The 72,089-nt window shown below is 43.4% G+C and overlaps 3 protein-coding genes across 5 annotated transcripts in view; 2 read left to right on the top strand and 1 right to left on the bottom strand.

Annotated features, from left to right (window-relative positions):
- Positions 1-26,154: 26,154 nt before the first annotated feature.
- On the top strand, positions 26,155-37,379 carry LOC124001247 (NACHT, LRR and PYD domains-containing protein 12-like). Of its 2 annotated transcripts, XM_046307899.1 has the most exons (17): positions 26,158-26,338; positions 26,530-26,574; positions 27,800-28,048; positions 28,381-28,431; positions 28,572-30,363; positions 30,567-30,740; positions 30,891-31,064; positions 31,152-31,325; positions 31,629-31,805; positions 31,950-32,123; positions 32,242-32,415; positions 34,384-34,557; positions 34,644-34,814; positions 34,943-35,116; positions 35,298-35,471; positions 35,582-35,752; positions 36,013-37,379. In XM_046307899.1, exons 2-17 carry the CDS (start codon positions 26,544-26,546, stop codon positions 36,026-36,028), a joined length of 4,050 nt encoding a protein of 1,349 aa, XP_046163855.1. In that variant the 5' UTR covers positions 26,158-26,338; positions 26,530-26,543; the 3' UTR covers positions 36,029-37,379. The 2 variants fall into 2 exon arrangements, 1 of the variants encoding a protein (XP_046163855.1); XR_006832760.1 differs by lacking the exon at positions 36,013-37,379 and having other exon boundaries at positions 26,155-26,338; positions 34,943-35,097; positions 35,582-35,724.
- si:dkey-30c15.13 (uncharacterized protein LOC558731 homolog) lies at positions 36,192-38,533 on the bottom strand. Of its 2 annotated transcripts, XM_046308105.1 has the most exons (7): positions 38,337-38,533; positions 38,000-38,161; positions 37,701-37,811; positions 37,381-37,437; positions 36,992-37,102; positions 36,762-36,908; positions 36,192-36,553 (listed from the first exon to the last, which is right to left on the bottom strand). In XM_046308105.1, the coding sequence occupies exons 2-7, from the start codon at positions 38,159-38,161 to the stop codon at positions 36,497-36,499; spliced, it is 645 nt and encodes a 214-aa protein (XP_046164061.1). In that variant the 5' UTR covers positions 38,337-38,533; the 3' UTR covers positions 36,192-36,496. The 2 variants fall into 2 exon arrangements, with proteins under 2 accessions (XP_046164061.1, XP_046164051.1); XM_046308095.1 differs by having other exon boundaries at positions 36,192-36,908.
- Positions 38,534-71,576: 33,043 nt separating this feature from the next.
- Positions 71,577-72,089, top strand: part of LOC123989996 (proteoglycan 4-like) — a 1,872-nt gene continuing 1,359 nt past the window's right edge. Inside the window, exons 1-2 of the mRNA XM_046290749.1 lie at positions 71,577-71,770; positions 71,869-72,089. The exon at positions 71,869-72,089 is cut by the window's right edge and continues 1,359 nt beyond it. Of these exons, the coding sequence (XP_046146705.1) occupies positions 71,577-71,770; positions 71,869-72,089 (415 nt within the window). The remainder of the gene's footprint in view (positions 71,771-71,868) is intronic.

The following is a 72,089-nucleotide window of genomic DNA, read 5'->3' as shown; positions in this document are numbered from 1 at the left end:
ATTGCAAATGAAGGAGAGGAAGCCACATTCAAATGGGAAAAGAATGAAGAGGAGAACACTCACTACAGTGGATCCCTCACCCCTGTAGTCTCCATGCTGACAGACAGATCCACTGAGAAGCCTGTCTGTGTGAGTCAGCAGAGACTGACTCAGCCAGGCTTATCAGAGGGACCTTTCATATTGACTCCCCAATTCCTCTGTCCCAGACACACAAACACTCTACCTTATGTCATACTGCCTTATTCACTTCCTACTGAAGGAATGTCCTGCAAGGAGAGGTGGGGCTGTTCCATTCAGAGGACAATGGTTTTCTGTCGCTACCGGCAATAGTAGAACACAGGAAAGGTAAACAGAAGGATCCCGGCTGCTGTTGTGTTTTAGGGGTTTCACATGTCTGCTGATGTGTTTACATGGCTAACGTGTCTGCTTTAGCTTTATTGTGCCCTCTTGAGCTGCCATGTGATGTTGTAAACTATGTGTGGCCCTGCTTTGTCTTTTGAGTGGTTGAAGCCGAGAGTGTGCAATAGGAAATGTTTACAACTAAGAACCCATTGGCTGTTCCTGTGTGTAAAATGGAGACTTAGAAGCAAGACTTGCGAGAACTAAGAACTTTCATGTCCTTTGTGGGGGAACAATGGAGACACACACACTTATATTAATGTGTGCTCAGCCTCACACACATATATGGAGTGAAGCATTGGGGAGGGACCCCTTTATTTTTAGGGGACCCCATCTCTTTAAAACTGGAGACTGAATATCCCCTCACATCAGAGAATTAAACTCCAGCCTTTAGCGATCCTTCTCTTCCCTCTGCCTTCTCTCTCTTACCCCTTGTCATTTTTCTTCCACCCTCTCCCTCTATTTTCTCTTCCCCTTCTCCCATTCTCTCATTTTATCCCAACCTCCCCCGCTATACTCCCTCTCTTCTCTAATAAATCCCTATTTTCCCCACTGGTGTTCCCATAGCAGCACTCTCAGCCAAGAGACAGCTGGAAGCTGTTAGCTCGGTATGCCGTGAGAACCTGGTTCCCCTCCCTCACTTTATTTAGGAATCCTTTAGGAATGGTGTGTGCATGTTTGAAAGTGTGTATATATTTGACCTTGCTTGTGGACCACAGGCAGTACCTGGAGATCCCCCGCTACAACATAAATGGACCAGAACCTCCAACAGCATCACAAACTCGTGATTTGTGTATGTGTGTGTGCATTCATGCGACCCTGCTCTGGTCTCTACAACCCAGGACTGATTCATCTTGGGGCCCATGACCTCTTATGTTTCGATAAACTGATGGATATACGGTGCCTTGCAAAAGTATTCATTCCCAGTGGAGTTTTTCCTATTTTGTTGCATTACAACCTGTATTTTTTATGTATTTTTATTTGGATTTCATGTAATGGACAAACACCAAATAGTCCAAATTGGTGAAGTGAAATGAAAAAAATCACTGGTTTCAAAATGTAAAAAAAAAAACAACTGAAAAGTGGTGTGTACATATGTATTCACCCCCTTTGCTATGAAGCCCCTAAATAAGATCTGACGCAACCAATTACCTTCAGAAGTCACATAATTAGTTAAATAAAGTCCACCTATGTGCAATCTAAGTGTCACACGGTCTGTTGCATGATCTCAGTGTATATACACCTGTTATGAAAGGCCCCGGAGTCTGCAACACCACCAAACAAGCGTCACCAGGAAGACCAAGGAGCTCTCCAAACAGGTCAGGGGCAGTTGTGAAAAAGTACAGATCAGGGTTGGGTTATAAAAAAATATCATAAACTTTGAACATCCCACGGAACACCATTAAATCCATTATAATTAATGAAAAGAATATGGCACCACAACAAAACTGCCAAGAGAGGGCTGCCCACCAAAACTCACAGACCAGGCAAGGAGGGCATTATTCAGAGAGGTAACAAAGAGACCAAAGATATCCATGAAGGAGCTGCAAAGCTCCACAGCAGAGATTGGACTATCTGTCCATAGGACCACTTTAAGCCATACACTCCACAGAGCTGGGCTTTAAGGAAGAGCTGGCCAGAAAAAAAGCAATTGCTTAACCTTGAAGCTATGGGGGCGTTATTTCATTATTGGATTTTAAAAAACGTGCCCGTTTTAAGCGCAATATTTTGTCACGAAAAGATGCTCGACTATGCATATAATTGCCAGTGTTGGAAAGAAAACACTCTGACGTTTTCAAAACAGCAAAGATATTATCTGTGAGTGCCCCAGAACTGATCTTACAGGCGAAACCAAGATGAAACTTCAAACAGGAAATGATCATGATTTTTGACGCTCTGTTCTACTAACGTCTCCTTATATGGCTGTGAATATGCTGTGAACGAGCTTATGCGCTCTGCCGTTCGTCCAAGATGTCTGCAGCATTGTGACGTATTTGTAGGCATATCATTGGAAGATTGGCCATAAGAGACTACATTTGCCAGGGGGCCGTCCGGTGTCCTTTGTCTAAGTCGGTGCGTAATTCCCAGTGGCAATCCTTGTACCATGCGATACAGAAGTAGACTCATACTTCCAGGAACGATACATCATTGAAGAGATATGTGAAAAACACCTTGAGGATTGGTTCTAAACAACGTTTGCCATGTTTCAGTCGATATTATGGAGTTAATTTGGAAAAAAGTTCGGCGTTTGTATAACTGAATTTTCGTTTTTCTTTGGTAGCCAAACGTGACGCACCAAACGGACCGATTTCTCCTGCACAAAAAATCTTTCAGGAAAAACTGAACATTTGCTATCTAACTGAGAGTCTCCTCATTGAAAACATCCGAAGTTCTTCAAAGGTAAATGATATATTGAATGTTTTTGCTGGTTTTTGTGAAAATGTTACCTGCTAAAGCTAACGCTAAATGCTAACGCTAAATGCTAGTTTGCTATGGTAGAGAAGCATATTTTTGAAAATCTGAGATGACAGTGTTGTTAACAAAAGGCTAAGTTTGAGAGCTAGCATATTAATTTCATTTCATTTGCGATTTTCATGAATAGTTAACGTTGCGTTATGGTATTGAGCTTGAGGCTATGATTACGCTACCGGATCCGGCATGGCTCGACGCAAGAAGTTAAAGAAAAAAATAAGCAAAAATGTTTGGTGTTTGCCAAAAGGCATGTGGGAGAGTCCCCAAACATATGAAAGGAGGTACTCTGGTCAGATGAGACTAGAATTGAGCTTTTTGGCATTCAAGGATAATGCTATGTCTGGCACAAACCCAACACCTCGCATTGCCCCGAGATCACCATCCCCACCATGAAGCACGGTGGTGGCAGCATCATGCAGTGAGGATGTTTTTCATCAGCAGGGACTGGGAAACTGGTCAGAATTGAAGGAATGATGGATGGCGCTAAATACAGGTAAATTCTTGAGGGAAACCTGTTTCAGTCTTCCAGAGATTTGAGACTGGGACGGAGGTTCATCTTCCTGCAGGACAATGACTCTAAGCATACTGCTAAAGCAACACTCAAGTGGTTTAAGGGGAAACATAAATGTATTGGAATGGCCTAGTCAAAGCCCAGAACTCAATGCAGTTGAGAGTATGTGGTATGACTTAAAGATTGCTGTACACCAGCAGAACCCATCCAACTTGAAGGAGCTGGAGCAGTTTTGCAGGCCTCCTAATTGTCTTTAGAATTTCTAAGCAAACAGCTGGAGGCAGGGCTTTCTCCTATAGAGCTCCATTTTTATGGAACGGTCTGCCTACCCATGTGAGAGAGGCAAACTCGGTCTCAACCTTTAAGTCTTTACTGAAGACTCATCTCTTCAGTGGGTCATATGATTGAGTGTAGTCTGGCCCAGGAGTGGGAAGGTGAACGGAAAGGTTCTGGAGCAACGAACCGCCCTTGCTGTCTCTGCCTGGCCGGTTCCCCTCTTTCCACTGGGATTCTCTGCCTCTAACCCTATTACAGGGGCTGAGTCACTGGCTTACTGGGGCTCTCTCATACCGTCCCTGGGAGGGGTGCGTCACCTGAGTGTGTTGAGTCACTGATGTGATCATCCTGTCTGGGTTGGCGTCCCCCCTTGGGTTGTGCCGTGGCGGAGATCTTTGTGGGCTATACTCAGCCTTGTTTCAGGATGGTAAGTTGGTGGTTGAAAATATCCCTCTAGTGGTGTGGGGGCTGTGCTTTGGCAAAGTGGGTGGGGTTATATCCTCCCTGTTTGGCCCTGTCTGGGGGTGTCCTCAGATGGGGCCACAGTGTCTCCTGACCCCTCCTGTCTCAGCCTCCAGTATTTATGCTGCAGTAGTTTATGTGTCGGGGGGCTAGGGTCAGTTTGTTATATCTGGAGTACTTCTCCTGTTCTATTTGGTGTTCTGTGTGAATTTAAGTGTGATCTCTCTAATTCTCTCTTTCTTTCTCTCTCGGAGGACCTGAGCCCTAGGACCATGCCTCAGGACTACCTGACATGATGACTCCTTGCTGTCCACCTGGCCGTGCTGCTGCTCCAGTTTCAACTGTTCTGCCTTATTATTATTCAACCATGCTGGTCATTCATGAACATTTGAACATCTTGGCCATGTTCTGTTATAATCTCCACCCGGCACAGCCAGAAGAGGACTGGCCACCCCTCATAGCCTGGTTCCTCTCTAGGTTTCTCCCTAGGATTTGGCCTTTCTAGGGAGTTTTTCCTAGCCACCGTGCTTCTACACCTGCATTGCTTGCTGTTTGGGGTTTTAGGCTGGCTTTCTGTACAGCACTTTGAGATATCAGCTGATGTATGAAGAGCTATATAAATAAATTTGATTTGATTTGAAATTCTATAAACCCCCCAAAATTATATTTTAATTGCAGGTTGTAAGGCAACAAAATAGAAAAATGCCAAGGGCGGTGAATGCTTTTGCAAGCCACTGTAGGAGTGAGATGTGTGTGTGTGTGTGTGTTATGTTTTTTTTTTCTCTTCTCCATTTCAAGGTTAGTTAGTACGTTAGCTGAGGCATGCACTGATCTGATTCACCTCACCACTCCGACTGTCATAGCAAAATTCTTACTTAAATAGACTTAAATAGCCAAACTAAAAGTCTAAACAAGAAACAGGTGAAACAAATCAGACCAAACCAACAGAAAAGGGAAAAAGGGATCGGTGGCAGCTAGTAGGCCAGTGCCGACTACCGCTGAGCACCACCCGAATAGGAAGGGGAGCCACCTCCGGTAGGAGTCGTCGAGAGCCAGACCCTGTCCCCTGGTACGAACATGGGGGCCTCACTGCGGTGGCGGTCAGCGCTCCTCTTCAGCCGTCCACCTGCATGCTTGAGGGATTCCTGGACGGCCCTCCAGGTCTCCTTAGACCGCTGCACCCACTCCTCCACCGCAGGAGCTTCGGTCTGACTCTGATGCCACGGCGCCAGGACCGGCTGGTAGCCCAACACGCATTGGAATGGTGACATGTCCGTGGAGGAGTGGTACGTACCTTGACCACTCCCCTGGCCGGTCCTGGCAATACGACCGCAGAAACCTACCCACCTCCTGGTTCAATCTCTCCAGCCGCCCATTACTCTCGGGTGATAACCAGAGGTCAAGCTGACCGAGACCCCCAGACGCTCCATAAACGCCCTCCACACTCGGGACGTGAACTGGGGGCCCCGATCAGAGACGATGTCCTCCCGTAGCGCCGGAAGACGCAGGTAAATAGAGCCCCGCAGTCTGTAGGGCCGTAGGGAGACTGGGCAATGCGAGGAGACGGCAGGACTTAGAAAACCGATCCACAACAACCAGAACCGTGGTGTTCCCCTGCGACGGAGGTCTACCGACAGGTGAGACCACGGCCGTTGTGGAACGGGGAGAGCATTCAACTCTGCAATGCGATGTACCTGTAAGACTAGCTGCATAACAAATGAAAGTTTTATTTTAAATAAATATATAATTCTAAGGGGGTAAAACATGCTAATTACCGTGACAAAAATAAACAAGTTATAATGGTCCTCCTTACATACCCTTCGGGGCTTCTACTTGATTCGAATGGAAGAAGATATAGTTTATCTCAATGATATAACCAGTATGTAAGAGATTATTGATTATAATATGCAAGCATATGATGAATAAATAACAGACGCTGATACATGACTAGATTGAAGCGATCATATAATTAGTGTAACAGTACACTGCCACCTAGTGGAGAGAAATAAAGAATGTGTCAAGACAGAAAATAGGAAGGGAAGTTCTGAGTCCAGTGTTGTGATCATCTGGTTGCTTGCTGAAATCACCGACAAATGGTAAAAGGCATGGACATACAGGGAAAAGGGAAGGTATTTACATTCTATCCATCTACTGGTTTCACTCAGCAATAACTACAAAAGACAATCAACATGATGAGAAATAATCATCACCCATCTGCGAAAAGGCCTTAACCACTCTCTTCATAAAATAGGAAAACACAACAGGTTAATGTTCCAACTGTCCAGCAGCAGAAACCACAGATTATGTCTTCCTTCAATGTCATGCATACTAACATCAAAGGCATTCACATCCATGGGAATAAGCTTAAACTTTCCCAGTTTACTCAAAACCCATCCAGAACAAACTGAAATACACTATGCACTATTTTCTTTCCTCCGCTCATGTAGAGTAGAGTACAGAATACGTCCATAGTTTCCAACGCACTCCAGCCCGTTAGATGGCGGTAATGCACTTAATATTGATATGCACACCACCATTAAAATCCGAAGAAGAAATTAGTTGGCCACTTGACATGGGAATATAATTGTGAAAACAAGTCATTTCAAGAGAACAACTGATTATTTGTGTAAAACAATAACATTTACATTTGTGTATATGAAATTTGGCCAAAAGAATAATGAAATTAATTACATAAAAATGGTTCCGCTTATTTCTATCGTATGTAAAGAATCCAAGCAGTACATCTCTCCACAATAGTGTAAAATCTTCATAAATGTTTTCAATTATAAATCCACTGATGTCTTGCCACAGTTTTCTTACATGAATACAATGCCAAAAAAGATGCAACACTGTTTCTGGGTGGTCATTACAAAAGGAGCAATCTGAGTTGATGTTTTCCTTAAACTACTTCATATAGTGGTTGGCAGGATAATATTTATGAATAATTTTAAAGGAAACTTCCTTAATTTTGATAACAAGTAGGTATGTGTGTGGCAACATCCAAACTTTTTCCCATCAGATATTATCAATAAATCCATTCCAATAAGGCATGACATAAGGTCATGCAAGATACAACATCCTGCTGAAGCAAGGTTCGTCTGTTGTTGAATGGACCAAAAGAGAAACAAATCTTTCCTACTGATGGGTCAACAGGGTCAATAGAAGGTAGGCTCTGAGGGTCAGGTCTTGACACGTTCCTGAATAACAGAGCAGTACCTGAGGGAATGGCGTAGAAAACAATTGCAAAATCGTAAGAGCAGTTGAAACTGTGCTTCTAGACCAGAACCCTGGCCCCTTGGGTAGAACTAACAGATGAATCGACAGGGAGGAACTACTTGTACCTGTGTAAAATACATGACACGTGTAAAAAATCAAATAAAATGCAAACCCTAAACCTACTGCTGCAGATAATTCAATTATAAACTAACCGTACGACTGAAATAATACCGTTAAATTTGTATGTTTGTTTGTAGACAACTATTGACAAATGACGGGTAAAGCAGCCAAATTGATTGATTGCCGCAATACAATTAGCGTCACATGAACCCCCCGCGGCCGGCAAACATTGCACATGAAGCACATGAATGACACATGCAAAGTTTGAACACAGGAGCATTTGCAAAGAAAATAAAGTAGAAAACAGACATGCATGTGAGTAATGTATATTACTGTAATAAACAAATAAGAAATAACAGTTTTAGTAGGACATAGTCTTGGACATTCGTGTTTGCGCGCGTCATGAAGAAATTACGCACCTGCTAAAATCGGTTTCCTATTGAACATACTTCTTTCCGAAATAAATATTATAGTTTCATTACATTTTAGGGCATCTGAGGAGTACATAGAAACGTATTTTGACTTGTTGAAACAAAGTTTAGGGGTAGATTTTCGGATTGCTTCCTCTGCAAGTTGAATGAGTGGATTACTCAAATCGATGGCGCCAACTAAACTGATTTTAAGGGATATAAAGAAGGATTTTATCCAACAAAACAACACTACATGTTATAGCTGGGACCCTTTGGATGACAAATCAGAGGAAGATTTTCAAAAAGTAAGTGAATATTTCATCATTATATGTGAATGTATGAAACCTGTGCCGGTGGAAAAGTATTTTAATGTGGGGCGCCGTCCTCAAACAATGGCATGGCATGTTTTCGCTGTAACTACTGTAGCTACTGTAAATCAGAATTTAAGCTTTCAGCCGATATAAGACCTGTAGGGCTATTTTCTGGCAATTGTGTCATTATTATGTCCCAGATGTTAAGACTACAAACCATCATAATTGTGTTATTTGCTGGATTTCTTCGTTATTTCAATTCAACATTGATAAGATAATTTTGTTCTCAAGGTACATAACCCAGGCCCAGCTAAAATAGTCAAACAGGTTTATTCACGGGAACGTTCTAAAGTCAAGAATACAAAACAATTCATTTTATACTGACTTCTCACGCCCACACATTCACACAACCATACGCACACACATACACACAACCATACACACACAATGTCCTGCTACGCACACACTGTCTCACTACCCAGCCGACAGAGATTAGTGACCTTGTCCTTGAGACGTACTCCCCGTTCTCTCCCAAATCTCCAGTCAGAAATACACTTGGTCTGTTACCTAAGTGGTCTGCTGGAATAACATATTGAGAATGGAGTCGTATTTAAATAACTGAATCAAATAAGGGACAGTTACCTACGTCTAACCAATTCTAATAATAGCGGATAAGTAATTGCGATTTGGAGTTGACCATGATCATAATTGATATCTAAACATGGGTATCTCCGAGTTGGGCATCTCCGGCGCGGCCCACGCTTGGATTGCGTCCTACCTGACAGGTCGCTCCTACCAGGTGGCGTGGCGAGAATCTGTCTCCTCACCACGCGCTCTCACCACTGGTGTCCCCCAGGGCTCTGTTCTTGGCCCTCTCCTATTCTCGCTATACACCAAGTCACTTGGCTCTGTCATAACCTCACATGGTCTCTCTTATCATTGCTATGCAGACGACACACAATTAATCTTCTCCTTTCCCCCTTCTGATGACCAGGTGGTGAATCGCATCTCTGCATGTCTGGCAGACATATCAGTGTGGATGACGGATCACCACCTCAAGCTGAACCTCGGCAAGACGGAGCTGCTCTTCCTCCCGGGGAAGGACTGCCCGTTCCATGATCTCGCCATCACGGTCGACAACTCCATTGTGTCCTCCTCCCAGAGCGCCAAGAACCTTGGCGTGATCCTGGACAACACCCTGTCGTTCTCAACTAACATCAAGGCGGTGGCCCGTTCCTGTAGGTTCATGCTCTACAACATCCGCAGAGTACGACCCTGCCTCACACAGGAAGCGGCGCAGGTCCTAATCCAGGCACTTGTCATCTCCCGTCTGGATTACTGCAACTCGCTGTTGGCTGGGCTCCCTGCCTGTGCCATTAAACCCCTTCAACTCATCCAGAACGCCGCAGCCCGTCTGGTGTTCAACCTTCCCAAGTTCTCTCACGTCACCCCGCTCCTCTGTTCTCTCCACTGGCTTCCAGTTGAAGCTCGCATCCGCTACAAGACCATGGTGCTTGCCTACGGAGCTGTGAGGGGAACGGCACCTCAGTACCTCCAGGCTCTGATCAGGCCCTACACCCAAACAAGGGCACTGCGTTCATCCACCTCTGGCCTGCTCGCCTCCCTACCACTGAGGAAGTACAGCTCCCGCTCAGCCCAGTCAAAACTGTTCGCTGCCCTGGCCCCCCAATGGTGGAACAAACTCCCTCACGACGCCAGGACTGCGGAGTCAATCACCACCTTCCGGAGACACCTGAAACCCCACCTCTTTAAGGAATACCTAGGATAGGTTAAGTAATCCCTCTCACCCCACCCCCCCTAAGTTTTAGATGCACTATTGTTAAGTGACTGTCCCACTGGATGTCATAAGGTGAATGCACCAATTTGTAAGTCGCTCTGGATAAGAGCGTCTGCTAAATGACTTAAATGTAAATGTAATGTAATGTATTACTTATTGCAAGATACAACAGCAAAGAAGTGAAGTTGTGGGCAGGAAAAGGCTCTGGTATTCCGAAATGTATTTTTTCCTTATGGATTGACTGATGTACAGTGGGGCAAAAAAGTACTTAGTCAGCCACCAATTGTGCAAGTTCTCCCACTTAAAAAAATGAGAGAGGCCTGTCATTTTCATCATATGTACAGTTCAACTATGACAGACAAACTGAGAAGAAAAAAAATCCAGAAAATCACATTGTAGGATTTTTAATGAATTTATTTGCAAATTATGGTGGAAAATAAATATTTGGTCAATAACAAAAGTTTATCTCAATATTATGTTATATAACCTTTGTTGGCAATGACAGAGGTCAAACGTTTTCTGTAAGTCTTCACAAGGTTTTCACACACTGTTGCTTGTATTTTGGCACATTCCTCCATGCAGATCTCCTCTAGAGCAGTGATGTTTTGAGGCTGTTGCTGGGTAACACAGACTTTCAACTCGCTCCAAAGATTTTCTATGGGGTTGAGATCTGGAGACTGGCTAGGCCACTCCAGGACCTTGAAATGCTTCTTAGGAAGCCACTCCTTCGTTGCCCGGGCGTTGTGTTTGAGATCATTGTCATGTTGAAAGACCCAGCCACATTTCATCTTCAATGCCCTTGCTGATGGAAGGAGGTTTTCACTCAAAATCTCACGATACATGACCCCATTCATTCTTTCCTTTACACGGATCAGTCGTCCTGGTCCCTTTGCAGAAAAACAGCCCCAACGTATGATGTTTCCACCCCCATGCTTCACAGTAGGTATGGTGTTCTTTGGATGCAACTCAGCATTCTTTGTCCTCCAAACACGACGAGTTGAGTTTTTACCAAAAAGTTATATTTTGGTTTCATCTGACCATATGACATTCTCCCAATCTTCTTCTGGATCAACCAAATGCTCTCTAGCAAACTTCAGACGGGCCTGGACATGTACTGGCTTAAGCAGGGGGACACGTCTGGCACTGCAGGATTTGAGTCCCTGGTGGCGTAGTGTGTTACTGATGGTAGGATTTGTTACTTTGGTCCCAGCTCTCTTCAGGTCATTCACTAGGTCCCCCCGTGTGGTTCTGGGATTTTTGCTCACCGTTCTTGTGATCATTTTGACCCCACGGGGTGAGATCCTGCTGGAGCCCCAAATCGAGGGAGATTATCAGTGGTCTTGTATGTCTTCCATTTCCTAATAATTGCTCCCACAGTTGATTTCTTCAAACCAAGCTGCTTACCTATTGCAGATTCAGTCTTCCCAGCCTGGTGCAGGTCTACAATTTTGTTTCTGGTGTCCTTTGACAGCTATTTGGTCTTGGCCATAGTGGAGTTTGGAGTGTGACTGTTTGAGGTTGTGGACAGGTGTCTTTTACACTAATAACAAGTTCAAACAGGTGTCATTAATACAGTTAACGAGTGGAGGACAGGGGAGCCTCTTAAAGAAGAAGTTACAGGTCTGTGAGAGCCAGAAATCTTGCTTGTTTGTAGGTGACCAAATACTTATTTTCCACATCAGTTTGCAAATAAATTTATAAAAAATCCTACAATGTGATTTTCTGGATATTTTTCTCATTTTGTCTGTCATAGTTGAAGTGTACCTATGATGAGAATTACAGGCCTATAATCTTTTTAAGTGGGAGAACTTGCACAATTGGTGGCTGACTAAATACTTTTTTGCCCCACTGTATTTTATACATTTGGCACATTACGTGTTACTTTTAAAGTCTTGGACATTTCATAAGTGTGAAGCTGAAAGAGAAGAGAAAGTTGTCACGTTTGTTTTTAACCTTACGATAGAACGTTGTTAAGAATGTTGTTTTTTTCTCTGCTGGTAAGAATACAAGAGTTTCCATGGTTTAGTCCGCTGGTGAAAGTGTGTTGTGCTCGCTGGGTTATATCGGGCTGTAAGGGATGTAGTGGGACATTTGCAGTAGAGGTCTGAATGGTTGAATCGGAAATGTTCTTTGATAATTACTGTTGCTGGGTTTTATAGTTTAGGTAACACCAGTGAATTTGAGCATGAAGTTAATGTATTCTAACATTATAATCTGTTTCCATTACGCGGAACCATGTCCGGTCACTCAAATGGAATCCAGTTTTAGTTTATTTTTATTTTTACAGGGACAGTGCACATGAATCAACGTTTCAGTAAAAGGGCTGGTTTTAGTCAGCTGACTAATTTTCAACTGCTGTCAAATCAATTCGCTTTATTGGCATGAGGTAACAATGTACATATTGCCACACTGCAGTCCCTGGGCAGGTTATTAAAAACAATAACAATACAGACAATCAATGAGTAGTGAGCACACGCAGAGCAACATAGAATAAGCAAGAACAAGCAACATGTAGCACGCAGACAGAGCCATAGTATAAAAAGCAACAAAACTGTTATGTGTGCTCCCTATCTGGACACTTGGTCACCAGGCTGCTCGTTATGGCGCACACCTGTAACCATCGGTACGCGCAATTGCACGTCGTCAGACTCACCTGGACTCCATCACTTCCCTGATTAACTTCCCTATATATGTCACCCCCCTAGGTTCCTTCCCCAGGTGTCATTGTTTCTTGTCTGTGTGCTGTTAGTGTTTCTTGTTTTGTATTAGGTTCCATTTATTTTATTTAAAAGACTCACTCCCTGAACTTGCTTCCCGATTCTCAGCTCACTCATTACAAAAACATAATACATAAATGCAACAAAGTGGGTTTTCTGTTTAACAAAAGTACTGAGTGGAGGGGGAGCCAGGCCATTTAGGATCTTGAATACAAGACATGCATCGGTGTATTGCACAAAACTTTCCAAATCAGGAACTCGTGCTTTTTGAGGATGTAACAGTGATGATGGCTATTGGGCTTCCTATCAAGCACTTTGAGAGCCTGGTTGTATACAGACTGAATGGGTTTTAATGTTGTACAGCAAGCTTTGCCCCAACTACTCAAGCAGTATGTATGTTAAGGGAGTCGTAGGAGACCAGTCGCAAACAACTTGTTAATAGATGCCTGGGATCAAATATCACTGATTCCTTACGCTGAGAAATTGACTACATTTGCGACAGGAAAAAAAGTATTACATTTAGTAACGATACCAGGATATTGTTATATGGTTATGGTAAAGAGAGGCCAGTCATATAATATATTTTGCTGTGTCTAAGGGTAGCACATGCTAAATGAAGCGCACATAAACGTTGGGGTAGATTAAAACAAATGATTAATGATTTGAGGGAGTACAGTGGACTTGTCATTATTATGTTTTGTTTGAAGTTACAACTTTTGGGTGCTGATTAAGATGTAGTATAGTGGATATTGATGAATTGTACACGTTCTCTAGGAGGATAAATGTTTCTATGGTCTATGGTCTTGAGGAGAGAAGTGAGTGAGATTGAGACCGTAAACTACCAAATGAAATAAGGCCTGGCCATTTTAGTTTGTTTTTACCTTAAGGTTTGCTACTACCCACACACAACACACTTGTTATGACTATTTGTTGGTGTTTTAAAATACTATGTTTGATTTATTTGTTAAGTGTTTTATTTCATTTGGGTTTAGTGAGTTTTCCATTTGTCTTTGTGCCAAGGTATCTTAAAGGGGCACACACACACACACACACACACACACACACACACACACACACACACACACACATGGAACTTCTGAAGAAGTTTTAATAGAACACCTGAATTATTTTTATAAGACATGTACTGGAAACTTGCTGGAAACCTGGGATACAAAATGTATGAAATGTTTGACTGTTTTTCATTAATTAGTCTAATATAGCAAGAAACACTTCTTTGAAGGGTTTGTATGACCTCTGACCTCTGTCCTAGTTTTCCAATGCGGTTTGATCACCCTCACTGGAAAGCCATGTGGATAATGAAGTTAAGGTCATTTGTAATACTGATTTGAAGGTCATTTGTAATATTGATAATTATGTTGAAGTTTATAGTTCTTAGCCATATTTGTGATTTGGACCAACGGGGAGAAGGAGAGGGTGTTGCCTTTAATTAAGGGTAGGCTGTCTTAAGTCTCTTTTACTGTGACCGTATGGGTACAATTATTTTTATTTATGGAGTTATTAAGGGTAATGATTCTAATTTGAATTTTTTTTTTGAAATTATTTTGTTTTCTTTTTAAACAGTAGTAGTGTTTTTTGTCTCCCATTACTCACATTGGGAGTCATATGTCAAAATGAGGGAGGTAAAAGTCCTCTGAGTAATATGTAGGAGTGCATTGAGTGATATGTAGGAGTGCATTGAGTAATATGTAGGAGTGCATTGAGTAATATGTAGGAGTGCATTGAGTAATATGTAGGAGTGCATTGAGTAATATGTGAAGGAGTGCATTGAGTAATATGTAGGAGTGCATTGAGTAATATGTAGGAGTGCATTGAGTAATATGTAGGAGTGCATTGAGTAATATGTAGGAGTGCATTGAGTGATATGTAGGAGTGCATTGAGTGATATGTAGGAGTGCATTGAGTGATATGTAGGAGTGCATTGAGTGATATGTAGGAGTGCATTGAGTGATATGTAGGAGTGCATTGAGTGATATGTAGGAGTGCATTGAGTGATATGTAGGAGTGCATTGAGTGATATGTAGGAGTGCATTGAGTGATATGTAGGAGTGCATTGAGTGATATGTAGGAGTGCATTGAGTGATATGTAGGAGTGCATTGAGTGATATGTAGGAGTGCATTGAGTGATATGTAGGAGTGCATTGAGTGATATGTAGGAGTGCATTGAGTGATATGTAGGAGTGCATTGAGTGATATGTAGGAGTGCATTGAGTGATATGTAGGAGTGCATTGAGTGATATGTAGGAGTGCATTGAGTGATATGTAGGAGTGCATTGAGTGATATGTGAAGGAGTGTATTGTTGTGTTGTTTGTTCTGTTCTATTTTGATACAAATCTCACCAGATTAGGTCTGCTGGATTGTTGGGATGTGGTCTAATTTCCTAATCCTGTGGCTCCATGATGGAATTGACAGTGTGATGGGGAGTATAAACCAATTTGAAAAAATTGTTTCAATAGAATGTGTTGTTATTCTCTTTGACATATGTTTAGACATTGGTATTAAGAATAATTGTCAAAAGTAATAATTTATCATATAGTCAATGCTTGTCTGGATTTCCTGAATCAGAAATTAACTGAACTAAACTGTTGTTCTGATCTTTCCTCTCTCGAGGTCACTGTCGGTGTCTCAATGCATAAAAGGGATAATTTGACCATGAGAACGGTGTGAACCTCAAAACCCCCTCTAACTGGATGAAGAAAAGCGACAAAGGCATTCGATACGGCCCTGTCCGCACGACTTTCACCAGAGACCCGAGTCCGAGTCAGCAACCGGTGTACAGCATCCAATCTAAGCTGTTTTTTCTCTCATGTCTTTGTTCTCAGGAGTGTGACAGGAGTCCACGTGGAGTGAGCATAGGGATACATATGTTCCTAACTTCTCTTATGTTGCTGGTATACTGGTATACTGGACAAGACATAATGGGTGGTAACGGTGGTGGTGGCTCAGGTGAGACATTGAAATTGGGACATTATCATGGGACATCCACATTGAACTGTAAAGCAGAATGCAATGAAGAAGACACCAGATGAATCAATGTTGGTCAACTGTGCCCAAAATTGATTTAGACTTTTCTAAAAAATAGTTTATTTTGGGGTATCAGGTTGATTGTAGAGGTCTACACAGTGCTAAACTTATAGTAATTTAGATTAAGAATGCATTCGGATACTGATCTGTAATTATAATCATGATAATAAAGTTAATTCTTGAATTATCTGATAATTATACTGTAAAACTGATGGATTGATTGGTGAATGGGGAGAGTAAAACTGATGGATTGATTGGTGAATGGGGAGAGTAAAACTGATGGATTGATTGGTGAATGGGGAGAGTAAAACTGATGGATTGATTGGTGAATGGGGAGAGTAAAACTGATTGATTGATTGGTGAATGGGGAGAGTAAAACTGATCCTAATCTATTTGACTTATTTCCATTACCAAATTACATTTTTGATGATAGTGATAACACTCAGGAACTATAACAGGTATGTTAATGGCACATAGAGACGATAGGAGTTGCCTTATAAATAGTGGAATCGTGATGCTTGTCTTGGGTCATGTTCATTAGGCACCAATTAAATACATTTTACTTAAACCAGGAGTCACTAACTGGATTTGTCCAACAAGATATGCTCATTTCAGTTTCTTGGATGGAAATAGTTATTTCCACCATGCTGATCCATTGGAGTGTGATAGATAACTAAAGATGATTTTATTAAACTCCATTGTTGCATGCACTACATTATGCATTAAATATTTGATTTTCACTGTCTATGAAGATAAAGCCTTGAATCATATAAAATGTGAAATGGGAGACAGTGTTAAGTTTCTTGGGAGGAGGCTGAGCCAGTGCTATAGCAGCCGGTCACATACATGAATCCATGCAATGAATTATTGATTTTATGCTTCTTGTTTTATGAAGAATGTATGCATTTTCTACGTTTTCTTTGTTTTTAAATCTTGTACATTTATTTTAAGTTGAGAGGACTCTCAAAATGGGGAAATGTCCGAACAGAAATTACACAATTATGTTATAATACTGTTATTGATTAAAATTGTTGTTTTCTGCAACATAATAGTTTTTTTAGAACAATCTCATCTGTGTGTGTAGACTGAAAGTGGGCCTCTGGGAGATTTAACACTAACAGTGGATTTACGATGGATTGGTGACAACATTCCATTCCATGATTAGTGTCTGTGTGCCTGTCTGTCGGTAACAGTGAGAACCAATCTCCAGTTTCTTTAAAGAAAGGATTTTCTTTAAAATGCTGTGGCTTAGTCCTGATGGTTAGGCTCTCAACGAATCACCTACGGGGGCTGGTTGAAAAGCTCAATTATTGCAGTAATTCACTAATAAAGTTGACTTGTTTTGAAGAAATGTAAGTGTCTCCTTTTGATTAGAATAATTCCACGGCACTTCCTTAATTGACCCCCCTTCCCCCCCATAAACGTACCAGACATATACCAGGATCTGTGCCAGGCCCGGCACGTCTGTTGACTCATCCAGCTGTAGAATTCACTGGCTTGTATGCGAAGCATTAATTGTTTCAAAAAATCTCAACATACTTTTACACATATAACACACTGTGGCTGAGGAAAGGCACTACTCCCAATATAAGTGAACCTCAAATCAATGTAGTTCTCATCATATTTGTGCCTCTTCGATGGTCCAACGTCCCTGTATGTTGTTCGGGCAGTAGCTCTTCGGCTGCATCAGATTCACAACTGTCAGTGTCCATGCTAGCTGGGCTAACAACAAATGTAGAACTACTGATGCTAGCATTGGATGTGCTCGTGGGAGTAGAACAACTTCTGTTTTCGACAGGTGCAGATGTAGTACTGCTGGTAGTAGCAGTACTACAGGTAGAGCTGGTATGTGTCTCTATGGATGCGGGCCTTACTTTTTTTGAACCATTTATCTATATTCGGGCAAACGGAATGCGCAGCAGCTACGTTTGGCTACATAAGGACCAGTAGTAAAATTCCCGCTAGAGGAACGGTCAATGTGATTGGATGTTAATTATTTGACTAGGCTACCTGTAGTTGAGTTTGCTTTGTTATTTCACTGAACACTAGATGGTTTAATTTTATTTTTGGCAGAGAAACGAGGCTACTCAGGTGAGAAAAAAACATCACCCAAATGTATAGCCCCATTGGAATATCTAAATGGACTGTTTGAAAATGTGAATCACGTTTTTATTTGGCATAGCCCCGACGGCATTGCCATACCCCTGAGAATAGCCGGGTTATAGCATTGGCCATATGTAGGTCAATCTTCTTAACCCCTAACCTTAAACTTAGTTTAGACTGAAGCTGTAAAATCTTGTGTGAGTTTTAGAAACTTCCAGATTGGCAGCACATCATGGACCTAATGACATTTGAAAACCAAACCAATTAAAATGCAGGATCATTCACAGTCGGTTTGGGCCTGTGGTATGTCTCCAGCCAGGGACGCAACTTTAACTGGGAACGGGTGGACATGTCACACCCACATTCTGAAATGGCATTTTTGTCTCCTCCAGTTTTATCATTAGAATGTGATACAAAATGAGGCAATGGTGTGCTTTAGGAACATGCGGAGTCCTCCGAGCAGTCAGGTAGGCTGTTTGGCGTGTTTATATGACTGGATAAAAAATATATACAGTACAGTCAAAAGTTTGGACACACCTACTCATTCCAGGGTTTTTCCTTTATTTTGACTATTTTCTACATTGTCGAATAATAGTGAAGACATCAAAACTATGAAATAACACATATGGAATCATGTAGTAAGCAAAAACAAATGATAAACCAATCAAAATATATTATATATTTGAGATTCTTCAAAGTAGCCACCCTTTGCCTTGATGATAGCTTTGGACACTCTATGAATTTTCTCAGTTTCATGAGGTAGTCACCTGGAATGCAATTCAATTAACAGGTGTGCCTTGTGAATTGTGAAAAGTGAATTTGTCAAATTTCTTTCCTTCTAAATGCGTTTGATCCAATCTGACGTGTTGTGAGGGGTGGTATACAGAAGATAGCCCTATTTGGTAAAAGACCAAGTCCATATTATGGCAAGAACAGCTCAAATAAGCAAAGAGAAACAACAGTCCATCATTACTTTAAGACATGGTTAAGAAATGAAGGTCAGTCAATTTCAACAACTTTGAAAGTTTCTTCAACTGCAGTCGCAAAAACCATCAAGAGCTGTGATGAAACTGTCTCTCGTGAGGACCGGCATATTAAAGGAATACCCAGAGTTACCTCGGCTGCAGAGGATAAATTCATTAGAGTTACCAGCCTCAGAAATTGCAGCCCAAATACATGCGTCACAGAGTTCAAGTAACAGACACATCTCAACATCAACTGTTCAGAGGAGACTGCATGAATCAGGCATTCATGGTTTAATTGCTGCAAAGAAATCACAACTAAAGGACACCAATAAGAAGAAGAGACTGGATGGGCCAAGAAACACAGCAATGGACATTAGACCTGTGGAAATCTGTCGTTTGGTCTGATGTTGGTCAAAATTTTAGATTTTTTGTTCCAACCGCAGTGAGACGCAGAGTAGGTGAACGGATGATCTCCAAATGTGTAGCATGGAAGAGGAGGTATTTTGGTGTGGGGGTGCTTTGCTGGTGACACTGTCATTAATTTATTTAGAATTCAAGGCACACAACCACGCCATCCCATCCGGTTTGCGCTTTGAAGGACTATCATTTGTTTTTCAACGGGATAATGACCCAACACTACTCCAGGCTGTGTAAGGGCTGTTTGACCAAGAAGGAGAGTGATGGGAGTGCTGCATCAGATGACCTTGTTATGCAGGTGAATGAGGACCCAAAAGCGACTTGGCGAAAACAGAGTCTTTAATCCAGTTTAAGGAAATAGCAATACTCCTAGACAAATCGGAGCGGTAAATAAAGCATAAAAACAATTCCACTCGTAATCACGAGAACTGACTGGAGACTCGATAATAAACTGCAGGTTGCCTCGGGAAGGCACTTGACCGTAGCAGACTCAGACACCTGCTCACCACGCAGCATCTGAGGGAAACACGACACGACAGGGCGATACAAAGACACAGCACGGTGAACAATATACAAGGATCCGACAGGACTGAAACGGAAAACAAGGGGAGAAATAGGGACTCTAATCAGGGGAAAAGATAGGGAACAGGTGTGGGAAGACTAAATGATTGATTAGGGGAATAGGAACAGCTGGGAGCAGGAACGGAACGATAGAGAGAAGAGAGAGAGGGAGGGAGAGAGAAAAAGGGGAACGAACCTAAAAAGACCAGCAGGGGGAAAACGAACAGAAGGAAAAGCAAAATGACAAGACAATATAAGACAAAACATGACAGTACCCCCCCCACTCACCGAGCGCCTCCTGGCGCACTCGAGGAGGAATCCTGGCGGCAACGGAGGAAATCATCAATCAGTGAACGGTCCAGCACGTCCCGAGACGGAACCCAACTCCTCTCCTCAGGACCGTAACCCTCCCAATCCACTAAGTATTGGTGACCCCGTCCCCGAGAACGCATGTCCATGATCCTACGTACCTTGTAAATAGGTGCGCTCTCGACAAGGACGGGAGGGGGGGGAGGGAAGACGAACGGGGGTGCGAAGAAAGGGCTTGACACAGGAGACATGGAAGACAGGATGGACGCGACGAAGATGTCGCGGAAGAAGCAGTCGCACAGCAACAGGATTGAAGACCTGGGAGACACGGAACGGACCAATGAACCGCGGAGTCAACTTACGAGAAGCTGTCGTAAGAGGAAGGTTGCGAGTGGAAAGCCACACTCTCTGGCCACAACAATACCTTGGACTCTTAATCCTACGTTTATTGGTGGCTCTCACAGTCTGTGCCCTGTAACGGCAAAGTGCAGACCTCACCCTCCTCCAGGTGCGCTCACAACGTTGGACAAACGCTTGAGCGGAGGGAACGCTGGACTCGGCAAGCTGGGATGAGAACAGAGGAGGCTGGTAACCCAGACTACTCTGAAACGGAGATAACCCGGTAGCAGACGAAGGAAGCGAGTTGTGAGCGTATTCTGCCCAGGGGAGCTGTTCTGCCCAAGACGCAGGGTTTCTGAAAGAAAGGCTGCGTAGTATGCGACCAATCGTCTGATTGGCCCTCTCTGCTTGACCGTTAGACTGGGGATGAAACCCGGAAGAGAGACTGACGGACGCACCAATCAAACGACAGAACTCCCTCCAAAACTGTGACGTGAATTGCGGACCTCTGTCTGAAACGGCGTCTAACGGGAGGCCATGAATTCTGAACACATTCTCGATGATGATTTGTGCCGTCTCCTTAGCGGAAGGAAGTTTAGCGAGAGGAATGAAATGTGCCGCCTTAGAGAACCTATCGACAACCGTAAGAATCATAGTCTTCCCCGAAGACAAAGGCAGACCGGTAATGAAGTCTAGGGCGATGTGAGACCATGGTCGAGAAGGAATGGGGAGCGGTCTGAGACGACCGGCAGGAGGAGAGTTACCCGACTTAGTCTGCGCGCAGTCCGAACAAGCAGCCACGAAACGGCGCGTGTCACGCTCCTGAGTCGGCCACCAAAAGCGCTGGCGAATAGACGCAAGAGTGCCTCGAACACCGGGATGACCAGCTAACTTGGCAGAGTGAGCCCACTGAAGAACAGCCAGACGAGTGGAAACAGGAACGAAAAGGAGGTTACTAGGACAAGCGCGCGGCGCGCAGTGTGCGTGAGTGCTTGCTTAACCTGTCTTTCAATTCCCCAGACTGTCAACCCGACAACACGCCCATAAGGAAGAATCCCCTCGGGATCAGTAGAAGCCACAGAAGAACTAAAAAGACGGGATAAGGCATCAGGCTTGGTGTTCTTGCTACCCGGACGGTAAGAAATCACAAACTCGAAACGAGCGAAAAATAACGCCCAACGAGCTTGACGAGCATTAAGTCGTTTGGCAGAACGGATGTACTCAAGGTTCTTATGGTCTGTCCAAACGACAAAAGGAACAGTCGCCCCCTCCAACCACTGTCGCCATTCGCCTAGGGCTAAGCGGATGGCGAGCAGTTCGCGGTTACCCACATCATAGTTGCGTTCAGATGGCGACAGGCGATGAGAAAAATAAGCGCAAGGATGAACCTTATCGTCAGACTGGAAGCGCTGGGATAGAATGGCTCCCACGCCTACCTCTGAAGCGTCAACCTCGACAATGAATTGTCTAGTGACGTCAGGAGTAACGAGGATAGGAGCGGACGTAAAAAGTTCTTTTAGAAGATCAAAAGCTCCCTGGGCGGAACCGGACCACTTAAAACACGTCTTGACAGAAGTAAGAGCTGTGAGAGGGGCAGCAACTTGACCGAAATTACGAATGAAACGCCGATAGAAATTAGCGAAACCTAGAAAGCGCTGCAACTCGACACGTGACCTTGGAACGGGCCACTCACTGACAGCTTGGACCTTAGCGGAATCCATCTGAATGCCTTCAGCGGAAATAACGGAACCGAGAAAAGTAACGGAGGAGACATGAAAAGAGCACTTCTCAGCCTTCACGTAGAGACAATTCTCTAAAAGGCGCTGAAGAACACGTCGAACGTGCTGAACATGAATCTCGAGTGACGGTGAAAAAATCAGGATATCGTCAAGGTAGACAAAAACAAAGATGTTCAGCATGTCTCTCAGAACATCATTAACTAATGCCTGAAAAACAGCTGGCGCATTGGCGAGACCAAACGGCAGAACCCGGTACTCAAAATGCCCTAACGGAGTGTTAAACGCCGTTTTCCACTCGTCCCCCTCTCTGATGCGCACGAGATGGTAAGCGGTACGAAGGTCCAACTTAGTAAAGCACCTGGCTCCCTGCAGAATCTCGAAGGCTGATGACATAAGGGGAAGCGGATAACGATTCTTAACCGTTATGTCATTCAGCCCTCGATAATCCACGCAGGGGCGCAGAGTACCGTCCTTTTTCTTAACAAAAAAAAACCCCGCCCCGGCCGGAGAGGAAGAAGGCACTATGGTACCGGCGTCAAGAGACACAGACAAATAATCCTCGAGAGCCTTACGTTCGGGAGCCGACAGAGAGTATAGTCTACCCCGAGGAGGAGTGGTCCCCGGAAGGAGATCAATACTACAATCATACGACCGGTGAGGAGGAAGGGAGTTGGCTCGGGACCGACTGAAGACCGTGCGCAGATCATGATATTCCTCCGGCACTCCTGTCAAATCGCCAGGTTCCTCCTGAGAAGTGGGGACAGAAGAAATGGGAGGGATGGCAGACATTAAACACTTCACATGACAAGAAACGTTCCAGGATAGGATAGCATTACTAGACCAATTAATAGAAGGATTATGACATGCTAGCCAGGGATGACCCAAAACAACAGGTGTAAAAGGTGAACGAAAAATCAAAAAAGAAATAGTCTCACTGTGGTTACCAGATACTGTGAGGGTTAAAGGTAGTGTCTCAAATCTGATACTGGGAAGATGACTACCATCTAAGGCGAACATGGGCGTAGGCTTGTCTAACTGTCTGAAAGGAATGTCATGTTTCCGAGCCCATGCTTCGTCCATGAAACAACCCTCAGCCCCAGAGTCTATCAAGGCACTGCATGTAGCACCCGAACCGGTCCAGCGTAGATGGACCGACATAGTAGTACAGGATCTAGATGGAGAGACCTGAGTAGTAGCGCTCACCAGTAGCCCTCCGCTTACTGATGAGCTCTGGCTTTTACTGGACATGAATTGACAAAATGTCCATCAAATCCGCAATAGAGGCACAGGCGGTTGGTGATCCTCCGTTCCCTCTCCTTAGTCGAGATGCGAATACCTCCCAGCTGCATGGGCTCAGTCTCTGAGCCAGAGGAGGGAGATGGTTGCGATGCGGAGCAGGGAAACACCGTTGACGCGAGCTCTCTTCCACGAGCTTGGTGACGAAGATCTACCCGTCGTTCTATGCGGATGGCGAGAGCAATCAAAGAGTCCACACTGGAAGGAACCTCCTGGGAGAGAATCTCATCTTTAACCACTGCGTGGAGTCCCTCCAGAAAATGAGCAAGCAGCGCCGGCTCGTTCCAGTCACTAGAGGCAGCAAGAGTGCGAAACTCTATAGAGTAATCCGTTATGGATCGATCACCTTGGCATAGGGAAGCCAGGGCCCTAGAAGCCTCCCTACCAAAAACTGAACGGTCAAAAACCCGAATCATCTCCTCTTTAAAGTTCTGGTAATTGTTAGAACAATCAGCCCTTGCCTCCCAGATAGCTGTGGCCCACTCTCGAGCCCGGCCAGTAAGGAGTGAAATGACGTAAGCAACCCGAGCTCTCTCTCTAGTGTATGTGTTGGGTTGGAGAGAGAACACAATATCACACTGGGTGAGAAAGGAGCAGCACTCCTTGGGCTGCCCGGAGTAGCAAGGTGGGTTATTAACCCTAGGTTCCGGAGGCTCGGCAGACCAGGAAGTAACAGGTGGCACGAGACGAAGACTCTGGAACTGTCCAGAGAGGTCGGAAACCTGAGCGGCCAGGTTCTCCATGGCATGACGAGCAGCAGACAATTCCTGCTCGTGTCTGCCGAGCATGTCTCCTTGGATCTCGACGGCAGTGTTACGAGCGTCTGTAGTCGCTGGGTCCATTCTTTGGTCGGATCCTTCTGTTATGCAGGTGAATGAGGACCCAAAAGCGACTTGGCGAAAACAGAGTCTTTAATCCAGTTTAAGGAAATAGCAATACTCCTAGACAAATCGGAGCGGTAAATAAAGCATAAAAACAATTCCACTCGTAATCACGAGAACTGACTGGAGACTCGATAATAAACTGCAGGTTGCCTCGGGAAGGCACTTGACCGTAGCAGACTCAGACACCTGCTCACCACGCAGCATCTGAGGGAAACACGACACAACAGGGCGATACAAAGACACAGCACGGTGAACAATATACAAGGATCCGACAGGACTGAAACGGAAAACAAGGGGAGAAATAGGGACTCTAATCAGGGGAAAAGATAGGGAACAGGTGTGGGAAGACTAAATGATTGATTAGGGGAATAGGAACAGCTGGGAGCAGGAACGGAACGATAGAGAGAAGAGAGAGAGGGAGGGAGAGAGAAAAAGGGGAACGAACCTAAAAAGACCAGCAGGGGGAAAACGAACAGAAGGAAAAGCAAAATGACAAGACAATATAAGACAAAACATGACAGACCTGGCCTACACGATAACCAGACCTCAACACAATTGAGATGGTTTGGGATGATTTGAACCACAGAGTGAAGGAAAAGCAGCCAACAAGTGCTCAGCATATGTGGGAACTCCTTCAAGACTGTTGAAAAAGCATTCCAGTTGAAGCTGGTTGAGAGAATGCCGAGAGTGTGCAAAGCTGTCATCAGGCAAAGGGTGGCTACTTTGAAGAATCTAAAATATAAAACATTATTTTGATTTGTTTAATATATAATAATAATAATAATATAATAATATATGCCATTTATCCAAAGCGACTTACAGTCATGTGTGCATACATTCTACGTATGGGTGGTCCCGGGAATCGAACCCACTACCCTGGCGTTACAAGCGCCATGCTCTACCAACACTTTTTTGCTTATTTACATGATGCCATATGTGTTATGTCATAGTGTTGATGTCTTCACTATTATTCTACAACGTAGAAAATAGTAAAAAATAAAATAATAATAAAGATAAACCCTTGAATGAGTAGGTGTCCAAACTTTTGACTGGTACTGTATATACTAGGCGGTGTCAAAGGAATGTCCAAAAGACGGTCAAAGTCTCCAGTCACCCAAGTCATAGACTGTTCTCTCTGCTAATGCACAGCAAGCTGTTCCGGAGTGTCAAGTTTAGGACCTAAAGGCTCCTGAACAGCTTCCACCCCCAAGTCATAGACTGTTCTCTCTGCTAATGCACAGCAAGCTGTACCGGAGTGTCAAGTCTAGACCAAAAGGCTCCTGAACAGCTTCCAACCCAAATTAAAATAGACTGTTCTCTCTGCTAATGCACAGCAAGCTGTACCGGAGTGTCAAGTTTAGGACCAAAAGGCTCCCGAGCAGCTTCCACCCCCAAGCCATAAGATTGCTGAACAATTCATCAATTTACACTACTGCTACCTCGACTAACCTGTTCCCCATAGCACATTGACTTGGTACCGACATAGCCTCCATATTGTTACGTAATTTTCTTGTGATACCTACCTTTCATTCTAAAAACATGTTGCTTTAGTTTATTTAGTAAATATTTTCTTAACTCTATTTATTGAACTGCATTGTTGGTTACGTAAGCATTTCATGGTAAGGTATACCATGCGCCTGTTGTATTTGGCGCATGTGATGAATAACATTTTATTTTATGACAAAGTTTACTGACTGTGAGATCATGTCCAAACGAGGGGGAGGCAAACCTTGGCGTCATTTCAGCGGCATGCTACAAACTGGTTGGCTGACTTCAGCCTTTCATCAGTCAGCCTTTATCTCGATCTGAATTTCTGAACAGGGAGGGGCAACAAAAACAAATGCCCGGAGAAGAAGAAACATTAGATAAGCAGCCGTCTCGGACACAGTCACAGACGGTGTACTGTTTCATTGCATAACAGTTTTACATTCGAGGAGATATCAATAGACAGACATGATTTAGCTTTCAAATCTCACATCCTGGGACTACGGTAAGGAAATAGCCGAATTTAACACTGGAGGCTTTTGGACAGTTTCCTATGTTTTAACAATGTTGAGCTATGCATGCTGACACAGTAGCCTTTGTGAAACTCTGCAGATGACAGTACTTGAGGGCCGTGTGGAATAGTTCTGGTAGCACAGCTAAAGAGGATGAAGAAAATGTATCTTTCTCTCTCCCCAGGTTAAACTACTAGCATGGCTGAGTCTGCAGGCTTACTTTCAGATGGTATGTGACATACTGGCTTTGTGATCAACTCTTAACTCACAAATGATACTGAACTATTTTCATATGGATACGGACATAATGACATTTATCAAAATATTGTATGGTTTAATCACATTTCTCCAAGAATGGTATATGGGAAAAGAAAAAGGGAAAATGTTTCACTTTCGCTATTTGATAAAGAGAGGGAGTCCAGCGACAACGCCGAGGGGGAAGATGCAGCACGATAAAACTGGGTTGACCTAATGCTTATTTTCTCATAGATGAAACATCGGATCGCTACATAATTTTCAGTTCCCAAAACTAGAATGTGTTATGAACAGAGAGCACAACGTTTTTTAGACTTGGGCAATTGCCATACTCTCTAGAAATGATGTTATTTAGAAGGAGTGCAACGGCAGTTTCAAGTTCTTGCGTACAAACTCATACAGAGAGTAGGCGTTCCCTGATGTGCAAATACATGTTAAAATGTACCAGTAGGATATTGCTAACTCTGAGTGGTGCTAGGCTCTGCCCACCTTGCTTGTTATTCCCACAGCGCGACAACGATTTCCATTTTAAAAAGCCCATAGGAACTATTTTTGGGAAGCTATAATAAAACTTCTATACATTGTAAATACAGTTAAATGCTGCCATGTTTTGTACAAAATCAAAGCAATAATTGTCCTTAAAGATTAACATTGTGCGGTAAACTGCGGGGTGTTGGGTTGAGCGTACAGAGATTAACACAGAGACAGGGAGGTTCTAGTCAGCAAACACGATTTTACTAGGCAATAAAATACACATAACAACAAAATCACTTAGGTTTGGCTCAGCCCTTCTTCTCAGCCTCTCTTCTCCCCCACGGTGTTGGTTTTATGTGCCTCCACTGCTGGTTGGCACTTTCCCCTAATAACCTCTACTTGGAGCCATCCGTGTCGGGGTGCCCAGCCCGTGTACTCCCAGCAGAGGGAGCCAGCGCGCAGCACGTACCTCCCCTCTATTACCAACCCCAGGGTTAGACTTCCCGGGATACCACAATTGTAATAAACTGTCTGGAATGATGCCCTCCAATGTCAGTCACAGAGACGTTGACAGATGTTTGTAAAGTCATATTTGTGAAACATGTGATATTCAAATCTTTTAAAGCTTCCCTCCTAGTCCTACCCACGTAGGAGCAGATTCACAGAGATGATGTGATAACTTGGCTTGATAACTTTGCATCTCTCTTATCCAACATCACTCCCAGATGCCCAGTTTGTGGATAAGCATATGGCTGAGCTCATTCAGAGGGTTATCATAGTGATGCCCATAGCAGATGACCTACTCCAGAGGAGCCTGATCCATAAGGAGGTGTACTCTAATATCCATGCTACCAGGACCAGCCAGGAACAAATGAGACTGCTGTATGAGGCCCTGCATTCAGGAGGGGTAAAGGTGAAATCAGCCTTTTACAGGATTCTACTGAAACAACAAACTCAATTAGTCCAAGATCTAGGTAAGAGCATCTCTCTCCCTCTTTGTAGTGCAGAAATACAATGTAGAAAGTTGGGATATCTTGGCTTTTCTCACGTTTGCTATTCATCACTGTCCCATGAGTTAAACCAAAGCCAGTACCTCAATCGCAGCTCAGGCAAGATGCAATGTCATCGCTGCGGTTTATGCTAAATGCTTAACCTTATGTAAGGATCAGTTGATTATGCATCGATAAAAACACTACAGGCAATGGTAAACAATGCTGAGTCTCTCGATATCCTCACCAAAAAATAATAAATGCACCGATGAGAATGCATTGGTTGCTATTAATGTTCTGTTGCTCTCTCATCCCAGGTGAACCCTCTGCAGTCCATGTCAGCACAACTCTGAATTCTAAAGTCAAAGGTAAATGAGGTGAAATATTGGCTTTGCGATCATCAATACCTGATTGACTGACTTCATACAAGATTAAATTGTGTCCTGTGTTAAAAAAATTACAACGACAAATAAATGTTGCATTCTTCACCAGTGTTATTGTTTTTCAGATGGGGATATTGAAATGTGCCAAACAGAATTGAAATCGTACCTGAAGAGAACATTTGAAAGAATATTTCCAGGAATAGCTACACAAGGACGTCCTACACTCCTAAATAAGATCTACACAGAGCTCTTCATCACAGAGGGTGGAAGTGGTGAGGTCGATAAAGAACATGAGGTGATGAAAATTGAGGCAGTATTAAGGAGACCAGCGACACAAGAGATACCAATCAACTGCAACGACATCTTTAAACCCTTACCTGGACAGGACATGACTATCAGAACTGTGCTCACAAAGGGAGTCGCTGGCATTGGAAAGACCGTCTCAGTGCAGAAATTCATTATGGACTGGGTTGATAGAGAAGCTAATCACGATATACAGTTCATATTTCCAATTCCTTTTCGGGAGCTGAATTTGATGAAGGAAAAGACACTCAGTTTGATTGACCTACTCCATGATTTCTTCGATGTCATCAAAGAATCGGGACTTTCCAACTTTAAAAAAGTCAAAGTGTTGTTTATCTTTGATGGGTTAGATGAGTGCCAACTTCCTCTGAATTTCAACAGAAATGAGATCTGCTGTAATGTCACAAAGTCAATCACAGTGGATGTACTTCTGACAAACCTCATAAAGGGGAACCTGCTTCCTTCTGCTCTTCTCTGGATAACTTCACGACCAGCAGCTACCAGTCGGATCCCTCCTGAGTGTGTTGACCAGGTGACTGAGGTACGAGGGTTTAGGGATGAACAGAAGGAGAAATACTTCAAGAAGACAGTCAGTGATGGGAAACTAGCTGAAAGAATCATCGCACATATAAAGTCATCAAGGAGCCTCGACATCATGTGCCACATACCAGTGTTCTGTTGGATCTCAGCCACTGTTCTAGGGAAAATGATGAGTAAAGCAGAAAGTGGAGACTTGCCCAAGACTCTGACACAAATGTTCTTACAGTTTCTGATCTTTCAGACAATACAGACAATGAGGAAGTATCATGAAGACCCCGACACAGATCTCCACTGGGATAAAGAGATCATTCTGAAACTTGGAAAACTGGCCTTTGAACATCTTGAGAAAGGCAACCTGATCTTCTCTGGGAAAGATCTGACAGAGTTTGGCATTGACATCAAACAAGCTTCTTTGTGCTCAGGAGTGTTCACACAGATCTTAAGAGAAGAGTGTATGTACCAGGAAGTGGTCTACAGCTTTGTCCATCTGAGCCTTCAGGAGTTCATTGCTGCTTTGTATGTGTTTCTTTCATTTGAAGACAACAATGAGGATGTTATAACACCCCAACTACCATCCTCCTCGACTGCAATTGTCTTGTATGAAGAAATTCGTCCTGACAACATCTACAAGAGCGCAGTGGATAAGGCCTTAAAGAGTCAGAATGGACACCTGGACCTGTTCCTGCGCTTCCTTCTTGGCCTCTCACTGAAGTCCAACCAGACACTCCTTCGAGGCCTACTGACACAGACAGAAGGGAGCTCACAGAGCAACAAGGGCACAGTCGACTTCATTAAGGACAGGATCAGGAAAAATCCCTCTCCAGAGAGGTGCATCAACCTCTTTCACTGTCTGAATGAGCTGAACGACAATTCTCTGGTGGAGGAAATCCAAATCTACTTGAAGTCAGGAGGTGTTTCGAAGGTTGAACTCTCATATTCTCATTGGTCTGCTCTGGCCTTTGTTATGTTGTCCTCAGACGAGGAGCTGGATGTATTTGAACTGAATAAATTTGTCAGATCAGACGAAGGCGTTATGAGGCTGTTGCCAGTGATCAAAGCCTCTAAAACGGCTCTGTAAGTACTCTGCTTTCTGTCTCGCTCTCTCTCTCTATCCCTCTCTTCTTCTCATAAACATTCAACAAGTGACAGCTTGTCCTTTCTCAGATTCAGATACATGTTCAAAACACACAAACCTGGGCTGCTCTATGGACTAAAGTTCTAGAAACACTGGACTAAAACACTGAGTGGTATTTTCAAATGTTCCTTATTTCCCTAAGGATGAATTCTTGCAATATCACTTGGAGATGTTGTGAGAATCTGGCCTTATCTTTCGGATCATGTACCTCAAGTTTGAGAAAGCTGGACCTGAGTTACAATGGCCTGACTGATTCAGGGGTGGAGCTGCTCTGTTTTGGACTGGGCAATCCACTCTGTAAATTGGAAACACTGAAGTGAGTATTATGGCTATTATGTTATTGTTATTTATGTAACAGATCTATATTCAATGTATTAATTATTTCTCGTAAAACAAATGATTGTGTAAATTCTCAGCTTTTTGTTGGGTGTCCTGAAAGAGTAAAACCCTTTCTACTTCTCTGCAGGCTGTCAGGCTGTAAAGTCCAAGAGGAAGGCTGTGCTTCTCTTGCTTCAGCTCTGAGGTCAAACCCATCACACCTGAGAGAGCTGGATCTGAGTTACAATAACCAAGGAGATTCAGGAGTGAAGCAGCTCTCTGCTGCACTGGAGGTTCCAGACTGTAAACTGGAGACACTGAGGTGAGTATTCTCTCCACTCAACAGGTCACTTTGTTAACTTTAGAGTAATATTTGATTAAATATACAGCACCAATGTTCTTTTTTCAGTCTGATTGAGTGCAGCCTAACTGGGACATGTTGTGATGCCCTGGCCTCAGCTCTGTGCTCAAGCTCTTCAAGTCTGAGAAAGTTGGATCTTAGTCGCAATGACCTGCACAGTATTGGGCTGGAGCTGCTCTCTGCTGGACTGAGGAGCACCAATTGTAAACTAGAAACGCTGAGGTGATAATTGTCATTATGTTTAATCGTTTGCATTTCAGAAATTGTAAAACATCTCTTGTAAACAATTACAGAATATGATATTTCACAAAGCAGGATGAGTGACTCAGTCTAAGATGCTCTCTTTATTTCTAAAATGTTCATTAATTGATTGATTACTGTACATTGCCGATTCTATTACTGACTTTATTAAACATCATGAACTTGGTTTTGGTAGACATTTTGAGTAAAACAAATTCTTGTGTGGCTTCTCATCTCTTATGTATGTATACTGAAAGAGTGAAACTCTTTTCTACTTCTCTACAGGCTGTCAAACTGTAAAGTCGAAGAGAAAGGCTGTGCTTTTCTGGCTTCAGCTCTGTGGTCAAACCCCTCACACCTGAGGGAACTGGACTTGAGCTACAATCATAACCTGCAGGATGCAGGAGTGGCCAATCTTTCTGCTGCACTGGGGAATCCACTTTGTAATCTGGAGTCACTGAGGCAAGTGCTGATAAAGAATAGTGTTAAATCTTGTTCCTGGAGACACCATCTGAGTTTCAGATAGTTGAGATACTGATGGTTGACACTCAAACTGTACAGACTCAGCTGAAACAGAAAAAAAACACATCCCTCTCTTATCTGAAGGCTTGATACCTGTGAAGTCACAGAAGAAGGCTTTTCTTCCCTAGCCTCTGCTCTGAAGTCCAACCCTTCACACCTGAGACAGCTGGACCTGAGCAGCAATAAAGCAGGAAACACAGGAGCAAAGCTGCTCTCTGCTGCACTGGAACATCCAGGTTGTGAACTATTGAAATTGAGGTTAGTCTTTTTGTAACAATTTGTAACTAAACAGGAACAGGATTTGTATTTTTAGCTAAGGTTACTGTCAACGCTGGTATCAAGATGGAGTGAAGGCCTCTTCCCTTCCTTTGTGCAGGCTGTCATTCTGTAGTGTCCTGGGGGACGGTTGCTGTTCCCTAGTTTCAGCTCTGAGGTCAAACCCCTCACACCTGAGACAGCTGGACCTGAGTAACAATTTGCTAGGAGACTCAGGAGCGAAGTTGCTCTCTGCTTTATTGGAGGACCCACACTGTGAAATCAAGACACTGAGGTACAGTTATACGACTTACAACAATACTTCATTCATATAATTCCTTGTTATATTTGGAACGAGTCAAACTGTGAAGGTCTGTGGCTCTAAGCTATGTGTTTAAAATTAGGATGAGGCTGCCCTGTTCCTCCTCGTCCAGCACCACTGGAAGTATCTTCCCCGGAGCTAAAGAAGTGCTTGTGCACGTTATGTCTGGTGTGCGTCGGGTTATGTACCCATTTATTGATTGTTCTGTTTTCCGGTGGGTTTTTGCTGCGCCGTTGGAAACACAGTTTTTCCTCTCCTGCGTCTGACTTCTCTGCCGCCAGTACGCCCCCCGTACAAATACATCCACAGGTACACCTCCAATTGACTCAGGCTAATTGATATCATTTATCAGAAGCTCAAAGTTCTACCCCGTAGCACTCACGTGGGTAGCCATGAATTCCTTTGAAAGGCTGGTCATGACTCACATCAACACCATCATCCCCTCAGGCGTGCATCCTTAGTACACTCCTGTACTCCCTGTTCACCCACGACTGCGTGGCCAGGCACGACTCCACCACCATCATTAAGTTCCATGACAACACAACAGTGTGTCACGGCTTCTGCCGAAGTTGGTGTCTCTCCTTGTTCGGACGGTGTTCGGCGGTCGTCGTCACCGGCTTTCTAGCTGCCACCGATCCACGTTTCTTTTTCCATTTGTGATGTCTTGATTGTACACACCTGGTTGCCATTACATTATTATTATTTCCCTATTTAACCCTCTGGTTCTCATTATGTTTAGTTCTTGATTGTTCCCGGTTCTGTGTTAGTCTGTTGTGTTAGGGTTTGTGATATTGCATGGATTTATTTTTGCAGATTATTTTTCCTGAGTAAAAGTATGTTATTTTACTAGTTCTGTGTCCTGCACCAGACTCCGTTCTCACCTCTGCACAACTGACACATGACACAGTGGTAGACCTGATCACCGACAACGATGAGACAGCCTACAGGGTGGAGGACAGAGACCTGGCAGCGTGGTGCCAGGACAACAATGGAGCTGATCGTGGACTGCAGGAAAAGGACGGCCGAACACGCCCCCATTCACAGCAACGGGGCTGTAGTGGAGCGGGTCAAGAGTTTCAAGTTCCTTGGTGTCCACAACACACATTTTCCCCCTCAGGAGACTGAAAAGATTTGGAATGGGTCCCCAGATCCTCAAAAAGTTCTACAGCTGCACCATCGAGTATTCTGACCGGTTGCATCACCTCCTGGTATGGCAACTGCTCGGTGTCTGACCGTAAGGTGCTACAGAGGGCATTGCATATGGCGAAGTACATAACTGGGGCCAAGCTTCCTGCCATCCAGGACCTGTATACTAGGTGGTGTCAGAGGAAGGCCCAAAAAATGATCAAAGACTCCAGTCACCCAATCATGGACTGTTCTCTCTGTTACCGCACGACAACCAGCACCGGAGCACCAGAGTCCAAAAGGCTCCATAACAGCTTCTACCCCCAAGCCATGAGACTGATGACCAATTAATCACATGGCCACACAGACTATTTACATTGACCCCCCCCCCCCCTTTGTTTTACACTGCTGCTACTCGCTGTTTATTATCTATGCATAATCACTTCACCCCTACCTACATGTACAAATGACCTCGACTAACCTGTACCCCCGCTCATTGACTCGGTGCCGGTACTCCCTATATATAGCCTCGTTATTGTTATTTTATTGTGTTAATTTTTATTTAGTTTATTGAGTAAATATCTTCTTAATTCTATTTCTTGAACTGCATTGTTGGTTAGGGGCTTGTAAGTAAGCATTTCACTAAAATGGCTGTTGTATTCGGCTTATGTAACAAATACACATTTTTATTTGAATCTGTGTATAGAGAATCTGGCACATGCACAGACTCTTTTTTAGCTGTTGGGAAGAGCATACCAGAGAATTCAGCAATGCAGCCACTCCTTTGACGTTATAACATTGTATTTCTCTCTGTAGGCTTACAGACTGTTACATTTCAGAGGAAGCATTTGTTTCTCTGGCTTCAGCCCTGATATCAAACCCCTCTCACCTGAGAGAGCTGGACCTGACCAGGAATTTTGGAGGAGACTCAGGAGTGAAGCTGCTCTGTGCTGGACTGAAGGATCCATGCTGTAAACTGGAGAAACTGAGGTGAGTTTTATAACCGGCAGTGTTTAACTAATTACTGTGGTTAAGAGAGAATTCTGTTTCTCATTATCTGTTGATATTTTTGCCAGCCTGTTTTGTTGTAATCTGAGTTGGGAATGCTGTGAGGCAATGGCAGCAGCTCTCCGCTCAACCTCAAGTCTGAGAGAGCTGGACCTGAGTCACAATTATCTGGGGAATTCAGGAGTGACAATGCTCTCTGCAGGATTGGGCAATCCTCACTGTAAACTGATGATTCTGAGGTATTGGATTTAATTGAACTATTTTTATTGACTTTAAAAGTCACCAATTATTTGTCTTATTTTAGATTTTCTCAACCTTTGAGTTGAATTTCGGAAATGGCTTAGTGAATTACTTTCATCCTCTGCAGGCTCTGTAATTGTGGTATGACAGAGGAAGGCTGTGCTTCTCTGGCCACAAAGCTGAGGTTAAATCCCTCTCACCTGAAAGATCTGGACCTGAGTTCCAATTCTCCAGGAGACCCAGGAATGAATCTGCTCTTTGCTGCGCTAGTGGATCCCTGTTGTAAACTGGAGATTTTGACGTGATTAATCATGACAAACTTTTGTGATATTACAATCACTGCAATTTGTTTATTCCATGTTGTGGGTTTGATTTAGTTAACGGTATGGTTATAGATGTATTATACAGAAAGCAATAGAAAGTAATTGCTGTCATATTACAGTTTGCATCCTAAGTTTCAGTGTTTTTTGTTTTCCCTCCAGTCTGGATAACTGTAACCTCACTGAGAATTGCTGTGCAGCACTGGCCACTGCTCTCAGCTCAAACACCTGTAGTCTGAAAAACCTGAACCTGAGTGACAACAACCTATATGATTCAGGAGTACAGCTACTCTCAGCTGGATTGAAGAATACACAGTGTAAACTGGAGACACTGAAGTAGGTTTACATGGCTTATCCTTAGCCAATGCAGATGTGGGCGTTATACTGAAAAGTTTTATACAATTATTTTTGATCTGACACGGAATAACTGGATTCTCTTCCTGTAGGGTAGCAAACTGTAAGTTCAAAGAGGATGGCTGTGTTGCTCTGGCCTCAGCTTTAAGCTCCAACCCCTTCCACCTGACAGAGCTCGATCTGAACCAGAACCGGTATGGGCGTGGAAAAGCCCTGCTCAAAGCATTGCAGAAGGATCCACACTGTAAACTAGAGAAAGTGGGGTGAGTGGTATAGTTGTGGTATAGTGTCAAAGAGTATCACAAATGTCATTCAAGATGTGTTTGTGTTTGTTAATAATATTGCAAGTCATTGAGTTTCATTGAAAATGCAAGGTGACTGAAAACAAATGCCTTAATAGTGGCACAGTAAAATGACATAGAGCTCTTTATTACACCATATGTTTCTTTCTGATGGTCCTGTATTTAGCTCTCCTGTATACATACAACTCATTATTATTGTTCTGCAAAATCCTCTCTTTTAGATTGGTCCCAATGTGAAACAGCCATCATCATACAGGACCGAGAAATGAGCCGCATTCTGAAGAGACAGTCAAGAAGTGACGTGGACGTAGTGCTCGACCGTTGAAACCACTGAACTAAAAACATGCTGTGTGTAGACCAAACGGATGCAGCGTAACATTACAAACAAGTGAGATGAATACATGTTTTGAATATGCTTTATCATTTTGAAGACGCTCAACACCTACTTTACAAATGTAATGCATGTGTTTGCCGTGCAGTCCTGATCTTTGAAAAATATATAGGCTATGTATTTTCCGGGATATATGTGTACATATTTACAAGGTTTTATACACATTGTATAAGGGGATTGATTGTCAATGTTCTATTTAATGTCATAGGAAGAAAATACAATGTTAGAATGGTACATCATTGTGCATATTCTTAGACATCCTCATCAAATTAATATCTTAAGATAGTTTGTCACACACGCATAGGTCTGCTGGTTTAAAGGCTGAATTCTCCTGTTTCCATTAGGGGCTCATTAGTGTCCTCATCTGGGCCCTGTGAAAAACAGAGACTGTTTAGTGAGTCCAGTGCAGCTAAACATGTGACCATGTCAATATGTATTTGATTGTGTGAGTGTGTATTCGGCCAGGTGCATATGTGCATCCGTGCGTATGTGCTAGTGTTTGTATATGTGTATATGTTGCTGTGAGTGTGTGTGTGTGTGTGTGTGCGTGTGCTGGCATTTGTGTGCATTTATTCTTGCCTGTGCTAGACGATTGTAGGTCTGAGTGTGGGGGCCGCTGTACCGTCGTAGACCTCTCCAGGACAGGAAGAGAGTGTAGACAGAGGCCAGCAGACACTGTACTGTGAACATGATAGAGCTGCCCTTCGCTATGTACACACCCGCACGCTGAGAGGGAGACAAAGGGAGGAGGTTACAGAGAGAGAGAGAGACACATGCACATACATACACACACAGACAGTACAACACACCTGTTGGTCTGTGTAGAGTGCTTTAGCCTGTGAAGTGATGAGGCTGTAGGCCAGCAGAGCACAGCACCCCAGCAGTAGGCTGAAGATGTTCAGGCCTATCAGTGTGGTCACCTGTTCAAAATGTTAACAGAGCAGTGAGCAGAACAACTTAACTTCAAATAAAAAATGGTGAAACACTTCACTATCACAGAAACAATGAATTTAGCGACTCACTACTAACAGTGGCGAACAACACAAAAAATTCACTAGGGTGAGACTTCAAAATTGGGATAATGAATTCAGAAAGTATATCATACATTTTTTGATTAATCAGATCATTCATTGAATAAAGCACTTGTGTGATATATGCCTAGTTAAATAAATAAAAAAATACAAATATATATACTCACATTGAGTTTGTTGGGTTTCCTCTGAACTTCCATTGCCAGCCCTCCAGTGGCCAGATACTGTAACAACACACAATAACCAGCTTAGTGAAAAATAAAATCAAGCTTTATTTGTCACGTGCGCCGAATACAACAGGTGTAGACCTTACAGTGAAATGCTTACTGACATCATCTATACCAGGGTTGTGTTCAGAGGGCACATCATGGGAAAAACATTTTGAAACAGGTAGTGACAACATAGACAGTGTCAACCGGGGATGCCTAGGCATTATCTCAGTGGGCTAACACAGTCTTGCATAAGACAGTGAAAAGTGAGGACTCACAAACAGGCCGGACCAGACTGGTGTAGTCAAGGAGACGGAACAGTTGAAGCTCACGCAGGCGTAGGTTACTGTGGTTAGAATGGAGGCCAGGGCACCAAAGACCTGCAAAACCTTAGTGACAGAGAGAGACAGGAGAAGTACTCTAGAGTGATGGTTTTGGGTAACACTTTATTTCACAGGAAATGGTAACGTATTTACGAAACTACATGGTAAAATTATGATAACTGATTAATAACAGTATTTGGTCACAGGGCACTGATTAGGAACCACAGGGTTGCTTTTTGTTTTCCTCATCTCACCCCAGTGACAAGGAGGCGGGTGTTAACGACTGTCCCAAACCAGCGTCCAATCCGCACATCTTTAAATTCTTCCTGATTGGTGGTTACGGTGAGTGGGTGGCCTGAGGTGCGGTCCTTAAAAAAGACATGGTACAGCCCCTCTTGGAACATGTTCTGAGTCATCTGAGAAAGGCAGACAACAAAAACATGTCGCTGTTTGATGATGTAATAGCTACAGCTGAAGATATCAGGAAAACGTATCTCATCTAATGGGAATAAGGCTACACGCATATTCACATACACACACACTGTCACATGCAGACACACTCCGATCACAGCCTTTCTCTCTCTATCTTACCTTCAGCTGCAGTGGGTCCACAGCCTGGCTTCCTCATGAACAACTTTCATATCCACAAAGAATAGAATCAGCCTTCTAAACCTCATAGAGGGAAAAAAGAGAGGGACCTGAAATCATAAAGGCTTTGTGTTGGTCAGTCATTCACAGCGTCTCACTCTTCCGCCCTCACCACCCCAGACTGACACGGTCAAAGTTCACCTGAGGCATAGTTTACTTCCAGGCTGATATGGTCCACCTCTAAGGAAGGGATAATGTGTTCTGATTGGCCAGAGAGAGAGAGAGACTTGATCAATGAGGGGATCTGACTAATCTGGCCAGGGTGCCCAGTTGGGCGCATTTTGCACCTGGTGAAAGTTGATTGCTTAACTTTAGAACCGGGCTGCCTCCAGGGTGTGAGCCAGGTGCTCCCTTCAAAACCCATGGCAAAGTCAGCTCAAAACATAAATAAACACGTGGAGTAATGATTAGGATTAATTGCCTTTCCAATGAAAACTAGTTTGAAAATTCAAACAACAGTCAAATGTTTGGACACACCTACTCATTCAAAGGTTTTCTTAATTTGTACTATTTTCTACATTGTAGAATAATAGTGAAGACATCAAAACTATGAAATAACACATATGGAATCCTGTAGTGATGAAAAAAAATAAAGGGAACACTTAAACAACACAATGTAACTAACTCCAAGTTAATGACACTTCTGTGAAATCAAACTGTCCACTTAGGAAGCAACACTTATTGACAATACATTTCACATGCTGTTGTGCAAATGGAATAGACAACAGGTGGAAATTATAGGCAATTAGCAAGACACCCCCAATAAAGGAGTGGTTCTGCAGGTGAGGACCACAGACCACTTCTCAGTTCCTATGCTTCCTGGCTGATGTTTTGGTCACTTTTGAATGCTGGCAGTGCTTTCACTGTAGTGGTAGCATGAGACGGAGTCTACAACCCACACAAGTTGCTCAGGTAGTGCAGCTCATCCAGGATGGCACATCAATGCGAGCTGTGGCAAGAAGGTTTGCTGTGTCTGTCAGCGTAGTGTCCAGAGCATGGAGGCGCTACCAGGAGACAGGCCAGTACATCAGGAGATGTGGAGGAGGCCGTAGGAGGGCAACAACCCAGCAGCAGGACCGCTACCTCCGCCTTTGTGCAAGGAGGAGCAGGAGGAGCACTGCCAGAGCCCTGCAAAATGACCTCCAGCAGGCCACAAATGTGCATGTGTCTGCTCAAACGGTCAGAAACAGACTCCATGAGGGCCCGACATCCACAGGTGGGGGTTGTGCTTACAGCCCAACACTGTGCAGGACGTTTTTCATTTGCCAGAGAACACCAAGATTGGCAAATTCGCCACTGGCGCCCTGTGCTCTTCACAGATGAAAGCAGGTTCACACTGAGCACATGTGACAGACGTGACAGTCTGGAGACGCCGTGGAGAACGTTCTGCTGCCTGTGACATCCTCCAGCATGACCGGTTTGGCGGTGGGTCAGTCATGGTGTGGGGTGACATTTCTTTGGGGGGCCGCACAGCCCTCCATGTGCTCACCAGAGGTAGCCTGACTGCTATTAGGTACCGAGATGAGATCCTCAGACCCCTTGTGAGACCATATGCTGGTGTGGTTAGCCCTGGGTTCCTCCTAATGCAAGACAATGCTAGATCTCATGTGGCTGGAGTGTATCAGCAGTTCCTGCAAGAGGAAGGCATTGATGCTATGGACTGGCCCACCCGTTCCCCAGACCTGAATCCAATTGAGCACATCTGGGACATCATGTCTCGCTCCATCCACCAACGCCACGTTGCACCACAGACTGTCCAGGAGTTGGCGGATGATTTAGTCCAGGTCTGGAAGGAGATCCCTCAGGAGACCATCCGCCACCTCATCAGGAGCATTGTAAGGGAGGTCATACAGGCACATGGAGGCCACACACACTACTGAGCCTCATTTTGACTTGTTTTAAGGACATTACATCAAAGTTGGATCAGCCTGTAGTGTGGTGTTCCACTTTAATTTAGAGTGTGACTCCAAATCCAGACCTCCATGGGTTGATAAATTTGATTTCCATTGATAATTATTGTGTGATTTTGTTGTCGGCACATTCAACTCTGTAAAGAAAAAAGTATTTAATAAGAATATTTCATTCATTCAGATCTAGGATGTGTTATTTTAGTGTTCCCTTTATTTGTTTTACTTAGTGGGACTATAATTTGTTTTTCAACAGGACAATGACCCAAAACAAACCTCCAGGCTGTGTAAGGTTTATTTGACCATGAAGGAGAGTGATGATCTGGCCTCCACAATCACTCGACCTCAACACAATTGAGATGGTTTGGGATGAGTTGGACCACAGAGTGGAGGAAAAGCTGCCAACAAGTGCTCAGCATATGTCGGAATTCCTTCAAGACTGTTGGAAAAGCATTCCTCATGAAGCTGGTTGAGAGAATGCCAAGAGTGTGCAAATGTGTCATCAAGGCAAAGGCTGGATACTTTGAAGAATCTCAAATATAAAATATATTTTAATCTTTTTTCCCCTTACTACACGATTCCATGTGTGTTGTTTGATAGTTTTAATGTCTTCACTATTATTCTACAATGTAGAAAATAATACAAATAAAGAAAACCCTTGAATGAGTAGGTGTGTCCAACCTTTGACTGGTCCTGTATATATAATACATTTCCATTGATTCTTGAAGAATATAACTTACAAATGCCTCATGAGCTTAGTTCAACTGTCACACTCCATGAGAACCCAAAATATAAGCTTGTTTTTCTCCAATGTTTGTAAACAATGTAAATGTAAACAACCACTTTATAGGCTCATAACATGGTTAAAACAATCATTTTTATATCATGGGATGGTCAGTCCATAGCTCTGTCTATTAATCTGAGAGTGGTTACATGTCTCCAGGCCCATCCCTCAGCTTTTTAACAAAACAGGCGGGGCGGCCGTTTTGTTATTGTTTCATCCATAGATTTGCCCTTTAAACAGCTGCATATTATCAAGATATCAAAGTGTCACAAACAAAAATGTAAACAATAGGCCTATATCAAATGCAGCATATAGCATTCATTTTTCACAAGTAAATAGCACTTTTCAGTAGTGCTCAAAGCATGTCATTCCATGAGCGCAGCATTTATTTTTGAACTCGAATCAATGAGCCCAATCAGTCCTCCATGACAACAAATCATAAACCACAGAGTAGAGTTGGCTAATAAGTCCTTCGTTTTAGGGTCCTGCTCAGGTAAAACAATTTGGCTAATCTATACTTCCAAGTCCTATTTTTGAAGATCAAGGGGTATAATATTTATTGGAATTATTGGAATTCTGATAGACATTGTTTTTTAATGTAAAGATATAATTTAATCATATTATTATATGTAGTAGAAAGCGATGGGTTAGAAGAGGCCTACTTAACCCACCCATAAAGTAAAATTTAACATCCATATATGGCCAGCTATGTAAACATTAACATTGATTTATCCTACAATAGATGTCATTCAATTGGTAACATACGTTTATGTCTTCTTCTAATTACTCTTATGAGGACAGTAATGTAAAATTAACTGAATGTAATCAGATTGCATTACTGACTTTGGGTAATCCAAAAGTTACATTACTGATTACAATTTTGGACAGGTAACTAGTAACTGTAACAGATTACATTTAGAAAGTAACTTAGCCAACCCTGTGTGTTACATAGCATGTTGCACAAAATGTCTGCCATGCATTTCTCAGGTGCTGCAACACATTGTTGGTGGATGAGGTGAGTTAGTCCCAGAGTGCTCTGACACCTAGTGTGGCAAGGTCTCTATAGCTCTGGCACTATACTTGACTTTTAATTTTATAAATTCATTATCACTATTGTTATCAAGTGTGGATATTTTGGAGACTTGTCTTTATTTTTATACATTTATTTTACACTTGTTTGACCATGTACGTTGACTGAGAACACATTCTCATTTACAGCAACGACCTGGGGAATAGTTACAGGAGAGAGAAGGGGGTATGAATGAGCCAATTGGAACTTGTTGTATACATTACTGATATATGGCACCCCATTGAATACAGTTGAAGTCAGAAGTTTACATACACCTTAGCCAAATACATTTAATCTCAGTTTTTCACAACACCTGATATTTAATCCTAGTAAAAAGTCCCTGTCTTAGGTCAGTTAGGATCACCACTTTATTTTAAGAATGTGAAATGTCAGAATAATAGTAGAGAATGATTTATTTCAGCTTTTATTTCCACAAATTTGCTATAGGCTTGAGGTCAGGGCTTTGAGATGGCCACTCCAATACCTTGACTTTGTTGTCCTTATTAAGCCATTTTTCCACAACTTTGGAAGTATGCTTGAGGTCATTGTCCATTTAGAAGACCCATTTGCGACCAAGCTTTAACTTCCTGACTGATGTCTTGAGATGTTGCTTCAATATATCCACATAATTTTCCCTTCCTCATGATGCCATCTATTTTGTGAAGTGCACCAGTCCCTCCTGCAGCAAAGCACCCCCACAACATGATTCTGCCACAAACCGTAATTCATGGTTGGGATGGTGTAAATCCTACAATGTGATTTTCTGGATTTTTTTCTATCATTATGTCTGTCATAGTTGAAGTGCACCTAGGATGAAAATTAAGTGGGAGAACTAGCGTGGCTGACTAAATACTTTTTTGCCCCACTGTAGATACTTGTGTACCCGTTTCCTCGTTTCCTCAGGCATCTTCACAAGGTCCTTTGGTGTTGTTCTGGGATTGATTTTTCACTTTTCGCACCAAAGTATGTTCATCTCTAGGAGACAGAATGCATCTCCTTCCTGAGTGGTATGACGGCTGCATGGTCCCATGATGTTTATACTTGCATACTATTGTTTGTACAGATGAACGTGGTACCTTCAGGCGTTTGGAAATTGCTCCCAAGGATGAACCAGATTTATTTTGATTTTCCCATGATGTCAAGCAAAGAGGCACCTAGTTTGAAGGTAGGCCTTGAAATACATCCACAGGAACACCGCCAATTAACTCAAATGATGTCAATTAGCCTATCAGAAGCTTCTAAAGCCATGCCATCATTTTCTGGAATTTTCCAAGCTGTTTAAAGGCACAGTCAGTTTAGTGTATGTAAACTTCTGACCCACTGGAATTGTGATACAGTGAATAATAAGTGATATAATATGTCTGTAAACAATTGTTGGAAAAATTACTTGTGTCATGCACAAAGTAGATGTCCTATCCGACTTGCCAAAACTATAGTTTGTTAACAAGAAATTTGTGGAGTGGTTGAAAAAACGAGTTTTAATGACTCCAACCTAAGTGTATGTAAACTTCCGACTCCAACTGTATATCTGAAAAGACCCGATTGAATATTACACTGCGAAAGCTTCTCAACAACTTGTGGTGGAGTGAGTAAGCAAAGCATGAGTGCCGTATGTATGTATTAACAATGAGAGGGCTAGGCAGTGTGCTAATGCTAGGCAATTATGCTTGCACAAACAGACTGAGGGGTTTCTCTGCTCCTACAGACAGTAGGCTAGTTAATGGTTAACACTAGTTAACCATTACATCTCCAGTATACAGTATGTGTCCAGTAAACAAGGTCATCCCCGCCCCAAGAGATTAGACTTTCCTTGGAGCAGTAACACAGAGAATAACTAGGACAGGGTCATACTTTCTGCACTACAGGAATTATATGTTACCTTGGCAGTTACCCTAATAGCATTTATCCACATTGTCAACATTATCAGCCAAGACACTTTGACACTAAAAGGGTAATTCATGCATAAATTAAATGTGGATTGAGCTTCTTCTTGTTGCAGGTAAGGCCAGAGTAATCATTTACAAGTCAATGTTGATCTCATAAGCTTTAAAAAAAATGTAACTGGAGTGGAGTTGTGCTTATAGAAATATATGTTCCTAAATGCATGTTTGCCCACTTGTCACCTGTTGTGATTCCTCTTAATTCTGTGAGGGTTGTATTAAACTTCCCAGAATTTTGATATTGCTACACTTGTAATGCTTTTATTTTAGTCAAGTTTCAACCACAGAGTTTTAATTGATGTGCTCTGTGTAGGTATTCTTCTCTCATCACATTGTCATGGAAATTCTTACACAGGGACACTCAAAGTCAACCTTAATCATTGTTTATTGTAAGCACGCTGGAGAGGTTCCAACAAACTTGACGCACCTTAGTGAACGACTGTCAGGAGCTCTTCCGGGGCAGTCCCGTTAGTTCTCTTATATACTGCAGACAGGTCATATTTGCATGATTTAGCTTATTCATAAATAATTCATCATTAATGTTTGCTTCATTCATGTGGCCAACCAACACTGGGTCATCCATGTGACAAATCAATACCTCACAAGGCTTATTCTCTCAGCTAAGACCTTGAAACGGAGATATCTTTTGTCCTCAAAATAACGGTCTAGGTGTACTGCCAAATTGCAGATACTGATAGTGAGGATTCGCTCAGTGAGTCATGCATGAACACAGAAAACGGTTATTAGAAAAGTACAAAAACTAAAATTTCCATCAGAGCATAAACTTTCAGACACTTTGCCCATGTTAAATGTACTGGATGTACGTATGCTGCTGTCATCCTTTTAGGTTATCATCCCACCAGGACTGTGGGGTTTCAGTTCAGAACACTTCATCTTAAGAGTGGACACCAGACACCTCCCCAGAGACAGAGCTCTTGGCAAAGGTCAAATCAAATCAAACAGTGACATCCATTACAGACACTACAATAAGAATAACTGGTGATAACTTGGTGAAAATTGTATTTAAACTTCACAAAGGCAGACTTTATAGAACTCAATCAATGTGGCAAGAGTTTATTCACAATAAAACGTTTAATAAATATGAATGGTGTTTGAATGAGCTCAGGATTTGAATGTTATGGACATGCTTCCTAATTGGTGGAAATTATGTTTATGGTCTAACAGGTCTGCTAAAACATTGAGAGGACCTTGGCCCTTGTTTAATTGATAAAGGCTTAATCAGGGTAGCCTAGTGGTTAGAGTGGTTAGAGTGTTAGAGTGTTGGACTAGTAACCAGAAGGTTGCAAGTTCAAATCCCTGAGCTGACAAGGTACAAATCTGTCAGTCTGCCCCTGAACAAGCAGTTAACCCACTGTTCCTAGGCAGTCATTGACCATAAGAATTTGTTCTTAACTGACTTGCCTAGTTAACTTAAGGGGGCTGAATAATTTTGCACGCCCAATTTTTCAGTTTTTGATTTGTTAAAAAAGTATCCAATAAATGTCGTTCCACTTCATGATTGTGTCCCACTTGTTGTTGATTCTTCACAAAAAAATACAGTTGTATATCTTTATGTTTGAAGCCTGAAATGTGGCAAAAGGTCGCAAAGTTCAAGGGGGCCGAATACTTTCGCAAGGCACTGTAATTGCAAGCACTGTTCCAGATCACTTGATATCCACCACAAGTGGGAGAGAAGAGAAACTAAACTGTCTATACAGCAAAGCGTGTGTCCGACTCCAAACCCCCACAACTGAATAGATAAGAGCATATCAAGAGCATATATTCCCCCCCCCCCAGAAGCGTGTACCTGGTTCAAATCCAGGCTGCATCACATCCGGCCGTGATTGGGAGTCCAATTGGCCCAGTGTCATCTGGGTTTGGCCGGGGTGGGGTCTCATTGTAAATAAGAATTTGTTCTTACCTGAGTTGCCTAGTTAAATAGAAAAAAATCAGTCTGGTACAATACAAAAAATGCAATATAATAATAATAACTCAAAAAATTCCTTCCCTCCTAACCTTTTTAAAAATTTAATTGTACCTTTATTTAATACTTTGTAGCGCCACATTTTGCTGCGATTACAGCTGTAAGTCACTTGGGGTATGTCTCTATCAGTTTTGCACATCGAGAGACTGATTTTTTTCCCATTCCTCCTTGCAAAACAGCTCGAGCTCAGTGAGATTGGATGGAGAGCATTTGTGAACAGCAGTTTTCAGTTCTTTCCACAGATTCTTGATTGGATTCAGGTCTGGACTTTGACTTGGCCATTCTAACACCTGGATATGTTTATTTTTTAACCATTCCATTGTAGATTTTGCTTTATGTTTTGGATCATTGTCTTGTTGGAAGACAAATCTCCGTCCCAGTCTCAGGTCTTTTGCAGACTCCATCAGGTTTTCTTCCAGAATGGTCCTGTATTTGGCTCCATCCATCTTCCCATCAATTTTAACCATCTTCCCTGTCCCTGCTGAAGAAAAGCAGGCCTAAACCATGATGCTGCCACCACCATGTTTGACAGTGGGGATGGTGTGTTCAGGGTGATGGCCTGTGTTGCTTTTACGCCAAACATGTTTTCCATTGTTGCCAAAAAGTTCAATTTTGGCTTCATCTGACCAGAGCACCTTCTTCCACATGTTTGGTGTGTCTCCCAGGTGGCTTGTGGCAAACTTTAAACGACACTTTTTATGGATATCTTTAAGAAATAGCTTTCTTCTTGCCACTCTTCCATAAAGGCCAGATTTGTGCAATATACGACTGATTGTTTTCCTATGGACAGAGTCTCCCACCTCAGCTGTAGATCTCTGCAGTTCATCCAGAGTGATCATGGGCCTCTTGGCTGCATCTCTGATCAGTCTCCTCCTTGTATGAGCTGAAAGTTTAGAGGGACGGCCAGGTCTTGGTAGATTTGCAGTGGTCTGATACTCCTTCCATTTCAATATTATCGCTTGCACAGTGCTCCTTGGGATGTTTAAAGCTTGGGAAATCTTTTTGTATCCAAATCCGGCTTTAAACTTCTTCACAACAGTGTCTCGGACCTGCCTGGTGTGTTCCTTGTTCTTCATGATGCTCTCTGCGCTTTTAACGGACCTCTGAGACTATCACAGTGCAGGTGCATTTATACGGAGACTAGATTACACACAGGTGGATTGTATTTATCATCATTAGTCATTTAGGTCAACATTGGATCATTCAGAGATCCTCACTGAACTTCTGGAGAGAGTTTGCTGCACTGAAAGTAAAGGGGCTGAATAGTTTTGCACACCCAATTTTTCAGTTTTTGATTTGTTAAAAAAGTTAGAAATATCCAATAAATGTTGTTCCACTTCATGATTGTGTCCCACTTGTTGTTGATTCTTCACAAAAAAATACAGTTTTATATCTTTATGTTTGAAGCCTGAAATGTGGCAAAAGGTCGCAAATGTCATGTTTTGTCATTAATTATCATGTCTTGTCCCTGTGCTTCCCCTTCTATTCGTTTCCCTCTGCTGGTCTTATTAGGTTCTTTCCCTCTTTCTATCCCTCTCTCTCCCCCTCCCTCTCTCACTCTCTCGCTCTCTCTTCTCTCTATCGTTCCGTTCCTGCTCCCAGCTGTTCCTATTCCCCTAATCATCATTTAGTCTTCCCACACCTGTTCCCGATCCTTTTCCCTGATTAGAGTCCCTATTTCTCTCCTTGTTTTCCGTACCTGCCCTGTCGGATCCTCATCTATAATTCACCGTGCTGTGTCTATGTTTTGCCCTGTCGTGTCGTGTTTCCCTCAGATGCTGCGTGGTGAGCAGGTGTCTGAGTCTGCTAGGTTCAAGTGCCTTCCCGAGGCAACCTGCAGTTCTCGATCAAGTCTCCAGTCTGTTCTCGTCTTTACGAGTAGTATTATGCTTTTTGTTTTGTAAAGTTTATTACTGGATTAAATACTCTGTTTTCGCCAAGTCGCTTTTGGGTCCTCATTCACCTGCATGACAGAAGGATCCGACCGAGGAATGGACCCAGCGACTACAGACGCTCGTAACACTGCCGTCGAGATCCAAGGAGCCATGCTCGGCAGACACGAGCAGGAATTGTCTGCTGCTCGCCATGCCGTGGAGAACCTGGCCGCTCAGGTTTCCGACCTCTCTGGACAGTTCCAGAGTCTTCGTCTCGTGCCACCTGTTACTTCCTGGCCTGCCGAGCCTCCAGAACCTAGGGTTAATAACCCACCTTGCTACTCCGGGCAGCCCACTGAGTGCCGCTCCTTTCTCACCCAGTGTGAGATTGTGTTCTCTCTCCAACCCAACACATACTCTAGAGAGAGAGCTCGGGTTGCTTACGTCATTTCACTCCTTACTGGCCGGGCCCGAGAGTGGGGCACAGCTATCTGGGAGGCAAGGGCTGATTGTTCTAACAATTACCAGAACTTTAAAGAGGAGATGATTCGGGTTTTTGACCGTTCAGTTTTTGGTGGGGAGGCTTCTAGGGTCCTGGCTTCCCTATGCCAAGGTGATCGATCCATAACGGATTACTCTATAGAGTTTCGTACTCTTGCTGCCTCTAGTGACTGGAACGAGCCGGCGCTGCTCGCTCGTTTTCTGGAGGGACTCCACACAGTGGTCAAAGATGAGATTCTCTCTCGGGAGGTTCCTTCCAGTGTGGACTCTTTGATTGCTCTCGCCATCCGCATAGAACGACGGGTAGATCTTCGTCACCAGGCTCGTGGAAGAGAGCTCGCATCAACGGTGTTTCCCTGCTCCGCATCGCAACCATCTCCCTCCTCTGGCTCTGAGACTGAGCCCATGCAGCTGGGAGGGATTCGCATCTCGACTAAGGAGAGGGAACGGAGGATCACCAACCGCCTGTGCCTCTATTGCGGATTTGATGGACATTTTGTTAATTCATGTCCAGTAAGAGGCCAGAGCCCATCAGTAAGCGGAGGGCTACTGGTGAGCGCTACTACTCAGGTCTCTTCATCTAGATCCTGTACTACTATGTCGGTCCATCTACGCTGGACCGGTTCGGGTGCTACATGCAGTGCCTTGATTGACTCTGGGGCTGAGGGTTGTTTCATGGACGAAGCATGGGTTCGGAAACATAACATTCCTTTCAGACAGTTAGACAAGCCTACGCCCATGTTTGCCTTAGATGGTAGTCATCTTCCCAGTATCAGATTTGAGACACTACCTTTAACTCTCACAGTATCTGGTAACCACAGTGAGACTATTTCTTTTTTGATTTTTCGTTCACCTTTCACACCTGTTGTTTTGCGTCATCCCTGGCTAGTATGTCATAATCCTTCTATTAATTGGTCTTGTAATTCTATCCTATCCTGGAACGTATCTTGTCATGTGAAGTGCTTAATGTCTGCCATCCCTCCCATTTCTTCTGTCCCCTCTTCTCAGGAGGAACCTGGCGATTTGACAGGAGTGCCGGAGGAATATCATGATCTGCGCACGGTCTTCAGTCGGTCCCGAGCCAACTCCCTTCCTCCTCACCGGTCGTATGATTGTAGTATTGATCTCCTTCCGGGGACCACTCCTCCTCGGGGTAGACTATACTCTCTGTCGGCTCCCGAACGTAAGGCTCTCGAGGATTATTTATCTGTGTCTCTTGACGCCGGTACCATAGTGCCTTCTTCCTCTCCGGCCGGGGCGGGGTTCTTTTTGTTAAGAAGAAGGACGGTACTCTGCGCCCCTGCGTGGATTATCGAGGGCTGAATGACATAACGGTTAAGAATCGTTATCCGCTTCCCCTTATGTCATCAGCCTTCGAGATTCTGCAGGGAGCCAGGTGCTTTACTAAGTTGGACCTTCGTAACGCTTACCATCTCGTGCGCATCAGAGAGGGGGACGAGTGGAAAACGGCGTTTAACACTCCGTTAGGACATTTTGAGTACCGGGTTCTGCCGTTTGGTCTCGCCAATGCGCCAGCTGTTTTTCAGGCATTAGTTAATGATGTTCTGAGAGACATGCTGAACATCTTTGTTTTTGTCTATCTTGACGATATCCTGATTTTTTCACCGTCACTCGAGATTCATGTTCAGCACGTTCGACGTGTTCTACAGCGCCTTTTAGAGAATTGTCTCTACGTAAAGGCTGAGAAGTGCTCTTTTCATGTCTCCTCCGTTACTTTTCTCGGTTCCGTTATTTCCGCTGAAGGCATTCAGATGGATTCCGCTAAGGTCCAAGCTGTCAGTGATTGGCCCGTTCCAAGGTCACGTGTCGAGTTGCAGCGCTTTTAGGTTTCGCTAATTTCTATCGGCGTTTCATTCGTAATTTCGGTCAAGTTGCTGCCCCTCTCACAGCTCTTACTTCTGTCAAGACGTGTTTTAAGTGGTCCGGTTCCGCCCAGGGAGCTTTTGATCTTCTAAAAGAACGTTTTACGTCCGCTCCTATCCTCGTTACTCCTGACGTCACTAGACAATTCATTGTCGAGGTTGACGCTTCAGAGGTAGGCGTGGGAGCCATTCTATCCCAGCGCTTCCAGTCTGACGATAAGGTTCATCCTTGCGCTTATTTTTCTCATCGCCTGTCGCCATCTGAGCGCAACTATGATGTGGGTAACCGTGAACTGCTTGCCATCCGCTTAGCCCTAGGCGAATGGCGACAGTGGTTGGAGGGGGCGACCATTCCTTTTGTCGTTTGGACAGACCATAAGAACCTTGAGTACATCCGTTCTGCCAAACGACTTAATGCCCGTCAAGCTCGTTGGGCGTTGTTTTTCGCTCGTTTCGAGTTTGTGATTTCTTACCGTCCGGGTAGCAAGAACACCAAGCCTGATGCCTTATCCCGTCTGTTTAGTTCTTCTGTGGCTTCTACTGATCCCGAGGGATTCTTCCTTATGGGCGTGTTGTCGGGTTGACAGTCTGGGGAATTGAAAGACAGGTTAAGCAAGCACTCACGCACACTGCGTCGCCGCGCGCTTGTCCTAGTAACCTCCTTTTCGTTCCTGTTTCCACTCGTCTGGCTGTTCTTCAGTGGGCTCACTCTGCCAAGTTAGCTGGTCATCCCGGTGTTCGAGGCACTCTTGCGTCTATTCGCCAGCGCTTTTGGTGGCCGACTCAGGAGCGTGACACGCGCCGTTTCGTGGCTGCTTGTTCGGACTGCGCGCAGACTAAGTCGGGTAACTCTCCTCCTGCCGGTCGTCTCAGACCGCTCCCCATTCCTTCTCGACCATGGTCTCACATCGCCCTAGACTTCATTACCGGTCTGCCTTTGTCTGCGGGGAAGACTGTGATTCTTACGGTTGTCGATAGGTTCTCTAAGGCGGCACATTTCATTCCCCTCGCTAAACTTCCTTCCGCTAAGGAGACGGCACAAATCATTATCGAGAATGTGTTCAGAATTCATGGCCTCCCGTTAGACGCCGTTTCAGACAGAGGCCCGCAATTCACGTCACAGTTTTGGAGGGAGTTCTGTCGTTTGATTGGTGCGTCCGTCAGTCTCTCTTCCGGGTTTCATCCCCAGTCTAACGGTCAAGCAGAGAGGGCCAATCAGACGATTGGTCGCATACTACGCAGCCTTTCTTTCAGAAACCCTGCGTCTTGGGCAGAACAGCTCCCCTGGGCAGAATACGCTCACAACTCGCTTCCTTCGTCTGCTACCGGGTTATCTCCGTTTCAGAGTAGTCTGGGTTACCAGCCTCCTCTATTCTCTTCCCAGCTTGCCGAGTCCAGCGTTCCCTCCGCTCATTTGTCCAACGTTGTGAGCGCACCTGGAGGAGGGTGAGGTCTGCACTTTGCCGCTACAGGGCACAGACTGTGAGAGCCGCCAATAAACGCAGGATTAAGAGTCCAAGGTATTGTTGCGGCCAGAGAGTGTGGCTTTCCACTCGCAACCTTCCTCTTACGACAGCTTCTCGTAAGTTGACTCCGCGGTTCATTGGTCCGTTCCGTGTCTCCCAGGTCGTCAATCCTGTCGCTGTGCGACTGCTTCTTCCGCGACATCTTCGTCGCGTCCATCCTGTCTTCCATGTCTCCTGTGTCAAGCCCTTTCTTCGCACCCCCGTTCGTCTTCCCTCCCCCTCCCGTCCTTGTCGGAGCGCACCTATTTACAAGGTACATAAGATCATGGACATGCGTTCTCGGGGACGGGGTCACCAATACTTAGTGGATTGGGAGGGTTACGGTCCTGAGGAGAGGAGTTGGGTTCCGTCTCGGGACGTGCTGGACCGTTCACTCATTGATGATTTCCTCCGTTGCCGCCAGGATTCCTCCTCGAGTGCGCCAGGAGGCGCTCGGTGAGTGGGGGGTACTGTCATGTTTTGTCATTAATTATCATGTCTTGTCCCTGTGCTTCCCCTTCTATTCGTTTCCCTCTGCTGGTCTTATTAGGTTCTTTCCCTCTTTCTATCCCTCTCTCTCCCCCTCCCTCTCTCACTCTCTCGCTCTCTCTTCTCTCTATCGTTCCGTTCCTGCTCCCAGCTGTTCCTATTCCCCTAATCATCATTTAGTCTTCCCACACCTGTTCCCGATCCTTTTCCCTGATTAGAGTCCCTATTTCTCTCCTTGTTTTCCGTACCTGCCCTGTCGGATCCTCATCTATAATTCACCGTGCTGTGTCTATGTTTTGCCCTGTCGTGTCGTGTTTCCCTCAGATGCTGCGTGGTGAGCAGGTGTCTGAGTCTGCTAGGTTCAAGTGCCTTCCCGAGGCAACCTGCAGTTCTCGATCAAGTCTCCAGTCTGTTCTCGTCTTTACGAGTAGTATTATGCTTTTTGTTTTGTAAAGTTTATTACTGGATTAAATACTCTGTTTTCGCCAAGTCGCTTTTGGGTCCTCATTCACCTGCATGACAGCAAATTTCAAGGGGGCCGAATACTTTCGCAAGGCACTGTAGTTCTTCACTTTTTTCTATTAGTTTAAAATTCTAAACTTGGTGAGGAGGGAACGAGAAAAATATAAAATAAGGAACATAGCATTCTGTTGCCCTCAGCTTGCAGCCTGCTCCTGCCCATAGCAAGCAAGACGCATAGCTGATCATTTGTGCTCAGTTTTAATAGGCACAATCTTAGTGACAACACACCTTCTCCTTATCTCTCTCTCACACACACCCATTGTAATCATGCAGTACAAAGCAATGTGCTCTCTTTTCACAATGGTCTGTTCCTAGAGTCGTGAGTTTCAAGTTTGAGTTTCAAGTTTGAGGAAGCTTACAATTTATTTGACCATTTCTACCGATCTACCTGCCAGTTGTGATTTTCATATGCTCACATTTGTTGAACAGTTTCATTTCAATAATAATGTTTTTGTTTCTCAAAATCATTGTCATGTGGTTAATGTAATGGGGAAAATAAACAATCAAAGGGCAAACAATTAACACAAAAAAACAATGACTGTGCAAAGAATTGGTGGGAGACAACTCAGTGCATTATGGAGAGCTGAGCGCATCTTGGTGCGAGATGAGCCTATATCTTTGCCACACACCCGTTCTTCTTGTCTCAACATTTCATATTATACTGAAGACACTATCTTTACACATACTTTAGATGCATTGCTTTTCACTGGCAGCCACATCTCAATAATCAGCCCTTTCCCTTATTTCCACGCACGCTGCCCAAACTGTGTATACAGGCCTACACGCTTATGATTTGAAATGATCCACAGCTTTAAAAAAAAAAAAGCTAATGATCCTCTGCGGCTAAGTCATGCTCTCTGGTGAAGTATTTTTAATGCTGTTATTGATTTATGTCTAGACAGGAGGAATTATATAATTTTGAGACCTTTATTGAAATTGACTTTAGACTGCAGTGACTACTGTTACCGAATCTTGTCCTACTCATCACATTAGGAATTGTATGTTATTGTTAGCCTGCAAATACCTTATTATGAAGGTGTTTTTTATAAAGGTGGTCGTGGACGGCACAAGGGTGGGGGTCCAGCCATAGGGGCCACGTCGGCACAACATTCTCAGGACGGTTATTCAGACCTCTGTGGAGCTGACTCAGATTATAGTCTTGAATGAGAAGGCAGATTATGGTAGATTATAAATAAACCCCTCCAAACCAAAATGGCCTGTGGTGTTGATGGTATCCCCAATGAAATTATAAAATATGCAGACAACACATTCTAATTGGCTATACTTAAACTCTTTAACATCATCCTTAGCCCTGACATCTTCCCCAATATTTGGAACCAGGGACTGATTACCCCAATCCTCAAAAGTGGTGACAAATTTGACTCCAATAACTGCCGTGGGATATGCGTCAATAGCAACCTTTGGAAAATCCTCTGCATTATCATTAACAGCAGACTTGTACATTTCCTCAGTGAAAACAATGTACTGAGCAAATGTAATGCTGGGGAGTCCTCGAGCGCCAGGGTGGAAGAGCGAGAGCAGGCGTGACAACAATGGTGTTTGTTTTTCACTGATTGCCCCTTTCTTGTGGCAACAGGTCACAAATCTTGCTGCTGTGATGGCACACTGTGGTATTTCACCTAATATATATGGGAGTTTATCAAAATTAGATTTGTTTTCTAATTCTTTGTGGGTCAGTGTATGTGTCTCTAATATCATTTTGTGGGCAGTGTGAACATTTTCTAAATGTTTTATTTAACTAGGCAAGTCAGTTAAGAACACATGCTTACTTACAACAACAGCCTTGGAACAGTGGGTTAACTGCCATGTTCAGGGGCAGAACAACAGATTTTTACCTTGTCAGCTCGGGGATTTGATCTAGCAACCTTCAGTTACTGGCCCAACATGCTAACGACTAGGCTACCTGCCGCCCCAACATAGTCTGTCTTGGTCCTCCTTTCTTTTTGATGACCAATTTACCCCTTTTACCAAAGAGTACCTTCTATCTACCAAAATGTACTATTGTGTACCTTAATAGCGCTACCCTTCCACCTCTTTCTAATAGTCTGTCTTCTCTTGAAAGCCAGATCTGACTATGTCGGCCTCTCTCAATAGTAAGACTATGCTCTCTCCTTTCACCTCTTCCCCGTCCTCTTCTCTCCTTCCCCCTCTCCTCTCTTCTCCTCTCATCTGGTAATCCTCTCCTCCCCCTCCTCATCACAGTAGTAAATGTTGTCTTTGACTTCCTCTTCCTTCAGCAGGACGTTCTTCTTCACTGGTCTCCTCTTCCGCAGGAACAGCAGCAGCAGCAACACTGAGGGGGAGACCGATTACATGAATGACCTAGCACACTGTATAGGCATACATGAAATCGCTACGGTTGTTGGACTGTCAACATAGCCTACTCTTCCAAAGGGAAAAACATGCGTGTAAAAGAAGAGAAGCATGATACGGATGTCTACGGTCCCCCTGCACTGACATACTTCTGACATCATATTGCTTTCCTGGTAGCGCATCTCAGAGATACATAATCAGCAACACCTGGTACTCCGCTGGAGACCACAGTCTCTTAGGGCTCAGGGTTACCACATCACCTGACAGGGGGGGGTCCATCATATATGTGTCTCATCACACTCTGTTTGTGACCTACACTACCGGTCAAATGTTTTAGAACACCTACTCATTCAAGAGTTTTTCTTTATTCTTGCAATTTTAATAGTCAAGACATCAAAACTACTAAATAACCCATATGGAATCATGTTATAACCAAAAAAAGTGTTAAAATATATTTGAGATTTTTCAAATAGCCACCCTTTGCCTTGATGACAGCTTTGCACACTCTTGGCATTCTCTCAACCAGCTTCAACTGGAATGCTTTTCCAACAGTCTTGAAGGAGTTCCAACAATATGCTGATCACTTGTTGGCTGCTGTTCCTTCACTCCGCGGTCCGACTCATCCCAAACCATCTCAATTTGGTAGAGGTCAGGTGATTGTGGAGGCCAGGTCATCTGATTCAGCACTCCATTACTCTCCTTCTTGGTCAAATGGTCCTAACACAGCCTGTTGAAAAACAAATTATAGTCCCACTAAGCGCAAACCAGGTGGGATGGAGTATTGCTGCAGAATTCTGTGGTAGCCATGCTGGTTAGGTGGGTAGGGGTAAAGTGACTAGGCAACAGGATAGATAAACCAAACCATCTCAATTGTGTTGAGGTCAGGGGAATGTGGAGGCCAGATCATCTGATGCAGCAATCCATCACTCTCCTTCTTGTTAAAATAGCTCTTTCACAGCCTGGAGATGTGTTTGATCATTGTCCTGTTGAAAAAACAAATGATAGTGCCACTGTGCCCAAACAAGATGGGATGGCGTATCGCTGCAGAATGCTGTGGTAGCCATGCTGTTTAAGTGTGCCTTGAATTCTAAATGAATCACAGACAGTGTCACCAGCAAAGCACACCCACACCATAACACCTCCTCCTCCATGGTGGGAAATACACATGTGGAGATAATCCACACCGCGTCTCATAAAGACACAGAGGTTGAAACCAAAAATCTCAAATTTGAACTCCAGTTGAAAGGACACATTTCTACTGGTCTAATGTCCATTGCACGTGCTTCTTGGCCCAAGCAAGTCTCTTTTCCTTATTGGTGTCCTTTAGTAGTGATTTCTTTGCAGTAATTTGACCATGAAGGCCTGATTCACATTGTCTCTGAACTGTTGATGTTGAGATGTGTCTATTACTTGAACTCCCGTGAAGCATTTATTTGGGCTGCAATTTCTGAGGCTGGTAACTCTAATGAACTTATTCTCTGCATCAGAGGAAACTCTGGGTCTTCCTTTCCTGTGGCGGTCTTCGTGAGAGCCAGTTTCATCATAGCGCTTGATGTTTTTTGCGACTGCACTTGAAGAAACTTTCTAAGTTTGTGACATTTTCCATATTTACTGACCTTCAGTAAAGTAATAAACTATAAAGTAATGATGGACTGTAATTTCTCTTTGCTTATTTGACCAAATAGCGCTATATTCTGTATACCACCCATAACGTGTCACGACACAACTGATTGGCTCATACGCATTAAGAAGGAAAGAAATTCCACAAATTAACTTTAAAGAAGACACACCTGTTAATTGAAATGCATTCCAGGTGACTACCTCATGAATCTGTTTAAGAGAATGCCAAGGTTGTGCAAAGCTGTCATCAAGGCAAATGGTCGCTATTTGAAGGATCTCAAATATAAAATATATTTTGATTTGTTTAACACTTTTGGTTCCATATATATTTCATAGTGTTGATGTCGTCACTATTATTCTACAATGTAGAAAATAATAAAAATAAAGAAAAACCCTTGAATGAGTAGGTGTTCTAAAACGTTGGACCGGTAGTGTATGTCTGCATCCGTAGCTCTATAGTTGGCAATAAACACTCCTCACAGCCACCATCACCAACAGACTGAACACATGGTCACTGGACTATGTACATTGACACAATCTCCCCCCCATTTGTTTTGTACACTGCTGCTACTCGCTGTTTATTACCTAAGCATAGTCACTTTACCCCTACCTACATGTACAAATTACCTCAACTAACCTGTACCCACACATATTGCCTCGGTACGAGTACCCCCTGTATATATCCTCGTTATTGTTATTTTATTGTGTTCTTTTTGACTTTAGATTATTGGTAAATATTTTCTTAACTCTTCTTGAACAGCGCTGTTGGTTAAGGGCTTGTAAGTAAGCATTTCACGGTAAGGTCTACACTTGTTGCATTAGGCGCATGTGACAAAGAAAGTTTGATTTGATTTGATTGTCCAACTCCTGGAGAGAGAAAATGTGATATTAGAAGGGGGTGTACAGATGTTGTCACTTGCACTCTTACATGGCCAGAAGATGAAGACCATTTGCTTATGTTACATATGTGTGTAAGTGTGTGTGTGCTTGCATAAGTTTGTGTGTGTATTAGTCTTGAAGATAGGTGGACTGGTAGCTCCTCTATCGCCACATCTTGAAGCTAGGTCGACTGGTAGCTCCTCTATCTCCTCATCTTGAAACTAGGTCAACTGGTAGCTTCTCCATCGCCTCATCTCCTCAGCTAGGTCGACTGGTAGCTCCTCTATCTCCTCATCTTGGAAGCTAGGTCAACTGGTAACTCCTCTATCTCCTCATCTTGAAGCTAGGTCGACTGGTAGCTCCTCTATCTCCTCATCAGGAAGCTAGGTCAACTGGTAACTCCTCTATCTCCTCATCTTGAAGCTACTGTAGGTCAAATGGTAGCTCCTCTATCGCCTCATCTCCTCAGCTAGGTCGACAGGTAGCTCCTCTATCACCTCTTCTTGAAGCTAGGTCGACTGGTAGCTCCTCTAACTCCTCATCTTGAAACTAGGTTAACTGGTAGCTTCTCTATCGCCTCATCTTGAAGCGAGGTCGACTGGTAGCTCCTCTATCTGCTCTTCTTGAAGCTGGGTCGACTGGTAGCTCCTCTATCACCTCATCTTGAAGCTAGGTGAATTGGTAGGTCATCTATCTCCTCTTCTTGAATCTTAGTTGACTGGTAGCTCCAGTATATACTCGTCTTGAAGCTAGGTAAACTGGTAGCTCCTCTCCCTGTGCTGATGCTGTGTTGACTGGTGGTTTTAGATCAAATGAGCGTAAAGCTGGTGGGAAACAAAGGAGAAGGTAAGAGTAAAGTTACTATTATATGTGTTTCTGGCATTGAGAAATATGTGCTACACTGCATTTATTTCGGCAGACCTAGACCCTGACACACTGAACGGGCCAAGATGCCTGACAAATGTTTACGACCTAAGGATTTGCCCACGACGTGTATATTTTGTTTGCGATGAGAAAAATCTTGCTGTAAGATGGCTAAAATCATACAGTCTGCAAAGGCCTTTCGATAACATTGCAGCAATTAAAGAAAACCTTGCAACACAAGGAAAAACTAACCATATCTACCGTAATTTCCGGACTATAAGCCGCTACTTCATTCCCACGCTTTGAACCTCGCGGTTTATACAATGACTCGGCTAATTTATGGATTTTTCCCGCTTTCACAAGATTCATGCCACCAAAAAACTGAGCACCGTCACATAATGTGACGTAAATCGAGCGCGCTCAAACTTCCCATCATTCTGATTACGGTAGTCATTTTGTCACCCTCATCATTGTAAAGACACAGAGAAATGCAGCTTTCAAGTTGAAGGCGATCGATCTGGCTGTTGGAAATGGAAATAGAGCTGCTGCATGGGAGCTTGGCCTTAATGAGTCGATGATAAGACGTTGGAAACAGCAGCGTGAGGAACTGACTCAGTGCAAAAAGACAACAAAAGCTTTCAGAGGGAAGAAAAGCAGATGGCCCAAAGTATTTGCAGCCACTCGACATCAGTGTAAATCGTGCATTTGAGGTGGCGCTCCGTGTTCAGTGGGAGGCTTGGATAACAAGTGGGGAGAAATCCTTCACTTAAACGGGCCGCATGCGAAGAGCAACTTATGGTCAAGTCTGCCAGTGGGTCCTGACAGCGTGGAGCATTGTCAAAAAATCCACTATCATCAACGGGTTTCGAAAGGCTGGACTGCTGCGTGTTGAAGAGCATGAGCTCAGCGGGGAATTTGCCTCTGGATGAAAGTGAGGAGAGCGACAATGAAAACGATCCAACATCGGATGAAGCAATTCTGAGGCTATTCAACTCTGACACCAAAGGAGATGACTTCAGTGGTTTCAGTGCACAGGAGGAGGAAGATAGTGACCAATGACTTTCTTGGTAGGCTACTGTTTACTGCTATTTTTTTATTTTTGTTACAAGCCGTGTTTCGTTAAAGCCTATTTATTTTTGTTACAAGCCGTGTTTCGTTAAAGCCTATTTATTTTTGTTACAAGCCGTGTTTCGTTAAAGCCTATTTATTTTTGTTACAAGCCGTGTTTCGTTAAAGCCTATTTATTTTTGTTACAAGCCGTGTTTCGTTAAAGCCTATTTATTTTTGTTACAAGCCGTGTTTCGTTAAAGCCTATTTATTTTTGTTACAAGCCGTGTTTCGTTAAAGCCTATTTATTTTTGTTACAAGCCGTGTTTCGTTTAAAGGCTGTGTAAAGTTCATTTGTTTCAATGTACCGGTAGGCACCTGCGGCTTATAGACATGTGCGGCTTATTTATGGACAAAATACATATTTTTTAATAATTCAGTGGGTGCGGCTTATAAGGGGGGTGCGGCTTATATTCAGGTGCGCTTAATAGTCCAGATATTACGTGCAGACTCAACCTGAATTCCACTAAACACATTTTGAGAACAAAATTCAAATAAAATCAATTGTTATTGGTCACACACGCGTGTTTAGCAGATGTTATCGCAGGTGTAAGGAAATGCTTGTGTTTTTAGCTCCGACAGTGCAGTAGTATCTAACAAATAATATACTATCTTTATCAAAGTCAGACAGCTAGGAATTCTGTCATCTTCCGTTACCTTAGCAGTTTTATGCCACTGTTCAGTTCTAGGCCTGTTTGTTTACACAGAGTAGTTTCCTGGTCCAAAGTACTCATTACCCTGACAGTGCACAGAGAACTACTATTTATTTAGTGAGGGACTTACGCATGAAATATAGCAAGCACATAAAAGGTGCTTTACTGACACCTGCTAGACATTTTCAAAAATGTAAAAAACATTTTTTTTTTGCTTTGTCATGGTGAGCTATTGTGTGTAGATTGATGAGCAGAACAAAAAAATATATTTAGTTAATTTTAGAATAAGGCTGTAACGTAACAAGATGTGGAAAAAGTCAAGGGGTCTGAAAACTTTCCGAATGCACTGTATATTTAAAAACAAATACTTTTAGACTTTTACTCAAGAAGTATTTTACTGGGTGACTTGTACTGGAGTCATTTTTTTATTAAGGTATCTTTACTTTTACATCATCATTGGGTACTTTTTCCACCAGCAGACTACAAATACTTATGACTTGTTCAAATGGGGGAACCAGATACATAAAATGCTTTTTATTATGCTTTTATTATCTCTAAATGGTAAGACATATAATGTACAGTCGAAGTCAGATGTTTGAATACACTTAGGTTGGAGTCATTAAAAATAGTTTTTCAACCACTCCACAAATTTCTTGTTAACAAACTATAGTTTTGGCAAGTTGGATAGGACATCTACTTTGTGCATGACACAAGTAATTTTTCCAACAATTGTTTACAGACAGATTATTTCACTTATTATTCACTGTATCACAATTCCAGTGGGTCAGAAGTTTACATACACTAAGTTAACTGTGCCTTTAAACAGCTTGGAACATTCCAGAAAATAATATAATGGCTTTAGAAGCTTCTGATAATTTAATTGACATCATTTGAGTCAATTGGAGGCATACCTGTGGATGTATTTAAAGGCCTACCTTCAATCTCAGTGCCTCTTTGCTTGACATCATGGGAAAATCTAAAGAAATCAGCCAAGACCTCAGAAAAAGATTTGTAGACCTCCACAAGTCTGGTTCATCCTTGGGAGCAATTTCCAAATGCCTGAAGGTACCACATTCATCTGTACAAACAATACTATGCAAGTGTAAACACCATGGGACCACACAGCCGTCATACCACTCAGGAAGGAGACGCATTCTGTCTCCTAGAGATGAACGTACTGTGGTGTGAAAAGTGCAAATCAATCCCAGAACAACAGCAAAGGACCTTGTGAAGATTCTGGAGGAAACAGGTACAAAAGTATCTATATCCATAGTAAAACGAGTCCTATATCGACATAACCTGAAAGGCCGCTCAGCGAGGATGAAGCCACTGCTCCAAAACCGCCATAAAAAAGCCAGACAACGGTTTGCAACTGCACATGGGAACAAAGATTGTACTTTTTGGAAAAATGTCCTTTGGTCTGATGAAACAAAAAAAGAACTGTTTGGCCATAATGCCCATTACATTTACATTACATTTAAGTCATTTAGCAGACGCTCTTATCCAGAGCGACTTACAAATTGGTGCATTCACCTTATGACATCCAGTGGAACAGTCACTTTACAATAGTTATGTTATTGTTATGTTTGGAGGAAAAATGGGGAGGCTTGCAAGCCGAAGAACACCATACCAACCGTGAAGCACGGGGGTGGCAGCATCATGTTGTGGGGGTGCTTTACTACAGCAGGGACTGGTGCACTTCACAAAATAGATGGCATCATAAGGGAGGAAAATTATGTGGATATATTGAAGTAACAACTGAAGACAGTCAGAAAGTTAAGCTTGGTCGCAAATGGGTCTTCCAAATGGACAATGAACCCAAGCATACTTCCAAATTTGTGGCAAAATGGCTGAAAGGACAACCAAGTCAAGGTATTGGAGTGGCCATCACAAAGCCCTGACCTCATCCTATAGAAAATGTGTGGGCAGAACTGAAAAAGCGTGTGTGAGTAAGGAGGCCTACACCACTGACTCAGTAACACCAGCTCTGTCAGGAGGAATGGGCCACAATTCACCCAACTTGTTGTGGGAAGCTTGTGGAAGGTTACCCGAAACGTTTGACCCAAGTTAAACAATTTGAAGGCAATGCTACCAAATACTAATTGAGTGTATGTAAACTTCTGACCCACTGGGAATGTGATGAAAGAAATCAAAGCTGAAATAAATAATTCTCTACTGTTATTCTGACATTTCACATTCTTAAAATAAAGTGGTGATCCTAACTGACCTAAAACAGGGAATCTTTACTAGGATTAAATGTCAGGAATTGTGAAAACTGAGTTTAAATGTATTTGACTAAGGTGTATGTCAACTCCCGACATCCACTGTATGTATATAAATACTCTCAAATGAAAGGTGACATTCAGTACTGTCACTTCATATTAAACATTTGATCTCAAATCCAAATTACTGGAGTATAGAGCTAAAATTAGAATTTTATGTGAGCTCCTGGAGTTGTTTTTACTCTGCACTTTCACATACCTTTTCTTCTCCCGTTCAGTCTCCTATGTTTCATGCATGTTTAAACCACACTCACACACCCTGGATTGCATAAAATTGTATCAAACTAATATCTATATCGAACAAAAATATAAACACAACATGTAAATTGTTGGTCCCATGAAATAAAACTTCTCCCATCCAAACGCACAAAAACAATATTTCTCTCACATGTTGTGCACCACTTTGTTTTCATCCCTCTTATTGAGCATTTCTCCTTTGCTAAGATAATCCATCCACCTGACAGGTGTGGCATATCAAGAAGCTGATTAAACAGCATGATCATTACACAGGTGCAACTTGTGCTGAGGTCAATAAAAGGCCACTCTAAAATGTGCAGTTTTGTCACACAACAATGCCACAGATGTCTCAAGTTTTGAGGGAGCATGCAATTGGCATGCTGACTGCAGGAATGTCCATGAGAACTGTTGCCAGAGAATGTAATGTTCCTTTCTCTACCATAAGCCACCTCCAACATCGTTTTAGAGAGTAGTACTTGCAACCGGCATCATAAACGCAGACCACGTATAACCACGCCAGGCCAGGACCTCTACATCCGGCTTCTTCAGCTGCGGTATCGTCTGAGACCAGCAACACGGACAGCTGATGAAACTGAGGAGTATTTCTGTCTGTAATAAAGACCTTTTGTGGGGATTGGCTGGGCCAGCTCCCCAGTGGGTCAGCCTGGCTTCAAAGTCCTTCCAGGCCCAGTCCAGTCATGTGAAATCCATAGAGTGTGGTCTAATGGATTTATTTCAATTGACTGATTTCCTTATATGAACTGTAACTCAGTAAAATCATTTGAATTGGTGCATGTTGCGTTTATATTTTTGTTCAGTATACATATGGTGAGGACTGTAAGTCATGGATACTGAGTAAAAGGTGTGAGGGTGAGAGCTGATGATTAACCTTACTGCAGTAAACACATTATTGCACAAGGAAATATAAATTGCTACCAGTTTCCATGTTTTCATTCAGACATGATAACAGATCTGTATATAATAAGGTGCTCATAATAAAATGAAAAATAAACCTTTTTTTTGTCACATACACCGGATAGGTGCAGTGAAATGTATTGCTTTACTGGGTCAGCCATAGTAATATGGTAGCCCTGGAGTCTCTGCCCTAACAATGGGAGTCGTTGTCTCGGCAGGCAGCAAGCGTAGGTCTGCTTAAGCCGATAGAAACACATTGCCTTATTTTGGCAAGAGATAACCCTCTCACTTCACCTCTTCCTCTCTGATAACAAGTTAACCATCTTCTAGAACCAGGAAATAGATACCAGGACAAACAGGAAGTGATATTGTGATTGAGCGTACTTTGTATCAGGAAGGCAGGCCTCAGGGGTTCAGGGCAATCTTCTGGTACGCTCACTTAGAGGCAGAGCATTAACATGGAAGTTACAAAACTTGAATCACTGGTGTCTAACATAGTGTATGTAACAAAGGTGTTTCGGTGATCCACGTCGTATGATGAGTAACCTTGTTTCAGACCTGACGACTTGTGTTAGCGCCCCCAAGGTAATGGCGGCTTAGCTCAGTGAGCTACACAGTGTTGTGGTGCTCAGATGACCTGGATTTAAACCTGTTGGTCACATTATGCAAATGTCTCTGATAGTTAGGGCCAACCACACTGGGCCAAACTATAGTAAATACAGCACTGGAGCATTAGTGTTGTCAACTCTGTTTTGGAACAAAGCCTCCTTCACTCACGCCGCAAAACTTACCCTAGTAAAACGGACTATCCTACCGATCCTCAACTTTGGCGATGTCATCTACAAAACAGCTTCCAATACTCTACTCAGCAAACTGGATGCAGTTTATCACAGTGCCATCCGTTTTGTTACTAAAGTACCTTATACCACCCACCACTGCGACCTGTATGCTCTAGTCGGCTGGCTCTCGCTACATGTTCGTCGCCAGACCCACTGGCTCCAGGTCATCTACAAGTCTATGCTAGGTAAAGCTCCGCCTTATCTCAGTTCACTGGTCACAATGGCAACACCCACCCGTAGCACACGCTCCAGCAGGTGTATCTCACTGATCATCCCTAAAGCCAAAACCTCATTTGGCCGCCTTTCCTTCCAGTTCTCTGCTGCCTGCGACTGGAACGAATTGTAAAAATCTCTGAAGTTGGAGACTTTTATCTCCCTCACCAACTTTAAACATCTGCTATCTGAGCAGCTAACCGATCGCTGCAGCTGTACATAGTCCATTGGTATATAGCCCACCCAACTTACCTACCTGATTCCCATACTGTTTTTATTTATTTACTTTTCTGCTCTTTTGCACACCAGTATCTCTACTTGCACATGATCATCTGATAATTTATCACTCCTGTGTTAATCTGATAAATTGTCATTATTCGCTCCTATGGCCTATTTATTGCCTACCTCCTCATGCCTTTTGCACACAATGTATATAGATTTTTTTCCCCTACTATGTTATTGACTTGTGTATTGTTTACTCCATGTGTAACTCTGTGTTGTTGTCTGTTCACACTGCAATGCTTTATCTTGGCCAGGTCGCAGTTGCAAATGAGAACTTGTTCTCAACTAGCCTACCTGGTTAAATAAAGGTGACAAAATAAATAATAAATAAATAAAACTCAGACCAATCATTCCAGGGTATTACAAGTCAGTCCAAATGTTTGTTTCATTCATTCCATTCGGCGTTAGAAAAATCTCCTGCAATAGCTTCACTGCTCGCCAGGAGACAGGCCAAACAAATGTATGAAACCCATGTCCTAAATGTGTGAGGAGGCTAGAGACAGAGAGCGAGAGGAGAGAGAGAGAGAGAGAGAGAGAGGGGCGAGCGAGAGAGAGACCTACACATAGAGGACCCACGTCGACAGGACCTACATCCAGACCACAGCATCACCAACCACATCCACACCCCCACCCCAACCAATCAATACCCCGCAAACAAACTGTGCCCACACCTCATATAGGCCCCTCAGATCAGACCTATGCCCCTCCTGCCCACAAAGAGGGCCTCAACATGAAAGTCACACACACACTCAGGCCGTGAACAGGCAAACAGGCCCAACGCCTACTCTTACACTAGCCCAAGCCAATGGCATGTTCCAGATGCTAAGCAGGCTCTGCTCACACTTACTGGTCTGAGGCCAAACCACACAACAGTGAACACTTTAAGGAACACAAAGCCTTCCCTATCTCATCCTGGAATATCCAAGGTCTGAGGTCATCTGCATTTGGCCTGAAGAGCAGGAACCTGAACTTCACCAAATAAATCAGAAATACAGACATTGTCATCCAACAAGAAACATGGTATAGAGGAGAGGGACCCACTGATTGCCCTCTAGGTTACAGAGAGCTGCTAGTCCAATTCCTTAAACTACCAGGTGTGAAACAGGGAAGGGACTCAGGGGGTATGCTAATTTGGACAAGAACCTGACACCTTTAGCGCACAGGGGGAAAAACATCTACCTGGAGGGGACAGCACTCCTTCCCCCATATGCCCCCCTAGGCACAACATAACCAACAAAAACGGGTGACAATTCCTGCAGCTCTATCGCATGCTGGGTATGTACATAGTCAATGGTAGGCTTCGAGGGGACTGCTACAGTAGGTACACCTAAAGCTCATCTCTTGGCAGTAGTACTGTAGACTACTTTATCCCTGACCTCAAACCAGTCTCACGCAATGTTCACAATCAACCCTATCAGATCATAGTCTGCGCAATACTCAATCATGAGGCATCAAAGCCAAAGGAACTGAATAATATTAAGAAATGCTATAGATGGAAGGAAAGTAGTGTGGAAACCTACCAAAAAAAACATTTATAACAACAAATTTGTCACAGCTGTTGAAAGGAGAGGACCAAGGTGCAGCATGGTGAGTGTACATTTTCTTTTAATCAAAATGACTCCGAACAAACCACTACACCAATCAACACTACACCAATCAACACTACGCCAATCAACACTACACCAATCAACACTACACCAATCAACACTACACCAATCAACACTACACCAATCAACACTACACCAATCAACACTACACCAATCAACACTACACCAATCAACACTACACCAATCAACACTACACCAATCAACACTACACCAATCGACACTCAATTGCTATGTGCCCTAAACATAGTCAACTTACCACAAAGAAAGGAGGTAAAGAGCTACCTGAGTATGGTTCCCAATCAGAGACAACGATAGACAGCTGTCCCTGATTGAGAACCATAGCAGGCCAAAAACATAGAAACACCAAATCATAGAAAACGGAACATAGAATGCCCACCCCAAATCACACCCTGACCAAACCAAATAGAGACATTAAAAGGCTCTCTACTGTCAGGGCGTGACAAAATTAAATCCCTTTAGACAACTTCCTGGACAAAACATTTCACTTTAATAGTGAAGGTGTAAACTTTGTAGTAGAAAACCTAAACAGTATATTTGACCTCTCAGCTTCCCTTTAAAATCAAAAAATGTCAAGCAGACAGCCTAAGAAAATGAACAACAATGACACATTTTTTTCTTGTTTATTTCACTTTTGTGTATTATCTATTTCACTTGCTATGGCAATGTTGTTTCCCATGCCAATAAAGCCCCTTAAATTGAAAAATTGAGAGAGACAAACATCCCAGTAATAGTGCCCACTCCATCACATTCATTAGGAGGAGGTTGTCTATTTGAGAGAAAAAAACATATGTAGTTGTTACAATACTTTCATAATGCATCCTTCCAACAGCTCCCTGAAGAAATCACTGATCTCAAATGATTGGCCAGGTGAAAGGAAAGATTCCACTTTATAGCTTTCATACATCCAGACCAGTGGACCATTCAAGAAGGAGAGGAAGGTAGGGATGAAATAAGGAAGGAAGGAAGGATACATTTATCTGTTGGAACATGGTCACAGTCTCTGGGCGTACGAGCGACAGTGGGCGCGCGCACAAATACACACATCCCAGACAACACGCACTAAACCTCTGTCCAAACTTTCTTCCCCTTCAGTCTGTGCGTGCCTCGCCAAGTCGTGAGAGCGCAAGAACTTTCCGCTCTCTAGCACGGCTTAAATTCGCGTTTTAATTCCGCTACCAAGGTTAGTAAATATCTTCTCTACACTGCACTCTATAATGACAAAGTCATTGTATTTATGTATTTTTGTGTGTTATTTTTAGATTAGCCTGCTGTTTATGTGAGTGTACTTTTCACTCGAGGCTGTTTCAGCTTGTTCAGCAATCGGCGACCCCGCCTACCTCATCAGCTCTCTTTTGTTCTTTCTCCGTTCAATTTCATCTCCCGAACACAAGGTCCGCGCATTCCCCGTTTATTAATGCTAATTTCTTGTATGATTATGCGCAGCTGTGGAGGTCTCAGTGCGGTTTTCGGGTTACTTTGGTGACGGGTGAGTTTAGGGGGCTGTCTGTGTGTAGACTATGTCGGACTGGGACCCATGTTTGTGCTGCCTAGTAAACAGCAGCTGGAGGAAGGTGTGGTTTGGGTGGTAATTAGCTTAATGAGATTACCCTAATCAAAGTTATTGATGACCAATGTTTCTTAACTTAAGTGGCTTTTGTGCATGTTCAGTTTGACGAATATTTAACGATTTAAACCCCAAATCTTACTGCGCGCATTACTTGAGACAATCCATATGACTGTTTGCGCATTTGTCGTGTACTTTATTTGGAGCGTAACACAAGTGTGTGAATCGATTTGTTTCGTAGTGCATAGTTTGACTCCAACGCTTTTTCAAGGATTGTTTTAAATCGTCGCATGCACCGGCGGTGCTCATGGACATGTAGCCTACATACCACGCACGTGCGCTTGTAGGTCGGGGGACGGGGACGGGGGACGGACGGGACACTATACGCTCCATAGAGCGGACACGTGATACTGCACGGGATGGAACATAATGTTCCAATGCATCGAGGTCAATAGTGCCTCTTAACCTGTGTAGCACAACTTGGTTGGTGAAATTCCCCTAAGTATGATTCCAATATTTAACCATAGTAGTTTACCATTTTTATCTCTGCAGAATTGCACCAACCAGTTGCAGAATAGTGAAGTTGTTTGAAGTAAATGCACGTGGGTAATTTGAAGGGATTGGATAGGTTAAAGCTAGAATCCTTAATTGAAATAATAATAATGGTCACCCCACCTGTGTTTTGGTACAAACCTTAGGGATGGGCCTGGAGAAATAAAACCACTCTGAAATTCACAGAATGGGCTGGGGATGTAAGGACTGACGACCATCCATGATATCAAAAGGAGAGTTTTAACCATGTTTTTAGGCTATACAGTGTTTGTTTACAAACATTGACGTAAAACAAGCTTGTGTTTTGGGTTCTGATGGTGTATGACAGTTGAACTAGCCTCACGAGGCATTTATAAATTGTGATATTTAAGAATCAGTGGGGATGTATATAGATATATATATCATCTCATTCATTTTATAAGTCAAATGCATGTAGAAACAAAGGATTCCACTACTCAGAAGTTCAGTGACATGGACAGCTCACACTAATCATACCACATACAATAGAATGATAATGCAACTGCCAGTGGTGTAAATAATTCTGTGGTTGTCACATTACTGGTTCATCAGGGACAAGTCTCACCATGGTTCGATGATTATAAGCCAACTCGAAATCCACAGTTCATTGTTGGTGACAGAGCAGATAAACCACTTTGAGAAGTGGACCAAATGCTGTATCCTCCCACCCCTGACGGCATAAGACAAGTTGATTCAGATATTACACTCTACACCGTCTCCTCACTGGTGTAGCTTGTGGCGATGAGGGCGGTGTTCAGTTGGTAACCAAACACTTTATTTCCACTAGGGATGCACAATGTATCGGTGAACATTTCGGAATCGGCCCATATAAGCCAAAAGTCCCGACGTGAAAACCCAATGTCAAAACTGACATGCATACCTAATATAATGTCGGTACGTGCCGTAATGACATTTTGCGCTACACGTGCAAGACCACATTCTTAACATGCTATTAGCTTCAAGACGTACATACTATGGAACACAGTTTGGGTCTTTGCATTTCAAAAAAGATACAGTAGCACAGTCGACGCTTTTTAAAAGTCTGAACACACCAGCCACAAACGATGTGTTTGCAATACCGCATTGGTAATAAAGCATCATTTGTTCGACCGCAACTTCCACTAGAAACTGTAGTCATTTTCATTATTCTTAGCAATGCTGTAGGAATCCTTGTAAGTATTAGCTAGGTTGCCCCTTGTTGTTCGCCTATTGAAATTGAACTTCAGTTAATGACAAATAACTATCCCGCTACTTAACCCTGTTGCCCAAAGCTAACGTTATAAGCAGCCTGCTAGCTTCATCTGGCTAGTGAGGCTCGACCGGACCTGGTTGTGTTGTGAAGCTAGCCACAATAAGGATTAGGTACAATAGTGGAATTTGCATTAAACATAAAAGTATGTAATTGACAGTGATGCAAATTAAAACACATACTTTTATTTTGAAGGCTAACTGCAATGTACACTATTGTGGCTAGCTTCACATAGATGGGTCTGACCAACATTAATCAAATAACTCTTGTAAATTAAGGTTATTTTAGATAACACCCAGCGAGCTAACTATATAGCTACTGAAACAGATTGTCATTTTATGTTTTTGCGGAAGAACATTGTTTGCATCCATGGGCTAGCTAGATTTTTTTTAAAGACCAGTACTGTAGGTGCACGAGAACTACCAGCATCATCGCATACGTATTGTTGTGATGTGAAATAAAAGTGATGGTGTAATATCTACGTTAAATTGTGACGTGCAGTCATATTCATGTCCTGACACGTCAATGTTGTCAACTTGTCATACTATTATTTTTTTTGACACGCAAAGACCCAAACGGCGTTCCGTAGCAAAGACCCAAACGGCGTTCCGTAGCAAAGACCCAAACGGCGTTCCGTAGCAAAGACCCAAACGGCGTTCCGTAGCAAAGACCCAAACGGCGTTCCGTAGCAAAGACCCAAACGGCGTTCCGTAGAAAAGACCCAAACGGCGTTCCGTAGCAAAGACCCAAACTGCGTTCCGTAGCAAAGACCCAAACGGCGTTCCGTAGCAAAGACCCAAACGGCGTTCCGTAGCAAAGAAATGGGTTTTGATTATGCTTTACTGGTAATGGGGACATGTGTTGTAAATGCCAACAAAATAACTTTTTGGTGACGCCTGATATGCAGTGCCTTAGACTGCTGCTTCCATGTGTATTAATTAACTGTACTAGAATGCTTAAAAGACTGTTACAATTTTAAATATCGGTATCAGGTTTCTTTTTAAAGGAAAATATCGGTATCGACCAAAAATGTAATATCGGTGCATCACTAATTTCCACAGTTTACTTGCTCTCACTGATGTCTGTGATTTATGGCGTACTAAGTCAATAAACACATCCAAACTGGGCACTGGTGCTGGGAAAATCAAACAAGGCACAAGGTCAGGGAGAAGTCCAGCACACACCACCTAATAGCTGTGAATGAAAGGTGAATGTATTTTATCCATTGAGTTCATTAGCTCATGTGCAAGTCTGTGTCCAAGACGACAAACTAAATATGATTCACCAGACCTGTTAAACCTGTAACATGCATGTAAATGGACAGGTGACTATACAGCCACCCTTAAGAAGCAGAGTTGTTTATCTCAGTGCAAAGTTTGGGTGTGCAAATGGCCTTTTCCCCCTCTCCTGATCTGCTCGCTGTCGGGCCCTCTCCTCATGGTTGAGGTGTCTCTCTCACTCTGCCGGTCTCATTGTCTCCAGGTGCACCATGGGAAACAAGATCAGCAGAAGACGGGACACTGCACCAGCCGAGCAGAAGGCTGCAGAGGAGTCAATCGACACTCAGGAAGCTGTGGTGGAGGCAGTAGCTGATGCGCCAGTGGTGGTTGCAGAGGCGACTGAACCAGTAGTAGAATCGGTGCCAGCACCGGTACAGGAGGCTGAGCCAGAGCCCCCCAAGCAGCCAGAGACTGAGCCCTCATTGGAGGAGCCGGTGAGCGTCCCACTAGTAGCCCCAGGACCGCCTGAACCCGAGCCCCTGGTGTCAGTCAGTAAACCAGTGCCAGTCGTCCCGGAGCCAAAGCCAGTCGTCCCGGAGCCAAAGCCAGTCGTCCCGGAGCCAAAGCCAGTCGTCCCGGAGCCAAAGCCAGTCGTCCCGGAGCCAAAGCCAGTCGTCCCGGAGCCAAAGCCAGTCGTCCCGGAGCCAAAGCCAGTCGTCCCGGAGCCAAAGCCAGTCCCCCGGAGCCAAAGCCAGTCGTCCCGGAGCCAAAGCCAGTCGTCC

Source organism: Oncorhynchus gorbuscha, linkage group LG02 (assembly GCF_021184085.1).
Source record: "Oncorhynchus gorbuscha isolate QuinsamMale2020 ecotype Even-year linkage group LG02, OgorEven_v1.0, whole genome shotgun sequence".
NCBI classification, from domain to species: Eukaryota; Metazoa; Chordata; class Actinopteri; order Salmoniformes; family Salmonidae; genus Oncorhynchus; species Oncorhynchus gorbuscha.
The sequence above is the reverse complement of the archived record's forward strand: the minus strand, read 5'-3'. Positions and strand labels throughout refer to the sequence as shown.

Coding starts and splice junctions, on each gene's coding strand:
- LOC124001247 (XM_046307899.1), top strand. CDS start 26,544: ATGGCTGAGTCTGCAGGCTTACTTTCAGATG. Junction 32,416..34,383: donor TGTGAAATCAAGACACTGAG/GTACAGTTATAC, acceptor TTCTCTCTGTAG/GCTTACAGACTGTTACATTT. Junction 35,117..35,297: donor TGTAAACTGGAGATTTTGAC/GTGATTAATCAT, acceptor TTTTCCCTCCAG/TCTGGATAACTGTAACCTCA.
- si:dkey-30c15.13 (XM_046308095.1), bottom strand. CDS start 38,161: ATGACTCAGAACATGTTCCAAGAGGGGCTGTACCATGTCTTTTTTAAG. Junction 37,812..37,999: donor CCCGCCTCCTTGTCACTGGG/GTGAGATGAGGA, acceptor TCTGTCACTAAG/GTTTTGCAGGTCTTTGGTGC. Junction 36,909..36,991: donor CACTCTACACAGACCAACAG/GTGTGTTGTACT, acceptor TCTCCCTCTCAG/CGTGCGGGTGTGTACATAGC.